The following is a 66216-nucleotide window of genomic DNA, read 5'->3' as shown; positions in this document are numbered from 1 at the left end:
AATTTATCATCTGCAATTTAAAATAAACGACTATATAAATTTATATTTATTAATAACGCCAATGATGATTATGAAGAGTATCAATTTTAATATTATATAGTAGCATGTTTATTATTATTATTTTCGAAAATATAACTATAGATAAATATTTACGTTACTTCTTTATACTATAGAATATTATGTATTTAAATCAAATGCATTTTTTACACACTGATTACACTTTTATTAATGAGACATAAGTACATAACCAAATAGGTGATGAAGGAATCAGAGATTACAACACCTTCCCCACTCATCAAATTTGAATGCATTTTATTGCTTCGTAAAATTTAAAACGAATAAATCTCATCCTTTGCATTACATATTTTATTAGATACTAATTTGTATAATATGCCTATATTATACAATAATATCTACTACATATAAACCGTATGATTACAACTTGTAATATAGCACTATGTCCACTATATGCTACCACTTCATGAAATAAATAACTTTGATATAGAAATATACAATGTCCTATTATAATTATTAATTATATACTACTAAAATGTTATTATTAAACAATAATTTAATACCTATTCCAATTGAAGTACGTATCAGTACGAGTTTTAACAATTTTTCTCGCTATAAAACAACATCCAGTATTTACATAAATGTGTATTTTTTATAAAGAACAATTATTTATTTGAATAAAATAACTTATTAATTATTATAATAATCAATAAATTCCATGACATTCATTAGTCATTAGTCATTACTTACGTGGTATATATATATTTTTTTAGTATCGATATAGCTTCATATAATTCTATATATTATATTGATATAATATCGCGATATCGAATAAAAACCAATATCGTAATTTTAAAAATAAATTTATTGTCGATTTTTTTTTTTACATTCGTAATAAAAAGTTTTTATAAATTTGTTATTTTATATTATATTACCGTATTCAATATAAAAAATACTATGTAAAATATAACTAAATATATATATAGAAATAAAATAATAAAAATGGGCAAAGTAGGTAACACTCTACTTACAGCAAGTGCCAAATATACTTCTTTATTGAGTAAGTTATCGTAAATCGTAATGTATAATATGTTAAATTTGAGTTCAATGATAAATAATTTTATACAAAAAAAAATTCTGAGAGAGAGCAGTCGATATTCTATTTTATCATACTCAACAAAGTTAAAATAATTCAAATTTTAATTTTATTCAGATAATATTAGGATATTTCAATAAATTGCATACTATTTACAGTTTCCTTGCAATAAAAAAAATAAAAATAAAATAAAATTCACGTACCTATTTAAATAGCATTGATAGATTTTAGTAAAATGTAGTCCCAATCGCTAATATTTTTGATCAGCTCTTTTAAATTATAATATGATGTTTAAAACCATCAGTGAGTATTGTGAAAAGTAAAATTATTATCGCCTGGAATTTAGACGCACTATACCATCACGATTTATCACTCAGCTATTTATATAAATATACTTAACTATAGACATATTAAATTTTAATTTAAGTTTTTTGAATGAGTTTTATTACTTAAATTAATATTTCATTAACATTTTTAGTATATTTAAAGAACGCCATGTATCCAAAAGTTAACAAGTTAAAATATAAATTTTAAAAATCATAGATTGTAGTTTTCACTCTAACGTTTATCATTACTCAGTTATTAACTGTTGATTATTAAATGTTTGATAAATTTGTTTATACTAAACAATTTCAAGTTTGATTTTTGGTAATTGAGATCTTAAACAATTAACTATTTTTATATTTTATTTTTTTTCATTTCAATTTTTATCAAATTCTAAAATGTAAAAATATATACACCTGTATATTGTGAAACTATCTATAGATATATACATAATATATACGTATTTAAATAAAGAAAAATTATTTTTAAAATATTTCCATTTTCTGACGAAGATATAGTGAAACAATTTCCCAAAATCTTTAAGATAGAATAAAATATTATTATCTTTTAGAAAAAAAAAAGTCTTGCAAAAATAATATAGAATTTAGTATTTATAGACATTTTCTTCAGCGTCATTTGTAAGATGATTTCCAGAAATAACAATGTACATTAATATTACAGCATATTTGTTAATTTTGTTGGTTCTTTCGTCTCAACGGTTTTTATTAATCATGTTATCAAAGTTAGCCGTTTGATTTGTTTAGAAAAAAATGAGAGAATAAAAAATACTTTTCTTACTAATTCGATAGAAATAAATTACCTTTAATAGTACACAAAAAACATATCATATTTATTATGTACCTAACAATAAAAAAATAAAATACCTACTCCTCCTATTAATCTACTGTATAATAGGTCCCAAGCTTACTTCAATTATTATCATTGAATAGTCACTATAATCATGGATGTGTATAATTTAAATTTAATGATAAATATTATTGTACACAAAAAACAATTCGGAGTAGAAACTATTTATTTTACTCAATTTCTAAAGAACTATTACTATTACTAATACGGTATGTTGAACTAATTTTTACAAAAATGTTATACCTATAAGAAAAATAATAAAAAATTATATCATATTGTATACATAATATATATTATTATAATTAACCTATAAGTTAATACTACTTTGTATTAAACAAGTGTACCTACCTGAGAACGATATGAATAGGATTGTGGTTATTTAAAACTACTCTAAATATTTTTTAAATGTCACAGTTTGTAAATCATAATAATATAATTGTAAGTAGGTAATGAAGTAGCGTAACTAAGAGAGATCAGAGCATACGAGCGCGCCCAAGCCCATTCGCTTCAAGGGTCTTGAAGTGATAGGATGTTTTTCTTTATAATTTATAATAAGTTATTAATAAGCTATTGATATTTTTTTAAATAAATACAACACGCAATAATATTTTTTTTTAATGTGTAAAATAATTTTAATAAGATGAATACGATCCTCCCTCCACAAACCACTCTTATAATACTCCAAATGAGGAGGACTGTTGAAAATTTTGCTCCTAGACCCAAATTTATTTTGAAGTTACACCACTGACGTAATGGAGAAAAATGTTAATTAAATTAATATGTTTTTGAATTAAAACAAAATCTTAACTAAATAAAAAATATATATACTACTACCGAATCTATCAGACTATCAAAGTTTTTATTAATAACAAAATTATAGATTAGTCAACCAATATTATCATAAATAATCTATACATTTCAAACAAATGTACTTATATTAGTTTGAAGTAAAATTTACATGATTAATATTGGTCGTTTCATTTTTGATAGACTAGAAAAATTATTTTAATAATTTAACTATAAAAACTCCTTAAAATAATTCTTGGTGTATTATACTTCGTCATATTTCTTATAGTTTAAATACTAAGTTATAATATTAACATGTGATTTTCATTCTGAAAACAATTAATAACAATAACGTAAAGTTGCATTTAGCGTATATTGTTAAATCAGAAATAAGAAAAAAATAGACCTTTAAAGAATACATATTATTGTTGTATTATTATTGACTAGGTATCAAATTTATATTTTAAAAAACGATAAAAATATTATTAGTATTTGATATACTATAATATAAGTTAGGTAGAATAAATTATTATTGTTTTTTTCAATTATTTCCTAATGCCAATGAACTTATATTTTGCAATTTTATAAAACTTTGATTTTATTCAATATTTTTTATTTTTTATTTTTTTTTTTTTTATGCACTGGAAATTCGAACTGCACACTTTGATCTTTAAGACACAATATTTTAGATACCTATGTGTTTTATAAGTATGGGTCCTTAGTCCAGTAAAATTCAATTTTTATATTTATTCGTAACAAAATTCTTACACTGAACATCCAAAAAAGTTTCAACACAATCATACAGTTTGGTTCGTTTGTGATGCTCATTATGCGCTGCCTTCAAGGTGTTTAACTTACGAGTCACGATCACGGAGTTCTTATAAAATCCAAACATTTCAAACGATGCGAATGGTCTTTTCTGTACTTATTCAGAATTTTCGCACTCAGATGCTTTTTTTTTGTTTTTTACTCTCCTCATCTTCCTTCTTAAAATTTTACTACCAGAGAACACGATCAGAGTACTCAGAGTACCGTTCGTCGTTATATATAGATTCTTCGGTGTATATAATAACAAGATAAAGAAATAAAAAGTTTTCCGACCATATTAGAATATAAAATTTTCAAAGACCCCTCCTCCTCATATAGGAAAATATCCAAAAGATCTAAGAGGCGCTCTCTCATTTGCTGAAATTATTTTATAGGTACATACTTTTTAGTATTATTTATACTTCATGTTTTTTTCATATATATATTTAAATGAAGACCAACTACAATAGGCAGCATAGCAAAGTAGTTAGAGTGAAACTGTCATAAGACTCACAGTTTGAAAACGTTCGTCCACTTTTTCTATTTGAAAAATACAAATAAATACTTCAGTTTTAATTTAAAAAAAATAAATTAATCTTTAAATTATATAAAAATGTACTATTTAGTGGAAATAGTACGTTATGATGAAATATGGCCAAAACGTACTATTTCCATTGAATTTTGACAAAACGAACTAAGTGGTGGAAATAGTACGTTTTGGCACGATCCACTTTATGAAATGACGTTTAAATTTACCAAAACTTAAATTTAAATATAAACAAAAATCATAAGTAGGTTCAGTTTTTTTTTATGTATTTTTTGAATACTTAAGGTTTTTACTATGACTTTTTGATAAGCTACTATAGAAAATCAATGTTTCTGGAAAAAGCAAAAAATGGCAATAGCACGTTTTGCATTGTCGCCCCTCAATTAGTAATCATATTAATTATTAAGTACCCAATACACATAAATATTGTATTGGTTTTTTTTATTACTCACACTCATTGCTACAGGTTCATAAAATTAAAATTAAATTCAACTCTGTTAAAATCATTAAAATAAATTTAAAAATATTAATTACTAAAAGAAAAACATACTTAGAGCTCCCTTGCGATTGGTCTTGGTCAGACCTGGTGGCTACCGCATAGATAATATATATATATTATATATATGCGTTTTACCACGGCTTTTCATCACTGTTGTTTACAACATTAGAAATGAATAGGTAGCGTAAATTGTATGGACAACTCGGTCAACTCAGCCGTGGTATAAATTTGATGACCATTGACCATAGTGCACCGTTGTAAATGCAATACAATCTCGAGTGGTTAACCGCGATAATTTTCGCGTCAACAGTTGGTTTACAGAAGAAAACGCGGTCATCGCATACCTTATTTTGCACATCCATCGTGTCTTCCGGTTCTAGAGATATGACCAGTAAGGTGTGACTTACAAAGTTTCTATAAATACCGAGAATTTCAAGCGCATCGTCGATGTGGAAATTTGCAGCCATAGAATACAATATGCATTAAAAATTCAGGACCGCAAACAATTCGTGATTCGGTTTCGAAAATCGATTTTAAACGACGATGCACCGTTGCAAAAAGCTTGTTACACATTCTTTCAATTCAGTCACAGTACCACAGTCTTCCTGTTTCGTGTCATATACATATTATTTATTTTAAATTTATATGACCACTCTTCAAACATATAGTTTGAATTTGATTTCAGAAACCAATGCACATGCAGCTCTATACTGAAATATAATCTTAAGCCATGTGTTCTCATCAAATTGTGCCACATTAAGTAGGATAAAAAAGCTAAATAATTTTAATCCAGTGATATATCCAAAGTTGGATAGGGGGTTATAATTCTCATCCACAAATTTTTTTTTGAAATTAAAAAATGTTAGATGAATATTTTTTATATTATTACCATTGATTATAGAAAAGTCTATTCTATAACTAAAGTTATTACTTATTACCTCCAAACTGTATTCCTACACTTTTTTATTAAAAGTAATGAATTAATTTAAAACAAGTACCTATTTCGTTTCATGAACAATTTTTTAATCCCCCCTTCTTCGAAAAAAACTGAATACGCTTAAGATAACTGTTTTACTCATTAGTCATTAAGTACTTACTCCAAATAAAATTGTAATAAAATTACTCTACGTTTCAATACCTAATAAAAAGTAACTAGGTTACTTTGACGTTAGGTATAAACAAACAACATTAAACGGGTAGGTAGTAGGTACATAATTTTATATCTTATTAATAATTTAACAACCAAAATAAGAATAAATAGAATAATATTTATATAAATGTAACTTAGACAAGATTATAAACAAAAATATGTCTAAAAAAAAATTAAATCAAGTACACTGTAAGTAAATAATATACTATTAAAATTTAAAATAATATATACCCATTAGCCATTATAGATACCTATTATTTTATAGTACTTATACTCGTATATACATTATACTTAGGTACAATTATTCTTCGGTTTAATTAAAAATTCATTCCATTAGTACCCAATAGTCAACAATGGTATAACTATAATACGAATTCGGCTTTAAAGTTGAGAACAATTGATAAAACTTAACTGTTAACAACCTATAATATATACCTATATATACGTATAAAATATAAAATATGTAACATTAAAATAAATGGAAATGAAACTGTTAATGACTAATTTTTGAAAGGTAGAATACTTCTTAAATAATTTTACATCAAGACCTCAAAATTTTGATTGTGTCACTGTAAAAGTATTAATAGAATATAAATTTAATTAGGTACATATCAATTAATGTTGTTAATAAAATTATGTTGTCTTCCCATTATGGGTAGAAACCGAATAAATATAAACAGCATTAAAAGTTCGATCATCATTCATCCGTAGGTAGACCATAACTACTACATAAAATTAAATTAATCAGTTACGATTTTACATTCAATAATTACGTGGATCGTGCTTTTAATTTAAGTTTTAAATATTCAATAGTAGGTACATTAATGATCAATAGTATAGATAAATAATGACTATTGGGAGTATAATAAATTATTAAAGAGTAAACAAACTTTTAATTCAATTATATAGTTACTATAAATGTAAAATAAGTATTTACAAACCTATTAATTATTTTATTACAATTTTAGAAACATATTTTTATTTTATTTATTTAAAAAAAAATTAAAAAAAATGAGTAATTGGGTACTGCTCTGCTGTACATTAGGTGCCGTGTGGATCACTATTATATATTATAGGAGTGTTAAATTTGAATCCAATGATAGTTATCATTGTATACGAAAAACGATTCTGAACGAAGATGATTTGTCAGCTTAGGATATAATTTCCAGTGGTTAGTGAAAAAGGTTTTGCAATGGTATGAAACTACAAAAAAAGTTTTAAAAACCTTATTAAGAAATTCTATATAAATACTTATAAAAATTTTGTTTTTTAGTTTTTGACAAAAAGTAGTTATAAGTAATGAACACTTTTATTCATTTAAAACTGTCTATACCGACAACTATTTTGACAATTAACAGTATTAATCAGCCATATACAGTAAAGTTTCATTAAGTAACTATATAATGCGTTTAATAAATTATTTATACGATTTTAAATTTGACGGTTGAAATGTCTTGAAAATACTTAAATACGACTGTTTGATACAATATTCTTAGGTACGTGTACGTATGTATTAACATTAAACAACAAAACTATGCTTGTTCAATACAAATTTAATGCTCAATTATACTCAATACCTATTGTCATTATCGTGTAATCATGACTACGTATAAATGCCGAGTATATAGTAGCTGATATAATACATAACATGTCAACACATTATATTATTATATACCACCTAAATATTATTGTCTGTATTTAATATATACATATAGCACTACAATAGAAGTATATTATTGATAATATACTACTATAATTAGTGCCTAGGTACGTTCTACGTCATTATATTATATTATTACAGTAAATTGATTGATTGGGTCAAACAGACGCAGTCGCCCAGATAACTACCAAATGGTGAGAGACTGGCGTATAGAAATAGCTGATATGATTAAACAGTCGTATTGATTAATAAGTTAATATTCTACGAGCTTAATACTCACCGAGCAAATAGGCAACATTATGTGGATTTAACTGATCAGCAGTTTGCATAGGTACCTACCTACCTAATCTTATTTATTAAATAAATTATTACACTATTATTAATGATTAGGTAATTTAATTGTTTTATTATACCTACAGCGCGATTCCTTTAACAGAAAACACTCATTATGTCTCGAAAATTATTAACCTTTTTTTTTTTGTCCTTAAAACAGAAGAACATTTGAGTATTACATAGGTGACTAATTTTGATTATTTAACTAGGTAGGTATAACCATGTAATGCGCAATACACAATATAATTTTATAACAACAAAATAAATAATATGTTTTCATTTCTTAGCACTTACATTATAATAATATATTATGCAAAATAGTAAATATAACGTCTTAAATATAAACGACAAGATGAAAAATGATTGTCTAAACGTGTTGAACTGCTGACGAATGTTCACACTTGTAGAATAAATGAAAACACATGGTTTGTCATCCATATATGTGTACCTACTATAATATATAACATAATGTATAGTATGAGGTTGACAACAAAAAAAAAGATTTACCCTCAGGCCTCAGTGCTATAACTTACAAGAATAATATAATAGAACAATAATTAATGTTTATTATAAGCAACTAAAACACATTAACAAAACTTTATTATCTGCATAGTCGCGGGACTGTTAATAATCTCATCCCATGTAGATTTATACATAAACACGTCATCATACAAAATAATAAAAACAATTGAATACAATTGAAAATGAATAATTTTTACACTTGGATACCTATTTAACATTTTTTTTTCATATACGAGTATTTATATCATCAATTATTATAGTATTAAATATATACCTATTTTCAATTTCTTACATCTATAGCTTCTATTAGTTCTTAGTGTACCTATAATTATTAGTAATCATTGATTACATAAATCTAAATGCGACTTGTTATAATATTATTACAATAATTTAATGAATTTGTACTATAAGTAAGTCATATAAAATGGTTCACCTAACACAAAACCACAGTTCTATTTACAATGATTTACTCATTATTGTAGTTGGCTGTAGTCGTTAAGCTGGGAAGCGGCAGGAATCATATTGTATCCCATCAATGAGTTCAGACGATAATGGCAGCGCCATCTACTGTACTGTTTTCAACTTTTCAACAAGTGCGAGAAAAACTAAAGAACCTTCCATGACGATATTTTGTCATATCAGTGATATCCACTAATAAAGGTATATAAATATATAATTAAGGTTTATCTTAATTCGTGGTTGTAATATTATAACTTAACTTATAATAGTTACAAGACAAGTATGATTTTTGTTTATTTAATTATTTCAATGAGTTTTCCGACTCTACATTCCGAGCCAAGCCAAATAATACCATTATAGCATGAAGTTTCAATTTTTCTTTTGAATACCAACCACTAGAATAGAGTGAGAAGGTTAAACCGAAATAGGTAACATATTAACTTTTCTAAAAATATTGTGCAGATACAAACATTTTAAATTGTTTACTGATAATTATAACATAGTATATACTATATTATATTATTTTATTATAGATAAATATTATATACATTTAATTAAATAAACTACCATTTTCAAACTCTTTTTATAATAATCACGAAACGATCAATATATAATTTAAAAAATGTTGGTCTAAGTAAATTTAGCTACTTAACAGAATACCTACATACGTATTTTCTAAATCTTATTACAAATGGTACAAAAACAAAATACTCTTTTTTATCTGTTATAAAATATACTCTATGGTAAAAATGTTTGAAAATTTAATAAAATTCATCATACATATTTGATTAAGAAATTTAAAAATATTGAAAACACATAATATTTATGTGCACTTTTTTATATAAGCTTTAAATGTCAAATTTCATTAACCTTAAGTTTAAACTATTTATTTTAAATTTGAATTATTGCGTTTTTGTTCTATGACATTATCTGAGTTTATCTTCCATGAAATAATTTCCAAGTGCAAAGAAAACAATAACAAAGTAATGCCTAAAACTACAACATAAATCACAAATCACAATCACTATGTTGATCGCTGATGTGCAGCTGACTGCACGGCCACGGCGGAGAATAGAATAGAATAATTATAGTAACTATTTTACTTCAATAATTTATACGTGTACAAAGTGCGCGTTCAGAGAAAGAACGAACGATAAAAATAATAACAATTCACTCAGAGACCTCGACGACACGGCTTGGGAGACGCGAACTGCGAAGAGTCATTGGTCAATTTTGGTCAGTAGTCAGTACTCAGTTGTGGTCTTGTGGGGTTGACGTGCGTACATTCGGTACTCTAGTACTCTACTGTCGTCACTCGTCTATTCGCGTAATCAAATCGTGACGGACAATATTAATAATATTAACCGTTTCCACATCGTACTTAAAAAAATATATGTATAACTAATACAGAACAAATAACTCGATCGCTGTCATAATATGATTAACCGCAGTGACATTGTCCGCGGCATTTTTCATCACCGTTATTCTACGTTTCACGGCTAGATTTTAAGTCACTTCATACAGATACATTAAAATTCGCGTTTGCACTCGAAACGAGAGTAGTGATGCACTAACTGATGACACTTGATCAAACGACTCTTTTTTGGACTTCAGACGCATAACGTCGTCAAGTGAGTGATTTGTGTTCGTTCAAGGTTCTCTTGTCGTCCCTGTTCCTTAAACCATTCTGTTCATTAAAATGTTGGTGCGCGTTATTAACATGTTTCCCGAGTTTATTAAACCAAACTTAATTGGCACAATAATGTAAATACATTAATCAAATATGATTACTAATGATACCCAGTTAACATTTACCAATGGCTATTGTTGATTTCTACAATAGCCATTAAAAACGTTTGGAAAAATTTTTCTAATTTTACTTTGTTTAAAATGTTTTTTATTTGTGATTTTGAATACTGCCAAATGGTATTAATTTAATTATTGTTTTTTCTTTATTTTTAAGCAAGAAGATCAAAGATCAAAAGATGGATCCAATGACAATAGTAACGCAATATAATTTATTGCAAAATGGTCCCCCAGAAGAATCAAAACTTGCTACTTATATGGTATGTATATACACATTTTATTTTATTATCATTAGTTTTTGAGTCATTACCTTTATATTATTTTAGTTACTTTTATTTTGGGGCAAACAAATTTGACCTCAATAACCTAAGGTCACGGGGAAAGCATCAGTTGATCAATAATAATATTGTTGAATGAGAAAGTATTCAAAATCCAAATAATTTTTTTATTATTTAACAAAAATTTATTTTCAAAGTAATTATTAATTTTTAAAATTTATTTTACTCCATAAATTAATAACAAACATACCTATACTATTTTATTTATTAATCTTGTGTAACTTTTGTAATGAATTATTAAATATTTTGGCATCTATTGTAAATATTTTTTTATAGTGTGAATGATTAAGTACCAACTACCAATAATATCATAAACATTTAGTATAACATGAAATATTATATTAATATATCATAATGAATAAACAATCTGTACAATGTACATATTATATAATTTTAATTTTGAAATACATTTTTATACATTATTGTAATAAGTAATTATTTTTTTTTATAGAAACGTCAAAATAATGCTTCACCTCAATCATCACTGTACACAACGTTATCAAAAAATTATTCTAATTTAGATATAAACCAGTCACCTCTATCAATGAAAAAAGTAAATAAATAATACTATTTAAATAGTATATCATTATTTTATATATCATTATCATCATTATTTTATACCAAATGTATTTCTTATAGTAAATTAATTACCTTGTTTATACCTTAGAGATAATAGTATTGGAGCCAGTCAATTTTAAATTAAGTAACATAGTAGACATACAGAATTTTTTGTAGAAAAATAAAATCTAACTTGTAACGATTATCTCAGAACAGTAAAAGCTATCTCCATGTGGAATAATCAGATTTTGATTGATTTTTTTGAATGAAAAACATAAGACATTTTCAGGATACATTGAAGACTGAATTTCTTAATTAAGTTTAAATAATATCAGAAAAATGCATTTCAAAGTACTTAAAAAATGTATGAAATTGATTACAGTTTCTGAAAATAAAGTTTTTAAGATCAATGTTTAAGACTTATATTAAGTTTTTATCTTTCAAATGAAATAAAAATTATCAAAATCTGACTTTTTCATTAGGTGTAAGTTTTCCTATTAAAAACTCAATGGCTCCTTCACTCTTAATGTGCATTTACCTAATTGGAGAAATGGGCAATTTAAGAAATAGCATAATTTAAAAACATTTTAATACATATTAAAAATTTAATATAATTAATTTGTACTCTGGGATTAAGAAATGCATATAAATAAATCAATGTACATTAATATTTTTGTTGAGTATTTTATTCTTAAATTCTATAATCTACTATCTATCATATAACTTAAATATATTTATTATTATTATTATTTTGGTCATGCATTCTATATTAATTCTTTATCATGAAATAAAAAACATAACATACTTAATTCTTATATAAACCAACAGAAAATTCTAGTGTTTTGAGTTTTTTTCGCTTTAATAAGAATAGTAATTGTTAGTTGGTATATGATTAAGTAATTATTATATGATATATATATATTATACAAGAAGAATTTTGGTCAATGATTCAACTGCTCTTCACAGTAGATTAATCACATCACTACTATTATTTACTTTAAAATACACTTACATTTAATTAGATGTTATCATAAGTAACCTTTCTAAGCACAATGTTAATTTTTATTTTAGACACTTAGTATAATAAAAAATTTTTTGCAATTATTATGCACATGTTGTGATAGGCAGTTGATAATTTTCAGGCAACTATACCAACTGTTGATTTCGTACCTAGAAATCTAGTTAGTTCGTTAAATAATCCTGATGGTTCCTCAATTTACACTAAAGACAAATCTCAGCCTATACAAGCATATCAGGTAGATAGTTTGACTTTAATATTATCTGTAATAATTTTTAAATATCTTAAAAAAATAAATTAACTATCCTTATTATTTGGTGTCTAATAGAAAAATGTCAATGGCACAACATATTTCTATCCTCCAGACACAAATGGTACTAATCAACCAAATGGTAACATTTTTGATGATCCATCCGGATATTTACCAATGCCATCTGTTGAATCACCAACATCTTCACTATATGCCCAAGATGATTTAAGAAGAGATTTGTTACATAGAAATGCTTTGTCAATGGCCTCACCAGACTCAGACCGATGGCCAGGTATGTAACATCCTTAATAAAATAAAAATAAATGATTTTTCCTATGCATTTTTAATTGTTTATTAATATTTTAATTCTAGATTTACCAGAAAATATTGAAGACTATCATGATGTTTATCCATTAGACATATATGGACACTCATCTAAAATATTGTCTTATAGTACATCTACTTATCGAGCAACTAATTCAAAGACTGGAGAAAAGTGTTGTTTAAAACGAATTCATGGTAATAATTTAATTAACTATATTTGATTAGTTATAACTATTATTATTTATTTATTATATGTACTGCCATTGTAAGTAAAAACCACATAAGTCACAGTAGAACAATTTTTAGAAAACCGTATTTTTGTATTTTGAATTTTCTTAATATCACAACACTTTGTACTTTAACATAGTCGTAAAATTATTTAAATACAATATATGTTTTCCGGTATACTTTTACCAGACAAATACAATGAAACAAAAATAAATATGATTAAATGAATTTTCAATAAGATATTTTACTTTTCACAATGCACCTAACCTAAGTATTGGTAAAAACGATTGATACTTTTGTTCCTAAGCAAAAATACAGTAATTAATTATTTCTTAATTGTACTAATAATTAAAAATTATTTATACATTTTAATTATTTTATTAAACTTATTGGTACATAATTATTTTTAAAGAATTCCCAAAACAAAACTGTTAGGTATTTGCAAGTCAAATGCTGTGGATTATAATTTATACTATGTACTAAAGTAAAATGCCATATCTTCAACAATATTTACGGCTTTAATGCTTAGTATAGTATATTTGCGGCATTATTACCTAGTACCCATGAATTTTTCTACAATTTATGGTGTTTTTAGTTATTTGATTATTGTACTTTTACAACTATTTTTATTAGTTTTACTGATATACTTTTAGAGTATTATTTCAGACTTATGGTATATTCATCTACACAAACTGAATTTTACAATTATTTATTTGTTATTACCTCATTTTTATTTTTTTTTGGACTTATGGCGTTATTGTTAAACACGGGAGTATATGTATATTAGTGTATATATATATATTTATTATTTTACAACTATAAATATTAAAAGTTTGAACAATCATTTTTTTATTTACATGTATATTTCAATCTTATTGTCACAATTTTTAAGTTTATTTTCATTTTTGATGTTATAGGTTTTCGACTAACAATTACAAAATATGCTCCATTAATTGAAGCTTGGAAAAAAATCAATCATGCAAATATTGTTCAGTTAAAGGATGTATTTATAACAAAAGCTTTTAATGATAGCTGTGAGTGTTTTTTATTCTAAATGTGCAAATGTTATTATTATTTAAAATTAATTATTGTTTATTATTTTAGCTTTAATGTTTGTTTTTAACTATCATCCGGATTCTGAATCTTTACAAACGCGACATTTCAATTCTAATGAAACCCTGAATGGTTATAATGATCCATTTAGTTCTGATCCAAATGCACCACGACCTTACAGCCACACTAAAAATGCAATTTTACGACATCAACATAGGTAAATTATTATTCAATAATCCTATATTAAATTGAACTTTTAGCTTTTTGTCATTGTTTATTTGTAAGCCTAGATTATTTTTATTTTTTTTTTTTTTTTAATTTACCAAAGTAGATTTTTAAGTACTTCAATTTTACTATTAAGTATTATTTTTATCAAATAAGCTGTTGTGCCTTTATTCCTGTAAATTGTTAAGTAAATTATTAGTAATTAGTTCAGAATTTTGAATAATTAATTCATTAGTTTTTCAAGTTTGTAGACTAAGTATCAGGAAATATTGTGGTCTTATACTTTTAAATTCCAAATATTAGAATTTGAATAAATTAATTATTAAAGGAAAAATGGGGTAAGCATGCATTTTGAATTACTTTTTGTTATAATATATTATAATATGGTCTGTATCTTTTTAAAATTTAAATATAATTTCACTATTTTTAATGTATTTACTATTTTATTTTTATATTTTTAACTTATTATTATATTTTCTAATCATAATTTTTATTAATTTATTATAATTAGTTAAATATATTCTCATACAAATATTTAAATTCTTGCCTTTAATAAGGTAAAATTGGACTATATAACTATTTATAGTTAAATAATTGTCATTATTAGCAATGATTGATAAATATTGTTTTAGTAATGGGTTATTATCTGAAAATACATTATGGAATTACGCAATTCAACTTAGTGGTGCACTCCGAGCAATACATGGATCTGGATTGGCATTACGAGGCCTTGGTCTAAATAGAGTTTTAGTGACGGGTCATGTAAATACAAGAGCAAGACTACGGATCAACTGTGTAGCTATAACTGATATTTTATTAAACGATATGGCCAGTTCAAATATGATTGGTCATTTTCAAGTGAGTAAAGATTTAGTTTATTTAAATAATGAATATTTCAAAATATGAGTTTAAATTTGTAGCAAGAAGATTTAACAGACTTTGGTAAGCTTTTACTAGCACTGGCTTGTCGATCTCTGATAGCTGTTCATCAAGATAATCTTGCTACTTCTATTGATTTAATGGCGCGTTCATACAGTAGTGATATTCGTAATTTGATAAGGTTTGTTTAATGAATCTGACTAAAAATAATAAAAACACAATTTCACATAACTTTTAAAATTATTTTTCAGGTATTTACTGAGTAGTCAAAGACGGCACATTACAGAATTAATGCCAATGATAGGAGCCAGGTTTTACACACAATTGGATGCTGCACAAAATCACTCGGACAATTTGGAAAATGAACTATCTAAAGAAATGGAAAATGGCCGTTTATTTCGAATGCTCGTGAAACTTGGATCAATCAATGAACGACCTGAGTATTATATTTATTAATAATGTTGTATTTATTAATTATATTTATGTCTTTAAAAAATTTATTATTTTTAGATTTAATTTAGACCCTGCATGGTCAGAAACTGGTGACCGGTATATGTTAAAATTATTTAGGGACTATCTATTTCATCAAGTTACTGAAGAAGGGCGTCCTTGGCTAGACATGTCACATATAGTTCATACTTTAAATAAACTTGATTCTGGATCTTCAGATAATGTAAATTAATAATTATTAATAATATCATTTATTTTATTTTTTTTGCTTATTTCAAAATTGTTATTATTTCTTCCAGATTTGTTTGTATTCACGTGATGAAAAGACCATATTAGTGGTTAGCTATCAAGAATTGAAACAATGTTTAGAACAGTCATTTTGTGAAATCGCATCAGTGGCTGCATCTGATGATCATATTAAGGCTGAATAATCTTCTTAAATGTCCTAAAGTGGGACTTCCGAATAATTAGCAATAAGTCCAAGTACTTAATTTATAATAAGTTAAATTTATTGCATGATGGATTAATTAACTTGGTCGAATGCGCTTAAAAGCGCTAATTTTTACAATTTTATTTTCTTTTCTTCTAATTTTATTTTAAATTATATATTATTTTTTTTACCAAATTTCATTCCTAATTCAACATTCCAATCATAATTGTTGCAAAAATTAACTTAACTTGAGTCAGTTTTTCAATTTGCTTCCATTTGGCTGTGTATTTACAAAGAATATATATATATTTTAAACATAGAGCAATAATAAAACATTATATCATAGCTAGCTTAAAGTTGATTTTAGTAAACTTTTGGTCTCTCAATTGTTATATTTTTTGTTACATTTAATATTGTGTTAGGAATGAACAAGATGATAAATATTTAATGAGACTTAAGTTGTCTTTCAATATGTGCTCCAACTTATTTTGTTACCTAAAATTGATAAACATTAGTATCAATTAATCTATACATTAACATTTTTATACCCTTTATCCTATGTTCAGTCATTATAGCATTGCTCCATGATTTAAGTAAAATACTATTTGTTTAATGGTGTGCATAGTATATATTATGTTATATGTATGGATTATTTTTACTTTTAAAGCTAATGATATACATATTTTTCCTTATTAATGACCTATTTGTTTACCAAAAATTAATTTGTGATCAATGATTACCAAAAACTAAAAACAAAAGCTTATTGTTAATTTTAACAAAAATATATTTTGATACATATTGAAAGGTGACTAAATTTATGGTAATATTTCTTTGTATTATTGAGAATTGTGAGAATTTACATGGCAGCTATATTAAGTTAAAAATATATCGCACAAAAGCTATTGAAGCAATGGTGATGTCTATCATTTGTTATAATTAAGATATATTTTTTTTTATAAATTGTTTGATTGTGATAGGTTTGAGAATATAATGTCCAAAATAATAGTTTTTAAGATTTTGTCATATAATATTATTAAGAAGAGTTAAATAAAAGATAAATTATTTTAACTGATTATTAATTATTTAATATTTTTTCTACTTAACCTATATAATCAATTTAATTGTTATTTTATCGACATGTATGTAGTGTTCTTGTTTATTTTTGTATTGTAAAAAGAATCTGTAGGCAGGTATGCAAATATTGAAATGTTACTAAATAGAGTAACATATTATTGACAAACTCAGACAAATGGTATTATCAAAAATTATTTTCAAACGAGGAAATCGTCTCACCTATAAATTTAATACCATTTTTTTACCGTTGATCTTATAATACACAATATAAATATATATTGCAAAACAAATGGTATATTATAGAGTATAGACTCATTAAACTGTAGACCACTGAAAATTAGTGACAGGTAATGTTTAGTCCGCGTCTCCGCGACGTAGACCAAATGGCAAATGCACTATACAACGTATAAAGTGGTTGCGATTGTAAGTGCAACTGTTGCGTAGAGCCGTAGCCCGTCGACCTATACGTCCTATACAACTATTTACCAATAAGTCTGTGGTATAGACAATTGGTATGATGGTGTTTAGTGTTTACTAATATATCAGTATACCACGGTGGCACGGTCTTGGAAGATATTTTCAACAATAATATTTATCAACTATCATATTGTTTGGGAACCCCGCTAAGAAATAGGAAATAACGTAATATTAATAATTATCTATATCTATTATTTCCTAGTCGTTTGACCTTTGATCATAAGTCATAACCTAACATTCAAAACCTTCCCCGAGTCCCTCGTTATTTCTTATTTTCTTATTTTTACTTTCAACGGTTTCGAGTGTTTCGACTACTTTGTAGTGTGTGTGTTAAATTTAGCGTTAAGCGTTGTTAATTAAATAACATACTAACTAGTACCTATACTGTTCAGTATATTAACAATATTTGACCGTGCGAATTACGAGTGTAATAGTTTAAACGTTATTCAGTCAGCAGTTTTTTTTTTTGCCTCAAACGCCAAAATCCTAATATTGCTATAGTGTAACAGTGAAAACTGAAAAGGTTACCCGCTAAAGGAGTATTAAGTACCAAAGTGTTTTTACGACAGCTTATTTATTCTTTTGATCGACTTGAAAATAAACACAAAAGCGACCTTCGTATTATCTCGACAACGGAAACAATATTGAAATAAAAAATGAGGTGTTTAACGTATTTTGTGGCTTGTATTGTTTTTGGAATAGCAATATATAATGTTTTTGAATGTATATCTTCAGTATTTAACGCGATAGGTGATGAAATTTCGAAAGTATCTAACACCGTGAACACTGAGATCATCGACTCAATGGGTAATGACATTTTGACAATGCATAAAACTGTAAACACGGGGATCGACGCGATGGGCAATGCATTTTCAAAAGTGCATAATACCGTAAACACAGGGATCGACGCTATGGGTAATGAAATTTCGAAACTACCAAAATTCTTATCCGACGCAAGTTGTAGCGATTACGTTACCGATAATGTTATTAATCTACTCATCCAATGCAACCCACACGCGTTTATTACCGACACGCTTGACACCGAAGATGTAATGATTATGGCCGCGTGTAAATCTATTGAAATGGTATCTTACACGTTACCATTGGTCGCCGATCTCGCGACATCGCCCTTACAGGTCATATGCTCTGTATGGATCGAAGATCGTTTAGATTTATACTCGCATTTAAAAGGTATCGACGTGCATGCAGGACCTTTGGGGACCATTTTAATAAACAACGATGAATTGTTTTACAATTTATCGAAACTTAACGATCAACATTGTAACAACGATTGCGACTTGGACGATTACGAATTTATCAAACTGGACGAACGAGACGAAGTTTCTGCAGACACCACATGGTCGCCCGACAACGATAGATTTAAACGAGGCGTTTTAGGTAAAGCGCTATCGATACCGACCAAGATTATTATGAAAAAATTTGCCGTTAAAATGTTACGTAAATTTTTGATGAAAAATGGGATACCTTCGACGTTGGCGTTTCGAGGTCCACGCGGTTTGGCCAGTGTTAAAATGACGGCAAGAATCTCAAATATGATTTATAATCTTATAGAAAAGAAACGCCTCGATAAAAATGAGGATGTATACGATATATTTGTACTAACTAAAACTGTTCCAACAACTTTCACTGAAAAATATTACGCTAACGTTAGTCAGCCAATTCATTTTGGGAGAGCAGCCGCCAAAAACTTTCAACGTGAACTCGCGAATAAAAATCGATATTATTACAAAAGTGCAAAAATTCATTCAACAACATAATAATTGATGAATTCAGGAGTAAGGTGGATACGTTTAATAAAGTGTACATGAAGATGAGTGATGTCTACGTGTAGTATTGTTGTAGCTTATAATATTCTATTATTCTATTATTTTTAAATAAGTACTTAATACTTCATTATTTTATTTTGTTATATTATATAGAAGTATTTTATGATTAAAATGTTAAATATTAAATAATCACTATTAACTTATAAACCATATTGTATCTATACTAGTAACTAGCAATAAGACATTCATTTGTACAATTTTTTTCAAATAATCCTTAATAAAACTATTTTATAATCCAATCCAAATTTCAAAGTATTAATATTAGATAATAATAAGAACTCCCTTCAATTTTGAACACGATAATCATGATATATTTTTAAAAAATAATAAAACGTTAATAATAAGTTTTATAATATAGTTTAAAGACGATTTTGGTAACCGTATCCAAAAATGATCTCGGATACTTTAGGTCAGCAGCTACTAACCCCTTTTTTAAAACGATTGCCCATAAATTGGATTAGATATTATTCAATATCCTTTCCTTCCAAGAACTATAGAATTTTTCAACAATTATCTAGAATTTTAAGTATTTTTTTTGTATTTGTAGGTTTTCAGACATTAAATTATTTAAATTTAATACTAAAAAAATTACTTAAAATTGCATGACAATTCATAGAAATATAAAATTCTAGGATGACTGTTGAAAAATTCAATAGTTTTAATCAAAACTTTACCGCGTTATCATTTAGTCAATTTTGGTTTTAGAACTATGATAAAAAGGATTAAATTAGCTCAAAAAAAAAAATCTATCCGAATTTGGTATTCAAAACACCTGTTACCATTAAAAAATTGCAAGTTATATTGCGTATGCGCACACAGAAAGATCTAAAAATGTAAAAATCATCAAAAAATATGTATTTAGGCATTCACTGTCGTCTGTCTCCTCCCGAAAACCACATATCAATCCGATGTCACTTGGACAGAATATTTTAGTGTTACCTTTATTAAGAAATCACATTTGTAAATTATTACAGTGGTGTCACTAGTAGCAGATGAAGTAATAAAAACTATGTGGCATCGAGTGCGGACAAAATCGAAGAAGGTACCTAACCTAACATACGAATTGCACACATAAGTAGGTATATCAAATTAATTACGGAAAAATTAGGACCAATTAAAAAAAAAATGAGATGATAATAATAATAATTATGATTGCGGACGTTGGGTAATTATTGATATCAACGATTATTGGACTGATTATTGATTAATACCTAGAGCACGGATTTCTATGCAATTGCATGTGTCCTACTTCCTTTTTCACATTTTTGGATTTTTGTCAGTAATTTTTACGAATCATAGTAACTTGACAGACGAAATTTTTTTTTCCATATTTAATGCTTATTGCATATTTTTGCATATTTTTACAAAATTTGAAATTTATTGCATATTAAACCGAAATAAAAAAAAAAAAAAAATTATAATAATATTTTATCAAGTAGAAATATTAGAAATAATTTAGTTTCAACTAAATTCATTTAAGCAAATTTGTTTTATATTGTAGATATCAAGAATTCGTTGCATTATAATCAACCTATAACTGAGTTTGCTTATGCTATTATTGTGATGGAAATACTGAAATAAGTCAAATAGATGTACCATGTGGACTGATTACTATAGTATTAAGTCAATTAAAAATGTGTGACATTATCTACACGAGTAATTATAAATATACAATTATTCTACGACCTGAGTCCTGAGAGCGGCGAAGACAACAAAGTTTTAATTGTTCGGGCTTGCATTTCTATGCATTGCGTGCTTGTAAACTATAATAAAATAAACGTCTACACCTATAAACATTTATTTTTAAGTCTAAAAAGTACATTTAAACTTCAAAAGAATAGAAAAACAAACTTGAGTAAACATCGATTCTTTTCCGTGACTGAAACATCTAACTGTGGCAATGACATTGCTAGGATTTTTCTTCGGGGAAGGCAGGGAGGCTATCAATTTTTTCACGGCGGTGGTTTACCTAGGTTTTTCTATAAGTGTAGTAGGTATACAGATTCCGAAGTATTATTAAATATTAATATATAATAAGTAAAAAAGTTATGACAATTTAAAATCAGTAAAATATAATTTAAGACTTATATAGCAGTTTTCATAGACCATTAATAAAATAATTTTTCAATTTTCTTAAAATTTTAGGAAGGGCTGTATCCCCCTCAGCTTCTCCTATGGCAACGCCACTGAACTATGGCCTATGGAGACTGTAGAGCACAGACGTGCAGAACACCACCAAATGAACAACTTTCCTTGTCCGTCTTTATAATGCTTCTAACTGGAAAATAGAAGTAATGAAATATTTTATAAATAATTTAGATGGATGAAATATAGGTATATGTGAATTAATTACTATTTACTTGGTACTGTTCCGTTTTTCGTAGTTTTTCCCTTGGCGTTAAATAACTATTGAGAAAATCGAAAAATGACCTCTCTAATGAGTCTAAAGTACCAGCTCAAGATCATTACCTTTCAGAAAAGATGCTACACTTGATACTTTTGAGCAAGTTTAGGAGGAGAAAGTGTTTACAGAAAAAAAAAAGAAATAGGTAAACATCATTGTAAAACCAATACATTCCTCGCTTCATTTAGAATCTAAAAGATGACAGAAATACTGAATAATAATTATATTGTCATATTGAAATATTAATTTAATATTTTGCCATAATATCTCTAAGGTATTCTTGTCGTATGCGGTCTACCGCACACTTGTCATTTACCACACATGTTTCTATAAGTCATATTATGCGGTCTACCACACACTTTTGGTCTACTAATGACCATTATTTTCAACGATTCGAAGGCAATGACCATTAAGCTTTATCTTAAGAGGCCGTCACAGTAAGAACAAATTGACCGTAGAACATGATTTTGTAATTCCAATAGTACTCAGGCCTAGTTGGTCGTAGAAACATTATTTTTGTACCAAGTTAAACGTGAGAAGTTGTGTAAAACTTAACCTGTGATTTCTATCAATAATAAAATACTTACTATAATAAAACTTGGGTCCTACCATAGTAATTTTCTATTTTTAAAATCACTATTGTATTTCTATAGAACGGATTTCTAGCTTTAATTTATTATAAATCATAAATCAAGAGTACCTATATATTATAGACAAGTTGAAACTCCTACGTTATTCGAATCCTTGTGTGTAATTTGCCATTTGCGGTAACTTATTAAAAAAAAAAAAGACTAGATTTTGTACTTTAAAAAGACATGTATTTATTTTCATGCACCGAACATAATATTATATAGGTATTAACGTTAATATAATATATGCATTATATTATATATATATAGTGCCGTATTATCACTTATCAGTTATCACTATTATCTTTTATCAATCGTCTTCGTATTCGTTAATGTACGTATAAACAAAAAACAAATCGTGGTCGTTACTCGTTACTCAATCTTAGTCGTTACTCGTTACTCTATATACATCAACTGTTAAGTTTTGTGGTGCATAAGAATATATAAATTAGTTATAATGGAAGAAGATACAAAAAAAATTTCTTTTTCATTTAAGCAAATATCTAAGCCCAAGGTAATTCCTGTACTTCCAAAACCAGAGAAAGAAGTTGAGTTAATTGACTGCGTTGAAGAGAAATCAATCAAAATTGCTGGATTAGTGGAAAAAGTTGAACAGGAATTAGTCGTACCTATGCCAAAGTCAACTAAACAGCGACTACTAACCAAGGATGTGAAAATCTCAATACCAAGCCAATCGCAAGAGAACGGAGCGACAACTCTGGAAGAAATGGCAGTACAGGCAATATTAAAGGGCTGTAAAAAACGAGAAGACGGCGAAGAAGATGACGAAGAAGAAGATACAAAAATAGTTGAAGTACCATTAATTCAAGATCATCAAGAAGGGATGGAGATGTCTACAGCTGAAGATTATGAAAGAATACCTATTGATAAATTTGGATTGGCTATGCTTCGAGGTATGGGTTGGAAACCTACCGAAGGTGTTGGTAAAAATTCTAAAATAATTTCTGCTAGCCTGCCAGAGATTAGATCCAAAGGGATGGGTTTAGGCGCTGATAAATTAATTAAATCTGTACGAAAAACCCAAGATTCCGAAGAGGAACTAAAACTCAAAAAAGGATCTTATGTACAATTTAAAGTTGGAAAACTTAATGGTCTATATGGAGAAGTCTGTGGTTTTGATGAATTGTCTTCAAGAGTAATCGTGAAAGTTTCTCGCACTGGGGATTTAGAAAATGTAAGTGAAAATTTATTTCAATTAGTTACCAAAAGTGAGTATGAAAAAAATTGTAATGTGATTAATATAAAACAATATAAAGAATATCATGATGATATAACTAAAACAAGTGACCATGGAAACCAAACCTATCATCGTGAAAAAATAATTAAAGAAAATATTTACAGTGATCATCGATCTAGACACCATAAAACGAAAAAAAGCAAACACTCCAAATCACCCCATAGAAAACATAAATCTAATCACAGCAAATATAAAAAATACAAACACAAAAGGTCTTCATCTTAATATACATTTAGAATTATAGATAAATTTTTAATGTTGTTTTATTTTTTTGTAATATCATTTTAGGGATATTTTTTTACAGTTTTTTAGTTCAGGCAAATAACAGACTGTATGGCTGTTAATTTGCTGCCATAAATATTCATTAATTATCATGACAATATTATTGTTTATAAATTATAAGTATTTAAAAAAGTGAGTGTTAAGACAACAACTAATTGTAATTAAATTATGTTAAATGTAAAATTTTGATGTCTGTCACAAATTAAAATATTTCACTACTGATCCATTATTTAATTCTTTACTATTTATTTTAACATATTGTAAGACTAAAACATGTCAATTGTGGAGAACCCACTACCCTTATAAAGTACTAATTATGTTTACGATCAAAGGTATATTAGGTATTACCTTATCTTTGTAAAATTGTATTTAATACCTAAGAAATTTTGAGAAAAATTGTATTTTATATATTATGATCTTAATCATTTAAAATAATAACTGATCTGGATGTGTATCTTGACTAGAATATTTACTACAAATTACATGTATATAATATATTTTAGAATTCATAAATATTAGGAAATAGCTGAACAAATAATATTGAAATACAAAAACTTTCATATGCTAGTACTCATTAAAACGTTCAAGTTCAATTATTGCAAATATATTTAAGTTAAAAACTCAAAATAACTATAATGTTTGGCTCCTTTAATATATTATGTTAAAATATTGTCCACATTTTTGAAGTATAAAAATATTATTATAAATATTTTATATTAAAGTGGATATCATAATAAATAATAATGTTTATTACCTGCTTAGTTCACATAGGTAACAATTTTGTGGTGTTGTCAACACGTTAATATGTTTTTTTGTAAACAGTTATAACTTGTAATAAAGTTAGGTACACAGTTTGGTAAAATAAAATCAATAAGTACATTTTTCTTCATCAAATATGGTAGTTTGATAATAGTAATAATTAAAACAAAAAGAAATTATGTATGCATTATATTGTGGTCAAACCAATATAATATATTATTTATAATCGTCATCGACTTAATGTTATACTCCAGGACAGTAAGTAAAAGAACTGTGTTGTGCATTGTGATCATCATATATTATAATTTGATATTATTTAACCAGCCAATGAGTAACAGTCTATTTTTTATTTTGAGACCTTTGTAAAACATATGGATGGACATAGGTGAATTAAGACGGTCAAAGTTTGTACAGAGCCATGTTAAGATTTAATTGATTAACCAAAATTAACACGTAAAAGAAATTTTCTTATTTATTTGTATTACCATTGACAATGCTTATAATTTACAACACAATATAATGATAACTAATAATTTTATCTACTACAATATTTTCTAATAGATCGAAAAAAAAATAATAATAATAATAAATAAATAATTTTCAGTTAACTAAACAAACTGGATTACGTAAAATCCTCTGTACAATAATAATTGTTTTAAGTACACCAAATACACATTAATACTCACCAAAACTATTATCTAATAAATTACTTAGAAGCCATTAGGTAAAAACAATTTTCTGTCAATACTGTTGTTTGCAATAATATGTTAGTTGAATAACAAAAAATAATCAAGTCTAACCCATAGAGTATAATGTACATAATATATACATTATAATAAAATTTTGGTTATGGTTTAGAGAAAACAAATATGTCAAAGCTAACAAAATTATTTATTTTCATTATAATTCTTATTATTTAACCTGTCAAATCATTATGAGATTATAACTAATATTTACAAATATGATAAATTAGGCAGACCAATTATGTCCTTTGTCATGATAGTAATAAATCAATAATAATCAATGAATTGAATAAAAAAATTTGATTATAAAAAAAAAAACATCGTGAAAATGTAAAAAAATAATAATACATAAACTATGTAGTATAGTCAGTTGTATAATATTAATTATTTTTGAATAATTATTACATAAACTTATGTCTATACATAGAACAATAAGCGAGGGTTTGGAGAAATTATGAATGATAAAGTAAATAATACATTTTTACTTCACGTGATGTTATATTACTTTAACACTAGATAAAAACCCGTTAAATAAAGAACTCACAATTATAGAAAAAATTATACTGATTACTACGAAATGAATAAAAAATGAATAATAATGTTATCATGAACACTATTTTTTTTTTTTTTGTTAATTAATATTTAAATAATAATAATAATAATTAATGAATTAAAAAGTTTTAATTAATGACTAAAAGGAATTGATCAGTCAAATTGATGTAAAAGACCAATTTAAAAACTAATTTAGAATCAGACTTGTTAAGGAGGAACGTAGGGTGGGGGTTTGCGATATGATGGAGTTGATGATGGTTTTGATCTATGATTAGAGCCAACATTTGAGAAAGGAGGTGGCGGAGGCTGATATGGTGAATCTTCAGTATCGGCAAGTAAAGCTGTGGTGGCCATTGGTGGTGATCTTTGATATTCAGGTGGTGGTAAAGGTGGCTTTTCTTCTCTCATAATTATTGGTGTTTTATTTGTAGGCTCAAGTCTTTCATCCAACTCATCCTATTGTATCAAAAAAAAAAAAAGATTAAATATCATAATGTTAATCGTTTAACTATTATATTTTTATCATTTAATCACTAAAAATAAAAATGTGTATTATCTAAAAATAAATTTAATAAAAAGCATATTAATTATGTAATTTATCTAAACAGGCTCAAATTAATACTAGAAACTATTTCAAGGTGCACAATATTAGAACAATATTAAAACAAGGACGCTAGCCTTAGCCTAGTCATATCAAAAAATTATTCAAGATACTAAATTTATCAACAGAAATGCAATAATACAAAAATATAAATTATTCTGAGTCAAATTAAGATTGAAATTGAGCTATTATATACAAATAGCATAGGGTGACTGAACTTCTATTTGGTTTCACATAATGTAAATAATGGTGTTTTTAAGAAAAATAATATTACATATTTGTTTAAAGTTAATCACTCATTGTTTTACATAGCATAATGCAAGATAATTATGAAGATAATTCTTACTTGGAATATAACTGGAATACCACGACTTCGGAAACTTTGTCTTTCATCATCACCAATTCTTAACTTTGATGATGGCCTTCGTCGATACAATAAACAAGCCAGTAATCCGGCAAATAGCATCATAGCTAAAATTATGATTGCTGGAATAATAAATGTTGAAAAATACTGGTCTGATGTGTCAAATAAAAGCAAAATATTGTCATCGCGAGGTGTAACATTGTTGGGAGTTTTTGGTGGTCGAACTTCAGTTAATCCACCTTCACACATACCAGAAGGTATAACATGTGCTCCAACTACACTAAATGATGGTTTCATATATTTTGTTACATTTTCAGATAACTTTTCATCTTCATTTAATAAGATCTAAATATGAAAATAAATTAAATTATATTCACACTATAATTATATTATATATTTATTATAGACACACAATAATTTTTAGTTATGTTAAAAACAAAATTTGTCACTAAAAATTAAAGGTCTACAGGATTTTTTCCTTACTTAAGTATAGCACAAATAACTTACTTTTCGCAGTTGTAAAACTTTTTCTTCATCACACCGATTATTTTCTAATGTTTTATTGTACCATGTCACCATTGTCATACCATTTACAGAGCTAATTCCAAGAATAACAATGTTAGCTGTATCTTTATCTCTAAAAAGATTAGCTATACGTTCAACAAATAATTTTTTTAGTTTCGCAGAATTATTGAATTCTTTGAACTCTGGAGTTTTGAATATCATATCAAATTCAGCTGATGGCAAAGGCTTAGTAGTATTGGGTATAGATACAACTAAACTATCATGATTTGATCTACCTTCTCTATCAGTACAAATCTAAACCACAAAACAAATATTTTAATCTTAATATAATTTCTCAAAAAGGTACAAAATTCTACTATTTAGGTTTGGTTAGGTTGGTACAATTGGTCTTAAAACTAAAAGTTAAATTAAACTTACAAGTTGATATTCAGAAAGGCTTTTGTCACCCCATAATGGAATTCCATAAAATTCTTGGTTTTTAGTGTCAAATTGTAACCAATTATTTTCTGGAACTTGTGTGCGATCAATAGTCATTAATGATAATTTCAATCTCCGTGAAGTACCATCTTCGGGATCATAAAATGTATCCTACAAATAAAAATTAAGTTGTTTTATAAATAATATATATTAAATTTAAAGTAATATAAGCATAATGTATGCATGCAAATACTGTTAATACATATAAATACAATTAATAAATTATTTACTTCAGGTACGACATAAGATAATAATTGTCCATAAGTGGCATTAATGAGATCAACTGGATTGCGTAACACAGGTTGATAGTTTTGACTTGAAATAAATGATGTTGAAGCACAATTACCTAATCCTTGCCAACTAACATCTTCCAAAACAACTGAAGAACCAAATTGTTTTCCAGATTTCATTTTATTACCCTTTTCTGGTTTTAAAATCTATAATAAATTAGTTAATAATTTTAACATAAATAATTGAAAAATAATTAATTAATTATAACAAACATACTCCTAAAATTTGAATTATTTGTTCATTGGGACAGACTTCACGTGGCAATGTATCATTGGTCCAGGTAAACTGAATGCTATGTTTTTCTTTATAGGCAGCTAAAATAGAGATTCGTGGCCAGTCTAAGACTGTGATGTCCTTAACATCAGTTGAGTAAATTGTACTGATTTTGTCAATGATATCTAAGCTCCAGTTAACTGGATGAGTCCATACTAATGAGTCTTGTTTTAAACGCATTTGAAGAGTTAACTGATGATTAATGGCGCGTAAGTGAGGTAGCTGTTGGACAACCAGTTCTAATGTATTGTTAACGGTCAGATTCCCAGAATCTTTTGCTTCAATTATTACTTCCCATTTTGATACATGATCTTCCAACGGTCTAATAAGGATAATATTAAATAATTAATATATACAAATATAAAACAATAACACAATATTATCAAATATTTTTTTAGCAACATACAAAGCAAGTAAAGTTTGTTTTTCAGCATCAAACTCAACCCATGACAATAGTGTTGGATCTGTGTTTAATAGTGCCAACTTTAAGTGTTTTGCATCTCCATCTTCAGCATCATAGAATATATTGTTGGGAATTGGATACCTGTCATCATAATTAACATTTAAAATATATAATAATATATTTTATTATTTTATAAAAACATCTTACTTAAATGGTTTTCCAGCTGTAATAGCAAGTTTGGGTAACTTATGTTTAATTATTGGTGGTGTATTAGGATTTTCCCCATTTGTAGAAGTAGAAGTAGTAGTAGTACTAACAGGATTCTCATTATTCTCATTAGCTAAATCCTTTATTTTGTCTATCACTAAATTAGGAGTTTCGGTAGATATGCTTTCATCTGGTATGATTGTTGTATCATACGAATCACCCATACCCACAGATTCCTACAATCAAAATTAATTTTAAAGATTGATTGAAAATAATTTATTAAGGTCCTTACACACTACAGCGGTGATGTTAAAATGTAACTGAAGGTAATTTACTACTATGGTAAAAAAAAAAAAAAAATTATCACCACCACTGTAGTGTATGCAAACTTTTAAACATTGAATATGTCACATACTGATAATTGTTCAGTAGTAGGAGTGGCAGATTTTGACTCGTAGAATGAAGGCGTTGGCTGAATTACAAAAGAATCAATAGCTCCACTTAAATCAAGAGTTGAAGATAATTTCATATTCTACAATTGTACATAAATTTTTTTTATACATCAATCCAATATAAAACATGTATATAATAATTAATTACTTGAACAGGTGTAGAGTTAATAATGCCTTTTGGAATGTTCAATACAGATTCATCTCTACGGTGATGTCTATGATAATGGTCGGTATCATATTGATGATTTAAATAAGATGGAGATGGTTCAATAATAAGCTGTCTAGTATCAGGAATAATTTCTTCTTCTTCATCATCATCATCATTGTAAGATTGAGTATTAATATATTTGGTATCATCATAGTCATCTAATTTGACACTTCCTGAAATTGTGTCTTGTTTGGTGCCTGTCACCTAAACAATTACAATCAAATAAAATCTCAATACCATTCAAATATTTATAGATAAATTACTTGACGTCGGCCTCGTAAAGGATTCAATGAATTTACTAATCTCCAACTGGTAACTGGTAACTGCAATACCTCAGACAATGTTCCATCAACAGTATTACTCTGCATTTGACGTACATGATCAATATGTTCTGGCAAAATATCACCTCCACAGCCAACCTAAAAATCATTGGTATTATTATTAGCATTTAGTTAATTATATTGTTATAGTACAACATAAAATTGTATAACATAAATTCTTACCTCCCAAAGGACAAAAGATGTATCATTGAATTGATGTTTTTTATGAGACTGGCGTTCAGATACTAAATAGTCAATTAACCAAGAAGATACACTTTCTTGAGGCACTAATAACACAGCATCCTAAAACAATAGTATTAGTAACAATTAAATATTAGGACAAAATTATTCTTACTTGAGGAAGACTTAAAAATCCTGCCAAATTTTTCAGTGCGATAAGTCTTTGTAAAGGTTGTATGCTCTTAAAATTCATACCAATCACAAGGCATAGCAAAATAGAATCTTCAGAATTTTTACATCGTTTCTATAAAATGTTTAAGTGTTATTTAATATATTTATTACTCATGGTAAAATGTACAAGATCATACTAACATTATTTCGAACATTTTTCCATTTTAGGGGCGCAATTCTAATAGAAGCTACATCAGAAACTATTCGACGACTTTTATCTCCTGCTCTTACCAACAAATGATCACGAACATCTTCAGGTCCAGGTATTCCTTCAAGCTCACCCTTACCTTGAACTAACCAACTTGGAAGACCACCACCATCTTGACCCAAAAACTAAGTAACAATAAAATATTAAGCTTATATTTTTAATATGATATTAATTATTCATATATTATAAATAATTGATTTTGATATAAAATAAAAAGAAGAAAAATTATTTTAAATACGGTAGTTCTATTACTCTCAATAATAGATATCGAACATAACTAGAATAACAAATACTATAATATTATTTATTACAATTTGGTTGATTAAAATACGATAAATACATGAGATGAATTCTGATGAAACAAGTTTCAATGTTTAAAATTCTATAAAATACATTCAAAAATGTTGTATTGAAATTAATTTGGTATAGATGTCATAAAATAAATCATCTCATTAATAAAGAATTTAATTTAAAATGTGTTCTTGTATACAATCATAAAATTAAATTTATTATATTAAACATGATTGATGAAACATAATTATAAATAATAATACGTTGTAAACTATAATTCAAGAATTATTTATTGATATGTTATCAACATTAAACAAATATTACTTTTTTAAGTCTGTAAACTAATGCTATTTATAACATTATAAAATCCTAAAAACAAAAATGATAATCTAGATTCAATAATTCGTAATCACAGGAAGAAAAAAAAAACAATATTGTACCAAGAATGTGAAATATTTTACTGTTTTTTATACAAGATTAAGGCAACCAAGTATAATACATATAAGTACTAATAAAACAGATTAAACAGTAGGTACAAAGAATTTATCTTGGTTAATAATTTATCTAGGTATTTGTTAATCGAATAATTTCTTTGGGTATTAATAATTGATTACTTAAAAATGACAATTTTTATTTGGACAAATTAAAATCTATTGCATATGAATAGGACTCGGAAGTTGATGACCTTAAAAGCAATAAAAAATGACCTAAAAAAAATATGCAAATATGACATAAAAATGGCAAAAACGTCCTTAAAAAATGACCTTTAAAATTATAAATATTAGTTTTAAATTAATAAAAATACATTTTTTTAAATATTTTACTCTATTTTACTATAAAATTGTATATAAATTTATCAAAGTTTCGAATTACTCAAAATATGACATAAAAATGACAAAAATGTACTTGAAATAGGGAAATAAAAAAATTAAGAATATTTGTTAGTGGTAATTTTTAAATTTTAAGTTATCGGCATAATGGTTGACAAAAAACAATGAGAAGTGAATTAGTGTGAAATTAGTAAAAATGACTAAAAATATGGGAAAATTACCTAAAGATGTCAAAGAATGCAAAATAAAAATTAGTTATTCAGATTCGCATGCTAATGAAACAGATTTATGACCAGGAAAGCAACATCTAAAAAGTTGGTTCCAAAAAAAAATGCAAAATGCATCAAGTTCCGAGCCCTACATATGGCTGTATTTTAATAAAAAGTTGTTATATTGAAAAAAGATTAAAAACTGCTATAATTTAAGATAATATTTTACTTTGTAAATAAATTCATATTATAATAATCAAATAATAGTAGTAATTAATTAAATACAGTATGATAAATTGGTTTATCCGTTGTACAGGGCAGTGTTTCTCAATCTTTAAGTTATGGCAACACACTATTAAAATAATTCATACTTTGTGATACACAATAAAACAATAAAAATAATGGGTAATACTAAATTTTAATTGGTAATATTAAATACGTCTATAACAGATAACTTATTTTTAATCATCACAGAAATTATATCAGATACTTATTGGTTTTTGTAAATTGTGTCAAAAATGTTTGAATATTTAGTATACTATAATAATTTGATATACTTTGTGACACATTTGGAATTATTTGGAGAAACATTGGTTAAGAAACACTTTTTTATGGTGATTCTTAGAATATTTATTAATATTATTTTAATATATGGCAAACGATGATGAGTAGTTTATTATTTGCTCATATTAAGAGTTGACAACACATATCTGTTCTGAACAATACTAAACAGTAGTAATATATATATATATATCATAATTTATGTCATGAAGAATTGAGTTTAGGCATCCCAACAAGTTTTATCTTAACTAGGTAGTATTTAAGTATAATACATTTTAATAGTAATAAAAAGTCGATACACAAAAATAATTAGGGACGAATAAATACAAAATTATATTATATTTGGGAGGTTTGGGGACATGCTATTATAGACACATTGTTCAAGTTAAATCAATATAATATTTTATAGCCAAGTAAAACAGACTTACGTCGATGGGACCGGTGTTGTCGACCACTGAATCATGAGGTATTTTGAAGTAGAACAACTTGCCGACAGTGGCCACTGGTTCAGGGATGCTCCACCATTTGTGTTTGACGTCGCCGGACTTGTGTGCGGACGCCAGACACAAAAGAAACGCAACGGCTGCGAGACCCTTCATTTGGACACTATAGAGACAAACACAAAGCGTCGGTCACACGAGTGAACGTGAAAAACATGGTAAGGCTAGAAAAATGCAACGGGTCGGCCAGTTGTGTGCGTGGGCAGTCGATAACAGGCGCGACAGATGGTCCGACGGGGCACCGGGTAGGGGGGGACGTGAAAAAACTCGCCGCACACCCACACACGGGGGCGCAAACAACTGGCCGACATGGTACCCCCTCGGCTAGATTCAGGGCGTCCGGCCGACCGGTCGGTGGTTAGCCGGACGTCCGGTATCCGGAAACGGGCGAAAAGACGCCGTCCCGTCGTTACTTACTGTCTGGGTGCGATGTTATTTGAACGCGAAACGGTGTGCTGCTGCTAAATTACTATAATGATATGCACGTCCAGTAGGGCTAATGCGTGGCGGCTGACGTCAGACACGGGTGATCTTTTCGTGGCGGTCACGACGCCAATAACATAATAACGACAACGATGAAAATAATATTACGACGACGATGACGGAAAATAATTATTAAACTTGTACGTGCGACGTGTGTGCGGTCACTGCAGCGAAGTACCAAGTACCAACACGGTTACGATTTACGGCTTTATGTGTAGGCGGCAGTGAGCTCGGCGGAGCTTGTGTGGGAAGACGGATGAACATTCGAGAGGGGAAGATTCAAACACTGATATTACCATAATATTGTATCATCTCCAAAGTCTCAGATGATGATAATATTAATATTACCACCTCCATGACAACAATATTTTCCAATGATCGTCACAGCGTAAAAAATATGTCGTTCCCGTTTGATAGTTATCGAATACCTCCGATATGGCCGAGGTGCGCTCCTAGATCGCGTGCAGCGTACCAAAAACCGTAATAAAACGTTTGGTCTCCGTCACTGATTATTATCCTAATTCCACACTAATATACGTGGCTGGAAACGAAGTAATACATGTCTATAGAAAATTTAGCTTTTGTCCGTTGTTCTACTTCCCATACTTTCAACTATGATTACATTTAATTTGTTTAATTTGTTCTATTTCACTAAAGTATTATACAATATATCACTATAAATGTCTAACACTATAATACTATATAAAAAACTTTTACCTTATTAACTATACCTATAGCCATCGCTAATAATACATTAAAATAATTAATAGGTAGTAGCTTCCCTATAGCACTGTTAAAATACAAATAATTGTGAATTCCTGATAATAGTTATTTGTCTGAAAATTACAATTTACATTGAATCTTAAGAATGTTTTTTGCTTAAATGTAATATATAAAGAATGGATGTTACATTTGTAACATTCGTTCTACTTTCAAATAAAAATTCTAATCTAAGAATTTTGGAGAAAATGTTTGCAATCTTTTCAATATGATTCCAATTATGTTAGAGTTACTCATTTGTAGAACTAGGTACTTGTTTAAGTGATAATCCAAAACGCAACACATAGGAGCATATATGTGAAATTTCGAGTCCAAAAACTTACTCCTTCAACGAGAATTGTACTTAATGTGATTTTTTCAAAAAAACGGTATTTCGTATTTTTGGACATCAAATTTGGTTATATTCCATATTATTATTGTTTTATACGACACTGCGACGTTTTTATAATGCATATTGTGCGTTTGTGAAATGATTGAATGAATTTCACACTGTGAAAAATACGAAAAACTAGTATTTTTTAGGAAAAACTGACAACAAGTGGCCGTGGACAGTATAAGAAAAAAAAATTTGATATTTTTTACGTTTTTATGCATTTAATTTAATAAGGCAACATAATAGATCATAGATGTGAAATTTCGAATCCAAAAACTTACTCCTTCAACGAGAATTGTACTTAATGTGATTTTTTCAAAAAAAAGGTATTTCGTATTTTTGGACTTCAACTTCGGTGAAATTCCATTTTATTATAGTCTTATACGACATTGCAACGTTTTTATAGTATGTATTGTCCATTTGTGAAATGATTGAATGAATTTCACACTGTGAAAAATACGAAAAACTAGTATTTTTTAGAAAAAACTGACAACAAGTTGCCGTGGACAGTATGAGAAAAAAAAATTTGATATTTTTTACGTTTTTATGCATTTAATTTAATAAGGCAACATAATAGATCATAGATGTGAAATTTCGAGTCCAAAAACTTACTCCTTCAACGAGAATTGTACTTAATGTGATTTTTTCAAAAAAACGGTATTTCGTATTTTTGGTCATCAAATTCGGTGAAATTCCATTTTATTATAGTCTTATACGACACTGCAACGTTTTTATAATGCGTATTGTGCGTTTGTGAAATGGTTGAATGGATTTCACACTGTAAAAAAAGCAGAACTAGTATTTTTTAGAAAAAACTAACAACAAGTGGCCGTGGACAGTATTAGAAAAAAAAATTTGATATTTTTTACGTTTTTATGCATTTAATTTAATAAGGCAACATAATAGATCATAGATGTGAAATTTCGAGTCCAAAAACTTACTCCTTCAACGAGAATTGTACTTAATGTGATTTTTTCAAAAAAACGGTATTTCGTATTTTTGGACATCAAATTCGGTGAAATTCCATTTTATTATAGTCTTATACGACACTGCGACGTTTTTATAATGCGTATTGTGCGTTTGTGAAATGATTGAATGAATTTCACACTGTGAAAAATAAGAAAAACTAGTATTTTTTAGAAAAAACTGACAACAAGTGGCCGTGGACAGTATAAGAAAAAAAAATTTGATATTTTTTACGTTTTTATGCATTTAATTTAATAAGGCAACATAATAGATCATAGATGTGAAATTTCGAGTCCAAAAACTTACTCCTTCAACGAGAATTGTACTTAATGTGATTTTTTCAAAAAAACAGTATTTCGTATTTTTGTACATCAAATTCGGTGAAATTCCATTTTATTATAGTCTTATACGACACTGCAACGTTTTTATAATGCGTATTGTGCGTTTGTGAAATGATTGAATGGATTTCACACTGTAAAAAAAGAAGAACTAGTATTTTTTAGAAAAAACTGACAACAAGTGGCCGTGGACAGTATAAGAAAAAAAAAATTTGATATTTTTTACGTTTTTATGCATTTAATTTAATAAGGCAACATAATAGATCATAGATGTGAATTTCGAGTCCAAAAACTTACTCCTTCAACGAGAATTGTACTTAATGTGATTTTTTCAAAAGAACGGTATTTCGTATTTTTGGACATCAAATTCGGTATATTCCATATTATTATTTTTTTTATACGACACTGCGACGTTTTTATAATGCGTATTGTGCGTTTGTGAAATGATTGAATGAATTTCACACTGTGAAAATAAGAAAAACTAGTATTTTTTAGAAAAAACTGACAACAAGTGGCCGTGGACAGTATAAGAAAAAAAAATTTGATATTTTTTTACGTTTTTATGCATTTAATTTAATAAGGCAACATAATAGATCATAGATGTGAAATTTCGAGTCCAAAAAACTTACTCCTTCAACGAGAATTGTACTTAATGTGATTTTTTCAAAAAAACAGTATTTCGTATTTTTGTACATCAAATTCGGTGAAATTCCATTTTATTATAGTCTTATACGACACTGCAACGTTTTTATAATGCGTATTGTGCGTTTGTGAAATGATTGAATGGATTTCACACTGTAAAAAAAGAAGAACTAGTATTTTTTAGAAAAAACTGACAACAAGTGGCCGTGGACAGTATAAGAAAAAAAAAATTTGATATTTTTTACGTTTTTATGCATTTAATTTAATAAGGCAACATAATAGATCATAGATGTGAAATTTCGAGTCCAAAAACTTACTCCTTCAACGAGAATTGTACTTAATGTGATTTTTTCAAAAGAACGGTATTTCGTATTTTTGGACATCAAATTCAGGTATATTCCATATTATTATTGTTTTATACGACACTGCGACGTTTTTATAATGCGTATTGTGCGTTTGTGAAATGATTGAATGAATTTCACACTGTGAAAAATAAGAAAAACTAGTATTTTTTAGAAAAAACTGACAACAAGTGGCCGTGGACAGTATAAGAAAAAAAAATTTGATATTTTTTACGTTTTTATGCATTTAATTTAATAAGGCAACATAATAGATCATAGATGTGAAATTTCGAGTCCAAAAACTTACTCCTTCAACGAGAATTGTACTTAATGTGATTTTTTCAAAAAAACAGTATTTCGTATTTTTGTACATCAAATTCGGTGAAATTCCATTTTATTATAGTCTTATACGACACTGCAACGTTTTTATAATGCGTATTGTGCGTTTGTGAAATGATTGAATGAATTTCACACTGTGAAAAATACGAAAAACTAGTATTTTTTAGAAAAAGCTGACAACAAGTGACCGTGGACAGTATAAGAAAAAAAATTTGATATTTTTTACGTTTTTATGCATTTAATTTAATAAGGCAACATAATAGATCATAGATGTGAAATTTCGAGTCCAAAAACTTACTAATTCAACGAGAATTGTACTCAATGAGATTTTTTCAAAAAACCGGTATTTCGTATTTTTGGACATCAAATTCGGTTATATTCCATATTATTATTGTTTTATACGACACTGCGACGTTTTTATAATGCGTATTGTGCGTTTGTGAAATGGTTGAATGGATTTCACACTGTAAAAAAAGCAGAACTAGTATTTTTAGAAAAAACTAACACAAGTGGCCGTGGACAGTATTAGAAAAAAAAATTTGAGATTTTTTTACATTTTTTGTTATTTTATTTATGCATGCATTAATTTAATAAGGCAACATAATAGATCATAGATGTGAAATTTCGAGTCCAAAAACTTACTAATTCAACGAGAATTGTACTTAATGTGATTTTTTCAAAAGAACGGTATTTCGTATTTTTGGACATCAAATTCATATATTCCATATTATTATTGTTTATACGACACTGCGACGTTTTTATAATGCGTATTGTGCGTTTGTGAAATGATTGAATGGATTTCACACTGTGAAAAAAAGAAAAACTAGTATTTTTTAGGAAAAACTGACAACAAGTGGCCGTGGACAGTATAAGAAAAAAAAATTTGATATTTTTTACGTTTTTATGCATTTAATTTAATACGGCAACATATTAGATCATAGATGTGAAATTTCGAGTCCAAAAACTTACTCCTTCAACGAGAATTGTACTAAATGTGATTTTTTCAAAAAAACGGTATTTCGTATTTTTGGACATCAAATTCGGTTATATTCCATATTATTATTGTTTTATACGACACTGCGACGTTTTTATAATGCGTATTGTGCGTTTGTGAAATGATTGAATGAATTTCACACTGTGAAAAATACGAAAAACTAGTATTTTTTAGAAAAAACTGACAACAAGTGGCCGTGGACAGTATAAGAAAAAAAAATTTGATATTTTTTACGTTTTTATGCATTTAATTTAATAAGGCAACATAATAGATCATAGATGTGAAATTTCGAGTCCAAAAACTTACTCCTTCAACGAGAATTGTACTTAATGTGATTTTTTCAAAAAAACAGTATTTCGTATTTTTGTACATCAAATTCGGTGAAATTCCATTTTATTATAGTCTTATACGACACTGCAACGTTTTTATAATGCGTATTGTGCGTTTGTGAAATGATTGAATGAATTTCACACTGTGAAAAATACGAAAAACTAGTATTTTTTAGAAAAAGCTGACAACAAGTGACCGTGGACAGTATAAGAAAAAAAAATTTGATATTTTTTACGTTTTTATGCATTTAATTTAATAAGGCAACATAATAGATCATAGATGTGAAATTTCGAGTCCAAAAACTTACTAATTCAACGAGAATTGTACTTAATGTGATTTTTTCAAAAGAACGGTATTTCGTATTTTTGGACATCAAATTCGGTTATATTCCATTTTATTATAGTCTTATACGACACTGCAACGTTTTTATAATGCGTATTGTGCGTGCGTTTGTGAAATGATTGAATGAATTTCACACTGTGAAAAATACGAAAAACTAGTATTTTTTAGAAAAAACTGACAACAAGTGGCCGTGGACGGTATAAGAAAAAAAAATTGATATTTTTTACGTTTTTATGCATTTAATTTAATAAGGCAACGTATAAGATCATAGTTGTGAAATTTCGAGTCCAAAAACTTACTCCTTCAACGAGAATTGTACTTAAAGTGATTTTTTCAAAAAAACGGTATTTTTCTTTTTTGGACATCAAATTCGGTGAAATTCCATTTGATTATAGTCTTATACGACACTGCAATTTTATAATGCGTATTGTGCGTTTGTGAAATGATTGAATGAATTTCACACTGTGAAAAATACGAAAAACTAGTATTTTTTAGAAAAAGCTGACAACAAGTGGCCGTGGACTGTATAAGAAAAAAAATTTGATATTTTTTACGTTTTTATGCATTTAATTTAATAAGGCAACGTATTAGATCATGATGTGAAATTTCGAGTCCAAAACTTACTCCTTCAACGAGAAATGTACTTAATGTGATTTTTTCAAAAAAACGCTATTTCGTATTTTTGTACATCAAATTCGGTGAAATTCCATTTGATTATAGTCTTATACGACACTGCAATTTTTTTATAATGCGTATTGTGCGTTTGTGAAATGATTGAATGAATTTCACACTGTGAAAAATACGAAAAACTAGTATTTTTTAGAAAAAACTGACAACAAGTGGCCGTGGACGGTATAAGAAAAAAAAATTTGATATTTTTTACGTTTTTATGCATTTAATTTAATAAGGCAACGTATTAGATCATAGTTGTGAAATTTCGAGTCCAAAAACTTACTTCCTCAACGAGAATTGTACTTAAAGTGATTTTTTCAAAAAAACGCTATTTCGTATTTTTGGACATCAAATTCATTTCTATTCCATATTATTATTGTTTTATACGACACTGTGTCGTTTTTATAGTATGTATTGTGCATTTGTGAAATGATTGAATGAATTTCACACTGTGAAAAATAAGAAAAACTAGTATTTTTTAGGAAAAACTGACAACAAGTGGCCGTGGACAGTATAAGAAAAAAAAATTTGATATTTTTTACGTTTTTATGCATTTAATTTAATAAGGCAACGTATTAGATCATAGATGTGAAATTTCGAATCCAATAACTTACTCCTTCAACGAGAATTGTACTTAATGTGATTTTTTCAAAAAAACGGTATTTCTTATTTTTGGACATCAAATTCGGTGAAATTCCATTTGATTATAGTCTTATAACACTGCAACGTTTTTATAATGCGTATTGTGCGTTTGTGAAATGATTGAATGAATTTCACACTGTGAAAAATAAGAAAAACTAGTATTTTTTAGGAAAAACTGACAACAAGTGGCCGTGGACAGTATAAGAAAAAAAAATTTGATATTTTTTACGTTTTTATGCATTTAATTTAATAAGGCAACATAATAGATCATAGATGTGAAATTTCGAGTCCAAAAACTTACTCCTTCAACGAGAATTGTACTTAATGTGATTTTTTCCAAAAAACGGTATTTCGTATTTTTGGTCATCAAATTCGGTGAAATTCCATTTTATTATAGTCTTATACGACACTGCGACGTTTTTATAATGCGTATTGTGCGTTTGTGAAATGATTGAATGAATTTCACACTGTGAAAAATACGAAAAACTAGTATTTTTTAGAAAAAGCTGACAACAAGTGACCGTGGACAGTATAAGAAAAAAAATTTGATATTTTTTACGTTTTTATGCATTTAATTTAATAAGGCAACATAATAGATCATAGATGTGAAATTTCGAGTCCAAAAACTTACTCCTTCAACGAGAATTGTACTTAATGTGATTTTTTCAAAAGAACGGTATTTCGTATTTTTGGACATCAAATTCAGGTATATTCCATATTATTATTGTTTTATACGACACTGCGACGTTTTTATAATGCGTATTGTGCGTTTGTGAAATGATTGAATGGATTTCACACTGTGAAAAAAAGAAAAACTAGTATTTTTAGGAAAAAACTGACAACAAGTGGCCGTGGACAGTATAAGAAAAAAAAATTTGATATTTTTTACGTTTTTATGCATTTAATTTAATACGGCAACATATTAGATCATAGATGTGAAATTTCGAGTCCAAAAACTTACTCCTTCAACGAGAATTGTACTAAATGTGATTTTTTCAAAAAACGGTATTTCGTATTTTTGGACATCAAATTCGGTTATATTCCATTTATTATTGTTTTATACGACACTGCGACGTTTTTTATAATGCGTTGTGCGTTTGTGAAATGATTGAATGAATTTCACACTGTGAAAAATAAGAAAAACTAGTATTTTTTAGAAAAAACTGACAACAAGTGGCCGTGGACAGTATAAGAAAAAAAAATTTGATATTTTTTACGTTTTTATGCATTTAATTAATAAGGCAACATAATAGATCATAGATGTGAAATTTCGAGTCCAAAAACTTACTCCTTCAACGAGAATTGTACTTAATGTGATTTTTTCAAAAAAACAGCTATTTCGTATTTTTGTACATCAAATTCGGTGAAATTCCATTTTATTATAGTCTTATACGACACTGCAACGTTTTTATAATGCGTATTGTGCGTTTGTGAAATGATTGAATGAATTTCACACTGTGAAAAATACGAAAAACTAGTATTTTTTAGAAAAAGCTGACAACAAGTGCCGTGGACAGTATAAGAAAAAAAAATTTGATATTTTTACGTTTTTATGCATTTAATTTAATAAGGCAAATAATAGATCATAGATGTGAAATTTCGAGTCCAAAAACTTACTAATTCAACGAGAATTGTACTTAATGTGATTTTTTCAAAAAAAAGAACGGTTTCGTATTTTTGGACATCAAATTCATTTCTATTCCATATTATTATTGTTTTATACGACACTGTGTCGTTTTATAGTATGTATTGTGCATTTGTGAAATGATTGAATGAATTTCTCACTGTGAAAAATAAGAAAAACTAGTATTTTTTAGGAAAAACTGACAACAAGTGGCCGTGGACAGTATAAGAAAAAAAAATTTGATATTTTTTACGTTTTTATGCATTTAATTTAATAAGGCAACGTATTAGATCATAGATGTGAAATTTCGAGTCCAAAAACTTACTCCTTCAACGAGAAATGTACTTAATGTGATTTTTTCAAAAAAACGGTATTTCTTATTTTTGGACATCAAATTCGGTGAAATTCCATTTGATTATAGTCTTATACGACACTGCAACGTTTTTATAATGCGTATTGTGCGTTTGTGAAATGATTGAATGAATTTCACACTGTGAAAAATAAGAAAAACTAGTATTTTTTAGGAAAAACTGACAACAAGTGGCCGTGGACAGTATAAGAAAAAAAAATTTGATATTTTTTACGTTTTTATGCATTTAATTTAATAAGGCAACATAATAGATCATAGATGTGAAATTTCGAGTCCAAAAACTTACTCCTTCAACGAGAATTGTACTTAATGTGATTTTTTCCAAAAAACGGTATTTCGTATTTTTGGTCATCAAATTCGGTGAAATTCCATTTTATTATAGTCTTATACGACACTGCGACGTTTTTATAATGCGTATTGTGCGTTTGTGAAATGATTGAATGAATTTCACACTGTGAAAAATACGAAAAACTAGTATTTTTTAGAAAAAGCTGACAACAAGTGACCGTGGACAGTATAAGAAAAAAAAATTTGATATTTTTTACGTTTTTATGCATTTAATTTAATAAGGCAACATAATAGATCATAGATGTGAAATTTCGAGTCCAAAAACTTACTAATTCAACGAGAATTGTACTTAATGTGATTTTTTCAAAAGAACGGTATTTCGTATTTTTGGACATCAAATTCAGGTATATTCCATATTATTATTGTTTTATACGACACTGCGACGTTTTTATAATGCGTATTGTGCGTTTGTGAAATGATTGAATGGATTTCACACTGTGAAAAAAAGAAAAACTAGTATTTTTTAGGAAAAACTGACAACAAGTGGCCGTGGACAGTATAAGAAAAAAAAATTTGATATTTTTTACGTTTTTATGCATTTAATTTAATAAGGCAACATATTAGATCATAGATGTGAAATTTCGAGTCCAAAAACTTACTCCTTCAACGAGAATTGTACTTAATGTGATTTTTTCAAAAAAACGGTATTTCGTATTTTTGGACATCAAATTTGGTTATATTCCATATTATTATTGTTTTATACGACACTGCGACGTTTTTATAATGCGTATTGTGCGTTTGTGAAATGATTGAATGAATTTCACACTGTGAAAAATAAGAAAAACTAGTATTTTTTAGGAAAAACTGACAACAAGTGGCCGTGGACAGTATAAGAAAAAAAAATTTGATATTTTTTACGTTTTTATGCATTTAATTTAATAAGGCAACATAATAGATCATAGATGTGAAATTTCGAGTCCAAAAACTTACTCCTTCAACGAGAATTGTACTTAATGTGATTTTTTCAAAAAACAGTATTTCGTATTTTTGTACATCAAATTCTGAAGTGAAATTCCATTTATTATAGTCTTATACGACACTGCAACGTTTTTATAATGCGTATGTGTGCGTTTGTGAAATGATTGAATGAATTTCACACTGTGAAAAATACGAAAAACTAGTATTTTTTAGAAAAAGCTGACAACAAGTGACCGTGGACAGTATAAGAAAAAAAAATTTGATATTTTTTACGTTTTTATGCATTTAATTTAATAAGGCAACATAATAGATCATAGATGTGAAATTTCGAGTCCAAAAACTTACTAATTCAACGAGAATTGTACTTAATGTGATTTTTTCAAAAGAACGGTATTTCGTATTTTTGGACATCAAATTCGGTTATATTCCATTTTATTATAGTCTTATACGACACTGCAACGTTTTTATAATGCGTATTGTGCGTTTGTGAAATGATTGAATGAATTTCACACTGTGAAAAATACGAAAAACTAGTATTTTTTAGAAAAAAACTGACAACAAGTGGCCGTGGACGGTAGTATAAGAAAAAAAATTTGATATTTTTTACGTTTTTATGCATTTAATTTAATAAGGCAACGTATAAGATCATAGTTGTGAAATTTCGAGTCCAAAAACTTACTCCTTCAACGAGAATTGTACTTAAAGTGATTTTTTCAAAAAAACGGTATTTCTTATTTTTGGACATCAAATTCGGTGAAATTCCATTTGATTATAGTCTTATACGACACTGCAATTTTTTTATAATGCGTATTGTGCGTTTGTGAAATGATTGAATGAATTTCACACTGTGAAAAATACGAAAAACTAGTATTTTTTAGAAAAAGCTGACAACAAGTGGCCGTGGACTGTATAAGAAAAAAAAATTTGATATTTTTTACGTTTTTATGCATTTAATTTAATAAGGCAACGTATTAGATCATTGATGTGAAATTTCGAGTCCAAAAACTTACTCCTTCAACGAGAAATGTACTTAATGTGATTTTTTCAAAAAAACGCTATTTCGTATTTTTGTACATCAAATTCGGTGAAATTCCATTTGATTATAGTCTTATACGACACTGCAATTTTTTTATAATGCGTATTGTGCGTTTGTGAAATGATTGAATGAATTTCACACTGTGAAAAATACGAAAAACTAGTATTTTTTAGAAAAAACTGACAACAAGTGGCCGTGGACAGTATAAGAAAAAAAAATTTGATATTTTTTACGTTTTTATGCATTTAATTTAATAAGGCAACATAATAGATCATAGATGTGAAATTTCGAGTCCAAAAACTTACTCCTTCAACGAGAATTGTACTTAATGTGATTTTTTCAAAAAAAACAGTATTCGTATTTTTGTACATCAAATTCGGTGAAATTCCATTTTATTATAGTCTTATACGACACTGCAACGTTTTTATAATGCGTATTGTGCGTTTGTGAAATGATTGAATGAATTTCACACTGTGAAAAATACGAAAAACTAGTATTTTTAGAAAAAGCTGACAACAAGTGACCGTGGACAGTATAAGAAAAAAAATTTGATATTTTTTACGTTTTTATGCATTTAATTTAATAAGGCAACATAATAGATCATAGATGTGAAATTTCGAGTCCAAAAACTTACTAATTCAACGAGAATTGTAACTTAAGTGATTTTTTCAAAAGAACGGTATTTCGTATTTTTGGACATCAAATTCGGTTATATTCCATTTTATTATAGTCTTATACGACACTGCAACGTTTTTATAATGCGTATTGTGCGTTTGTGAAATGATTGAATGAATTCACACTGTGAAAAAAAAATACGAAAAACTAGTATTTTTAGAAAAAACTGACAACAAGTGGCCGTGGACGGTATAAGAAAAAAAAAATTTGATATTTTTACGTTTTTATGCATTTAATTATTAATAAGGCAACGTATAAGATCATAGTTGTGAAATTTCGAGTCCAAAAACTTACTCCTTCAACGAGAATTGTACTTAAAGTGATTTTTTCAAAAAAAACGGTATTTCTTATTTTGGACATCAAATTCGGTGAATTCCATTTGATTATAGTCTTATACGACACTGCAATTTTTTTATAATGCGTATTGTGCGTTTGTGAAATGATTGAATGAATTTCACACTGTGAAAAATACGAAAAACTAGTATTTTTTAGAAAAAGCTGACAACAAGTGGCCGTGGACTGTATAAGAAAAAAAAATTTGATATTTTTTACGTTTTTATGCATTTAATTTAATAAGGCAACGTATTAGATCATTGATGTGAAATTTCGAGTCCAAAAACTTACTCCTTCAACGAGAAATGTACTTAATGTGATTTTTTCAAAAAACGCTATTTCTATTTCGTATTTTTGTACATCAAATTCGGTGAAATTCCATTTGATTATAGTCTTATACGACACTGCAATTTTTTTATAATGCGTATTGTGCGTTTGTGAAATGATTGAATGAATTTCACACTGTGAAAAATACGAAAAACTAGTATTTTTTAGAAAAAACTGACAACAAGTGGCCGTGGACGGTATAAGAAAAAAAAATTTGATATTTTTTACGTTTTTATGCATTTAATTTAATAAGGCAACGTATTAGATCATAGTTGTGAAATTTCGAGTCCAAAAACTTACTTCCTCAACGAGAATTGTACTTAAAGTGATTTTTTCAAAAAAACGCTATTTCGTATTTTTGGACATCAAATTCATTTTATTTCCATATTATATGTTTTATACGACACTGTGTCGTTTTTTATAGTATGTATTGTGCATTTGTGAAATGATTGAATGAATTTCACACTGTGAAAAATAAGAAAAACTAGTATTTTTAGGAAAAAACTGACAACAAGTGGCCGTGGACAGTATAAGAAAAAAAAATTTGATATTTTTTACGTTTTTATGCATTTAATTTAATAAGGCAACGTATTAGATCATAGATGTGAAATTTCGAATCCAATAACTTACTCCTTCAACGAGAATTGTACTTAATGTGATTTTTTCAAAAAAACGGTATTTCTTATTTTTGGACATCAAATTCGGTGAAATTCCATTTGATTATAGTCTTATACGACACTGCAACGTTTTTATAATGCGTATTGTGCGTTTGTGAAATGATTGAATGAATTTCACACTGTGAAAAATAAGAAAAACTAGTATTTTTTAGGAAAAAACTGACAACAAGTGGCCGTGGACAGTATAGAGAAAAAAAAATTTGATATTTTTTACGTTTTTATGCATTTAATTTAATAAGGCAACATAATAGATCATAGATGTGAAATTTCGAGTCCAAAAACTTACTCCTTCAACGAGAATTGTACTTAATGTGATTTTTTCAAAAAAACATATTTCGTATTTTTGTACATCAAATTCGGTGTGAAATTCCATGAAATTCCATTTTATTATAGTCTTATACGACACTGCAACGTTTTATAATGCGTATTGTGCGTTTGTGAAATGATTGAATGAATTTCACACTGTGAAAAATACGAAAAACTAGTATTTTTTAGAAAAAAGCTGACAACAAGTGACCGTGGACAGTATAAGAAAAAAAAATTTGATATTTTTTACGTTTTTATGCATTTAATTTAATAAGGCAACATAATAGATCATAGATGTGAAATTTCGAGTCCAAAAACTTACTAATTCAACGAGAATTGTACTTAATGTGATTTTTTCAAAAGAACGGTATTTCGTATTTTTGGACATCAAATTCGGTTATATTCCATTTTATTATAGTCTTATACGACACTGCAACGTTTTTATAATGCGTATTGTGCGTTTGTGAAATGATTGAATGAATTTCACACTGTGAAAAATACGAAAAACTAGTATTTTTTAGAAAAAACTGACAACAAGTGGCCGTGGACGGTATAAGAAAAAAAAATTTGATATTTTTTACGTTTTTATGCATTTAATTTAATAAGGCAACGTATAAGATCATAGTTGTGAAATTTCGAGTCCAAAAACTTACTCCTTCAACGAGAATTGTACTTAAAGTGATTTTTTCAAAAAAACGGTATTTCTTATTTTTGGACATCAAATTCGGTGAAATTCCATTTGATTATAGTCTTATACGACACTGCAATTTTTTTATAATGCGTATTGTGCGTTTGTGAAATGATTGAATGAATTTCACACTGTGAAAAATACGAAAAACTAGTATTTTTAGAAAAAGCTGACAACAAGTGGCCGTGGACTGTATAAGAAAAAAAATTTGATATTTTTTACGTTTTTATGCATTTAATTTAATAAGGCAACGTATTAGATCATTGATGTGAAATTTCGAGTCCAAAAACTTACTCCTTCAACGAGAAATGTACTTAATGTGATTTTTTCAAAAAAACGCTATTTCGTATTTTTGTACATCAAATTCGGTGAAATTCCATTTGATTATAGTCTTATACGACACTGCAATTTTTTTATAATGCGTATTGTGCGTTTGTGAAATGATTGAATGAATTTCACACTGTGAAAAATACGAAAAACTAGTATTTTTTAGAAAAAACTGACAACAAGTGGCCGTGGACGGTATAAGAAAAAAAAAAATTTGATATTTTTACGTTTTTATGCATTTAATTTAATAAGGCAACGTATTAGATCATAGTTGTGAAATTTCGAGTCCAAAAACTTACTTCCTCAACGAGAATTGTACTTAAAGTGATTTTTTCAAAAAAACGCTATTTCGTATTTTTGGACATCAAATTCATTTCTATTCCATATTATTATTGTTTTATACGACACTGTGTCGTTTTTATATATGTATTGTGCATTTGTGAAATGATTGAATGAATTTCACACTGTGAAAAATAAGAAAAACTAGTATTTTTTAGAAAAAACTGACAACAAGTGGCCGTGGACAGTATAAGAAAAAAAAATTTGATATTTTTTACGTTTTTATGCATTTAATTTAATAAGGCAACGTATTAGATCATAGATGTGAAATTTCGAATCCAATAACTTACTCCTTCAACGAGAATTGTACTTAATGTGATTTTTTCAAAAAAACGGTATTTCTTATTTTTGGACATCAAATTCGGTGAAATTCCATTTGATTATAGTCTTATACGACACTGCAACGTTTTTATAATGCGTATTGTGCGTTTGTGAAATGATTGAATGAATTTCACACTGTGAATAATACGAAAAACTAGTATTTTTTAGAAAAAGCTGACAACAAGTGGCCGTGGACAGTATAAGAAAAAAAAATTTGATATTTTTTACGTTTTTATGCATTTAATTTAATAAGGCAACGTATTAGATCATTGATGTGAAATTTCGAGTCCAAAAACTTACTCCTTCAACGAGAAATGTACTTAATGTGATTTTTTCAAAAAAACGGTATTTCTTATTTTTGGACATCAAATTCGGTGAAATTCCATATTATTATTGTTTTATACGACACTGTGACGTTTTTATAGTATGTATTGTGCATTTGTGAAATGATTGAATGAATTTCACACTGTGAAAAATAAGAAAAACTAGTATTTTTTAGGAAAAACTGACAACAAGTGGCCGTGGACAGTATAAGACAAAAAAATTTGATATTTTTTACGTTTTTATGCATTTAATTTAATAAGGCAACGTATTAGATCATAGATGTGAAATTTCGAATCCAAAAACTTACTCCTTCAACGAGAATTGTACTTAATGTGATTTTTTCAAAAAAACGGTATTTCGTATTTTTGGACATCAAATTCGGTGAAATTCCATTTGATTATAGTCTTATACGACACTGCAACGTTTTTATAATGCGTATTGTGCGTTTGTGAAATGATTGAATGAATTTCACACTGTGAAAAATACGAAAAACTAGTATTTTTTAGGAAAAACTGACAACAAGTGGCCGTGGACAGTATAAGAAAAAAAAATTTGATATTTTTTACGTTTTTATGCATTTAATTTAATAAGGCAACGTATTAGATCATTGATGTGAAATTTCGAGTCCAAAAACTTACTCCTTCAACGAGAAATGTACTTAATGTGATTTTTTCAAAAAAACGGTATTTCTTATTTTTGGACATCAAATTCGGTGTGAAATTCCATATTATAGTTTTATACGACACTGTGACGTTTTTATAGTATGTATTGTGCATTGTGAAATGATTGAATGAATTTCACACTGTGAAAAATAAGAAAAACTAGTATTTTTTAGGAAAAACTGACAACAAGTGGCCGTGGACAGTATAAGAAAAAAAAATTTGATATTTTTTACGTTTTTATGCATTTAATTTAATAAGGCAACGTATTAGATCATGATGTGAAATTTCGAATCCAAAAACTTACTCCTTCAACGAGAATTGTACTTAATGTGATTTTTTCAAAAAAAAACGGTATTTCGTATTTTTGGACATCAAATTCGGTGAAATTCCATTTGATTATAGTCTTATACGACACTGCAACGTTTTTATAATGCGTATTGTGCGTTTGTGAAATGATTGAATGAATTTCACACTGTGAAAAATACGAAAAACTAGTATTTTTTAGAAAAAGCTGACAACAAGTGGCCGTGGACAGTATAAGAAAAAAAAATTTGATATTTTTTACGTTTTTATGCATTTAATTTAATAAGGCAACGTATTAGATCATAGTTGTGAAATTTCGAGTCCAAAAACTTACTCCTTCAACGAGAATTGTACTTAAAGTGATTTTTTCAAAAAAAACGCTATTTCGTATTTTTGGACATCAAATTCATTTATATTCCATATTATTATTGTTTTATACGACACTGTGACGTTTTTATAGTATGTATTGTGCATTTGTGAAATGATTGAATGAATTTCACACTGTGAAAAATAAGAAAAACTAGTATTTTTTAATAAAAACTGACAACAAGTGGCCGTGGACAGTATAAGAGAAAAAAATTTGATATTTTTTACGTTTTTATGCATGTACATCAATTATATAGTCATTAGTTATTTTTGTTTTGTTACAACGATGAGCACCATTATTATTATACCGCATATTACTATACTTTTTTCGACATATACCTAATAATATACATTTTGTGTATCGTATTTTTATAGATATCATACGTATACAAAATATTATACATTTTTCAAATAGAATTCTATTCTTAGTGCGTCTATACACCCGTGACCGCGATTTTTAAATTATATAATTACGCTCCTGTAATAGTTACAGTATTAGTATTATGTTTATAATTGCGTAGGTGATATATCTGCAGCAATACATACATACACATAGACTTTACAAAGCTTCGATACCTAGTATTATATATTATTACCATCAAAGTCACGCAAATGGATACAATTATAGAATTTCAAAAGGTCGTAGCTGCTGATTGTTCATTGCCATTAGCGGTAAGGGGGGGGGGGGGGAGTGGACAACTGCTCTTTTGATATTTTGTAAAATATTTTGTAATTTATAAGGTATATTTAGTCTCTAAGTATCTTTAAGTATACGGTATTTCGAAATAAAATAAATTTGCCCCCCCCCCCATAAAAATTGCCCAAGTTACTCCCATATAGGATTGTATGTACATCGAAATAATTAATAATAATTGTATAATAATATGGGAAATACTGCAATTATATTACGTACGACACTGGCGACTGCGTTTAAGTGTTACAGTTCCGATTCGCTCGCGAACCACTACAGCACGTCGTCGTATACCGCGACGAGAATTTTCCGTTTTCCGGTAATAATATTCGGTAGCGATGTCGACGTCTTCAGCGGCCGCTGGGACTCCGCCTCGCGCCTCTTGCTGCTGCTGGTGGTGGCCGGCCCGTTGACGACGCCTCCGCCGGCCGACGGCATGAGAGTGTTGGCCGTGGAAACGATCGCGGGCAAGAGTCACTGGAACTTCATGCGGGCCGTGCTCCGGTCGCTGACGGACGCCGGGCACGCGGTGACCGTGTTCACGCCGTTCCCGGACGGCGATCGGGATAATTACACGGAGGTGGACACGTCCGCGGCGTTCCGCATGAAGCTAGACGTGGACCTGGCCGAGGTGCTGGAAAAATTCGCCAAACCGTCGTCTATACTGCCGCTGATCGTCACCATCAGCCGGTCGCTGTGCGACGCCATATTCCGAGACGACCGGATGGTGGCCGCGATGCGACCGAGCAGCGACGGCGGCAGCGTTTACGACATGGTCATCGTCGAACCAGTGGGCTCGGAGTGCGTATCGCACGCCGCCACCGCGATGGGGCTGCCGCTGGTGTTCGTCGTCCCGTCGCCGATGATCAGCCACTTCGAAGGCCCGTTCCTGGGACACGTCCCGAACCCGGCCGCCGTGTCACACTTGATGGCCGGCCACGCGGTGCCCCGATCGTTCGTTCAGCGGTTCGGCAACTCCGTCCTGTTGGCGTACAGTGTGTTCTTGGTTCGGTACGCGGAGTGGTCGTTAAAGCGCCAAGACGCCGCCGCGCCGAAACCGTTTGACGTCCTGGAGCCCGTCCGCCCGTCCGCGGTGTTCGTCAACAGCCATTTCGCCACCGAAGCCTCCAGGCCCCTGCCGCCGAACGTCGTGCATGTCGGTGGACTGCATTTAGAACAACCCAAGAGCTTGCCTCCCGTACGTGATCCTGCACATAATATACTATACATATACATTATACGGGAGTGCTTTAACAATATTATACTCAGTCTTTCTTTTTGAATAAAAATCTCTTTCTGCAATCCGAATTCACTAAAAACAAGCATTTCGCGTTACGTTTAAAAGGAAACATAGGTACCTATTAAATATATAATATCTTTAACTATATTAATATTAGAACGTAGGTATTATTCTTAATTTTTATATTATTTCTTCTTCAAAATGCCAAATGTAACAATATGTGCTCGGCGCTTTTTATTTTTTACATTGCGGGCATGCCATTTTGCGGGTTTTCGCATCATACAGCCAATCAGTTCGATACTGAATTACTATACTACTTTTCTATTGGTTATTATTATTACTGGATTCTTTTTAACATATCTCAACTACTCGAGTCTCAAGATAAAATAAGTCAGTCGATGTTAGAACGCAGTGATCTATACTTCAAACCCCTTAGTACCGTTCAAAGCACTGAGTCGTTGTCACATCTCAATATCCTATACGTCGACTGTCGATGGTCGACAATAATAATTGATTCATCGTCGATTCTATATACACATTCTGAGGTGGTTGTGGGCGATTGCTTAATTATACGTTTTAAACAATTATTTTAATATATAATACATGTACGGCAAAATTCAAATTTTACGAGAGAGAAAAAAAACTTATTTTGTGTAACTATTATTATGTTCTCTTTTTGAAATAAATGAAATGAATATGTACTATCTGTTACTACATAGGAATACGTAAATATGTTTCGTAGTGTTTCGTTTTCACTTCAAATAGTGTGTTTTTTAACATATTTCAGTAAAAATCTGAAAATGTTAAAATATTGGACATGTTCTTTAACGAAAATGGTACTAAAACTTTCAGCAAGCTGACAGGTTAACAGTAATTTCTCTGAAGCTATTATGAATCATATTAGGTATAGTATATTTTTAAAAAAAATAAAATTAAAAAGTATGTTAATTATTTGTAAGTATCATAACATGAAAGTATGATTATTGATAACTATTATAAATTCTTCTATAGTTCTATGTATTAATTGCATTATGGTTTTATTCCTCCGTTTAAAAGGTTTTTTATAATTACATAAGTAATATAGTAATATCATTATATTATTCTTACTCTGCATATTTTTTAGGATATTTTAGAATTCATCAATGAGTCATCTCATGGAGTAATTTACTTTACTTTTGGTTCGGTTGTGAAAATGTCGACAATGCCGAATTATATTCAAAAATCATTTAAAGAAGCATTAGCTCAAGTACCTCAAAGAGTTTTGTGGAAATATGAAGGTGAAATGGAGGATGTACCACCAAACGTGATGATTAAAAAATGGTTTCCTCAACGTGACATACTTTGTAAGATTTTTTGATCAACAATTATATTATGATATTGATTTTAGTTTTAACAAAATATCATTTAATTTTTTCTTAGTGCACCCTAATGTAAAATTGTTTATCAGTCATGGAGGTATATCTGGAGTTTATGAAACTGTGGACGCCGGCGTTCCAGTTCTCGGATTTCCGTTATTTTATGATCAACATAGAAATATTGCTAATTTAGTTGATGCTGGAATGGCGATTTCTATGGAACTATTATCTGTGTCTACAGATATAATTTTAAATTCTATTTTGGAACTTATTAACAATGAAAAGTAAATACTAAAATATACATACATAGAGTAAATATTATAGTCAGTAATTGTCGTATCTGATTTACATGAATATAGTATAATATTATATAATAATAAATAACAATATATGCAATAGTATATTTAACGGATACTTACATATAATTTTATAGATACTCGATAAATGCTAAGATCACGTCTGCACGATTTAAGGACCGGCCGATGTCACCAGAAAAATTGATTGTTTATTGGACAGAGTATATACATCGTCACAAAGGAGCACCACACTTGAAATCACATGCACTTAATCTAACGTGGTACCAGTACTTTCTCTTGGATGTGATTGCTACAGTATTAATTTTAAGTTTGATAATATTATTTATGTGCTATACCATTATTAAAATTATTTATAAGAACAGTCTGAAGTATTTATACGATTTTAAACCTAAATCCGAGTAATAATGTGTTGGCATTTTAATTTCGCGTATAGTTTTACCTACATAAAAAATTAATTTTACAACACAGTGTTAACAATATTCGATATGGATATATATATTTAAATAATCATTTATTACAATTCATAAGTAAACATCTTACAATTTCTATAGCTTATTCAATTAAACTTAAAACAAATAATATTTAAAATTTAAAAAAATAGATAGAAAGTAGATACTATTTTATATAATATGTATACAATTACGTCTTTATATTGTACTATTTATTTAACAATAAGCATTTTATTTAAAAAAAAATGGTGTTATATTTATTATAATGTTTATTTCATTGTATTTCATGTTTGTTTTATGGCTTTTAATAACTATTTTTGCTTACATTTCCACCATCGAATTCTGTTAACAACTCAACAAACTTTTTACTTCAATTATCGACTTTTATTGAATAAAAATTGTCTAATACGGATAAACCTTCATAATTTATCACGTTTACATAGCATGTCGACAACAACGATGACATCCACTTTAGAAACTTCTTCTCATCGCAACTGAAAAATCTCTAAAATGCATTAACATTATTATATGTTTAGTTACACAATTATTCTTATTTTTTCTATTTTAAATATTTTTTGTACTTAGTATTAAAAAATATACCTATGCTTTATTTTCTACAAAATATTACTCGGTAAGTAGGCATAATAACTTTGATATAATAATCATGTTGTTTGGTTTATAGATGTTTTGGCTGTTATATGATACAATAATACTCTTTTTAAAGAGTGATAAAGTTAAAAGTGCTTCAAAAAATAATTATCAATCTGAAAAATATATTACTTACCAAGAAAAATATAGGCAATAAGCATAAAAATACAGTGAACTATAATTAAAATCTAAAATAGCAAAGTCTTTGATTAATTATAATATTGTTATCAACTCTAATATTATAATAAAACATTTCTCAGCTAGGCATCGATTTTTAAATTATCTAGATACTTATAACTAGACGCTAAAAGTCTAAAACTTTTTAAATTTAAATTCACCTTGATCGTTTTCAAAGTATCAGACATGATAATATTTATATTACTACCTTCGTGACAATAATATTTTGTAATGAACGTCACAATGTATTAACTATAAATCAAAGTGAATTTATAAATCTACCTTGGTACAAATGTTTTTCCCGTACGATAGCCTTCGAATACCTACCGATGATACAACCAATGAGTCAACTAACGCTACTAGATCGCGCGTGACGTACCTACCACAAATCGTAATAAAATATTAATAAATTGGTCCTCATATTGGAAACCCTTGTGGCTTGTTGGTTTTTCACTGCACTTTTCGTAACTGCACACTTAAAAAAAAAAATTTGTTTACATCCTCATACATTACAATATTTATTTATTTTATTGGATTTCACATAAAAATAATGAGTCTAAAAGACTCGCGTTATTAAAATTGAATAAAAAGTAAACCATAAAATACATAGAAATATGTATAGTAAAAAACGCAAACATAATTTATAACAAAGTATATAAAAAGAAATTAACAGATACCTAATTAAGTATACAATTTAATATTTATAATTAACAACCTCTAGAAATTATTAGAAATAATAAAAATACAATATATCATTGAATCCTTAACCGACAAACCTTTTAAAAAACATATGAAATACATGACCGAATCGTTCATTTTTTCAAGGTTATTTTGTCGTTTAACCGACACTTTATAATGAAATCATTATTATAATAATATACCTAACAAATTTTAACTTGCTAAAAACTAAAATAAAAATATTGTAAAAAACACAGATTACATTCTTATCTTTAAGTTCAATAATAGGTCAATTCACTCTATTGTTTATTAAAGGTTACCTACTGCAAAAAATTAATTTACTCTAATATTATTAATATTAAAGCTAACAACAGTAACACCACAAAATCGGTTCAAATAAATATCAATTTAATGTCGTGTATATATAATGCATATTTTGTTAGACGGAGCAGGTGTGCCATCCTCTTAAAAATGAGTATATTTTTAAAATACATTACCTATTTATAAATATTTAAATAAAAAAATATAGGTAACAGAAATTACTGCCAGCTTATCACAATATATTTTTTTTAAAGTTTCAATGACAATATTATTCCATCTTCATTGTAAATATACATAAAACATAAGTCATTTTTCCGTTTTGGCTGGTAATAATATTATTATTTAAGTTTATTACTTCTAACAAAATTGTTGGTAAACCTGTTCACAGTGTTTGATGTAATAATATAACTTTATAATATATTTGATATTTGTAGTAACTAGTAAGTCGATTAAAAATAGTGTACAGTTTTTGTTTAAAGGCCTATTTGAAACCGTAATTACGAGTGTACGATTTTTTGATGGACAAACAGTTTAAGTGCAATCAATCAATACCAATAAACCATAGGTACAGTAGTCTTAAAATCAAACCGTTTAGTATTTATTGCACACAGTGATTTATCTTATCAATAATATTAATTTATCTAATCACAATATCGTTTAAATTTGTAGTTCAGTTAACTCATCGAACATAATAAAAAAATATGGTGACTTGATGATCAACACAAACACAAAGTAATTTTATAGCTGGAAAATTGATGAATAATTAACTTCATGAACTAAAAATAGGTAACTATAGCAAAATATATTTGTGAATATTTTAGATTGAGTACTATTCTAAAAATAATATTAGATCCTAGATGACTATATCTAGATATATAGAAAAAAAATGAATAATAAAATAATAATTCTGCAGTAGTTATACTAATGTAGCCAAAGTAGGTATCTATAAGGTATCTATATATTTACACTATACACTTATAATAATATAGTCGTATTAAATAATTATTACTATTACTATTTATAATACAAACAATGGAATATGGTACATGGAATATAATTAATTTCCACGCCAACAAAAGTATTACACAACTTGTAGTCTGCAAAAAGTAGTATAATATAATATACACTTGGCCATTCTTAATTAAAATGTTTATTTTATGTTATTGTGTCTTACCTAACCTAACCTTATCGATAGGTTAAAAGGCATAAGTGTCAATTTTTCTCTTTTTGTATACGTAATAAAATTAAGGTTTGGATTTATTTCTGTTCTAGACGCTGATATACTATAGAAATGTAAAAATTAAGTTTAAAACACATTTACTCGTATGTTATGTTATAAATTTGTTATATAAAAAAAAATTAAAATATGTATTTATGAAACATATTATATACAGGCCACAGACATATAAATTCAACAGCGATAATCAATAGGTAGATAATAACATTGATGACCAGTAAAAATTGAAATGAAATTTAAAATTTTCCTTGACAAAAATAAAACTTAGAATGAATATCAGAAAAAATAATATGAAATACATTTAAGTATTAGGTAATTTTACAATTTAATTCAATACTATGACCTAAACAATTTCGAAATAATAAAATATTCACATTCTCCAAAATTTGTAAAAAAATTTTATTATTTTATTAACGAGATTTTAACAATATATTATGGTATCTCATCAACAATTATGAACCTGTAAGTTTACATATAATAGAGGTTGGTAAAGCTCACACTCTTAAATTTGGAGGCCTGATTGTAGTATCAAATTGATCGTTTGAATAATTAAATTGAAATTGTCGTTTGATAACGCGTCAGTGAGGGAAAAGTTAATACCAGAGGTGGGAAAAAAGAGTTTTAAACTGAGTTCTTTGGATAGAGAAAATATTAAAAATAATAATAGTATATTTTTAATCTCCAATAAACGAAACGAGTTTCTGTCTCAATTATCTGTACTTGGATTTGTCAAATACATGCAAAATTGTACAACATTCTAACCCTATAAATTATAATAATAATATAGTTTTGTATTAATATCAAAATGTCATCTGACTTTTTAATAAAAATAAAATAATTGTATTTATAAAATATGACAAATAGTAATATTTACACAAAATCAGATATAATTGATTTCGTTTTTTTGTTGTATAATTCAAAAATGATAATTACTTAGAGGTTTGTTATTTTTAATAACTGTTAAAATATGCATTTTTAAAACATGATAAAATCTTTGAAAATTTTAAAATTATTTTTATACCCATTTTAAATCATAACTATTTAATTTTTATTAGAGTTCTTTATGATACGATTTTAGTTAGTCAGTAATAAATAAGCGCTTGAATTTCAAATTTTATGAAATTCATCGTAGCCAAGAAAATTTAAGTTGACTAATAGTATTTTGTACTAAAAACATATGATATCATCAATTTTTATATAGTCTAAGCTTAAAATTGTATAAAATATTTTTCATGAGTAGTTCATACAAAAAATAAAAAATCTTAAAAATTTAAAGTTTAAAGTTAAAATTTGAATGAAATTATATGTATAAACGATGATTGCATTTAAATTATAATAATTAAATATCAATAATATAATAAATGTAGTTTTTAGGAAAAAATAATCAACCTACCGTAATACCAATAGTTTAAATAAATTATTTTAACAGTGATGTAATCATGTAAATAAGCATTTCATAAAATATGCTTATAAAGTGTTATAATTTATAATAGGGCTGTCAGAAGGTCTCCATCAATTTTTTTTACGTATACAATAATTGAGTTCAAACTGTTTACATATCCATTACAATAACCCACTCAAGATGAGCGGCTTTCATTTGGGTGAAATACTAAAATACACTACCCTCTAATATGTCTAATACCTATAGATCGTTTGGGCTAGGTCAGTTAGGTTTTGGGAAATCTTGTGTATACATATATATATTATCATTTAGGTGAAATTTATATGGATTAATTTTCGTTTTCCTTTACATTTTTAGGACTTTCAGTCAATTTTAACTAGTAGGTATAGTTAAAAATATGTAGTGAGTATTATAAAAATTGTTGTATAGATATAGATATAGATATAGATATATATTACTTCTTTCACAACGTATACTTCTGTTACATATAGTATTATTTATAGTTATATATTCACAAATTCACGACTTACACCTTTATAATAGTACATGCATTTTTTTTTACTAACTATATTATTTATTAATTTATAAATTCGTCCAAACAATTACTTTCTTTCCCGGTTAAATAGTTATGTTCTACTCAGGTAAATTTTGGATCATTCACTTAAATGACGACCCTTGACACCTGCTATACAGCAGAGCAGTACCAATTTTTTCACCCTTTTTTACGGCTATATGATAAAAGCGCCAAAGGCATAAATTGGTTGATTTTTTAATCCTAATTTTTTCACATATTCTAAACGATTTATTTCACCATCCTGGTATTTCTTCCATTGTACAATTATTTCTTCGTGAGATACCCTTAATTTATTGTTAAGAGGAGAATTCATAAATAAATAAATTGCTTTGTAATTTTAATAATACATCAATTACTATATGGACGGAACAATGAGCCAAATAAAATTGATTTTTTAAACGTCGGTGATATGATTCAGCTGCATTTGTAGTTTATATAACCTCATTATCCGAAATTTTAGACAGAAATATACTTGAATCTCAATATATGTTTCTAAAACTAAATTTTAAAATTTTTTGATCTTCGGGTGCGATGGACATTAAATCTGCAAAAGTATCAGATACTTCGGTGCACGGAAAAAAAGCCAAACCAAAAAAAGATTTCAGAATTCTTCATGTATTCATTTCGAAGACCCAAGTTTTGAATTTTCCGAAATAACGATTGTCCTAAATGAAATTTACAACATTTTATTTTTGAATTTGGAAAACCTACTAAAAATCCATCATGTGCTGCTTTTTCAAAATCAATTAGGAGTGTTTTTGGAGAAAATACTAAATTATATTTTTCACACAATTTTTGTATGTATCTCCACATTGATTCATAGCAATTTGAAGTTTTATTTGGTAGTAGACAGTAAATTAAATGTAAATATTTTCCACAGCTATAAACATGTATCGTATATAATTGGTAAAAGAATTTCGGACAAACGTTAAATGTACCATCGGCGTAAGTAAAAATGAACTATTGTGGCACATGTATTGGAGATTAGATTTAATGGTCAGAAAAATGATTTTGTTTTCTGTATCTACGTGACAAAACGTTTCGTTCCTACGTCGTTGTCTGTACATTGAAACTCGAATATTTCCAATATCATCTGAAACCATTGCAGTATTTTCAGCAGCACACAACTCTTGACGCATAATTTTCGATGATCGGTCGGTTATATTTTCGGTTGCTTTTTTTTTTTATAATTATTGCGCAAAATATGACACTGGGCATCATGATCCTTCACTATTTCGTGTAAATGTTCACCATTAGTACTAACAATTTCTGTTATAGGTTTATCCATCTGTATTCTAGCAGAACACTTTTTTTTGTACACCTCAATGACACATTATCACAGGCCAGTTCTCGTAAAAATCTATATTTTTGATCTTTATATAAAATACACACAACACCTTTATTCGTAATAGTTTTTGTAAAATCAATTTTAACGAATGATGCTTACACGAATGCTTATGAAGTACTTACTAACAATATGTTATAAACCTGCTCTTACACTGTCTATGTGACAATCTATTGTAACCAGATATATAATCTAATTGTCGACATTTGTCGATTAAGATTAAGCGTTTGGAGTTTTTGAACGATATAGTTCTAAATTGACTAAATTTAATATCTGTTATTTACCATCTATTAACCTTGGCACACAAGTACCTAGGATTTTGGCGTTTTTGTACGATACGGCTTTATTTTTTCTTATCTAATTTTGGCACTTATGTCTTCCACCGCTTTTTTACAAATGTTAATCCGATGTCGTATAAACATATATAATGTATAACTTTAGGACAAACCAAACTATCTATATATTATAATTATTATATAATATTTATTTCATAAAAAAAAAACATAATCCTAACATTATTGTTTTATTTTTTTTACAAAATATATAGTTACAAACTCTTTGCACTATTGTTTTTCGTTTATTAATGATTGACGCTATAATATTATGCTGCAGGGTCTGCTTATCCATGTATGTATATATTATATACTACTCTACTTCCACACAGCGGAAGTATCACGTGAATTATTTACAGGGTAATTTACAAAGTAGAGTTACCTCAATATTTTTTTTCCATTTAAGAATAAATTTATTCAAATTTCAGTATTTGGAATTTTTAAACAAACTTAAGCCTAATATTTTCAGACAGCTTAAATTTTTACACCATTTAAGTTTTTTAGTTCTGTAGTAGTATCATTTATTTTTCAAATAAGAACCGATTTTTTTTTTTTACTTTTCTTTAAATTAAGAGATGTTTTTATTATATTATAAAAAAGGTTGGTTATCATTTGAAAAAAATAAATTTATAGGTTTAGTCACAGGAATACAAAAATACAAAAATACAGAATAGGTACTCTTTATATGGTGTGAAAAAAAAAGATAAAGTATTTTAAAGTATGATTGTTTTTAATTTACAAGTATATTTAAAAAATTCCAAAAATTATGATTTGGTTAAAATAATTATCAAAGGAAAAATTAGGGTGATCATACTTTCTGAATCACCTTATATATATTAAAAAATAAATATGTGTATTTATTTTATACATATGTCCTTATATAACACCAGTAAATGAGCGATTTGATTTGGATATGCCAAATCTATATACCTACCTATTATAACTAACATATATATAATACGATATTATCATAGAACATTATTAATAAATATATTATATATATGTATATACTATAGTATAGCAAAATATCATTAATAATAATTCATATGATCTTGACACGCGGTAGCGTGTCAAGCCAAGTTCTAGCTACAGAACTAGCGAGCAGCACCGTGTGTAATATTACACGAACCATTTGGAGCCACTTTTGACCCCCTCATAACTCAAGAACTATTCCACATAAACATGTCAAATTTGGCTCATATATTGAGACTTACGAGATACATATGTTTTCCAAATTTCATAAACATACCTCAAACCGTTATTTAGATATTAACGTCCCAAAATCGTTATTTTTATGACTGACTGACTTACCTATAGATCAAAATTCTAACCCAGTTCCAGATGACCTAGAAAGTTCAAATTTGGCATAAAGATAGGTAGTTAGGTTAATACAAAGGAAAAAATCAGAAACTTGAAGATTTTTAATTTAAAATTTTTTAATTTTTTAATTTTTAATTTTTTATCAATTGATTTTATTATAATTTTGCAATTAATTACCTATCTATTATGTTTTATTTTTCAATTAATTAATTAATTGCCTCTAATTTAATGTAGTGTTGACTTAAATTGTTCCGCTAACCTTACGTACAGCCGAATATGTGTCGATATTGTCGACCCGAGCGCAGCAACATGTAGAGTACAACCGCCTGCGCACGCTATACCACCCCGACTTGGCCAAATTAAGTATAAGTAAAAAACGCATAAAAAAAATTCCAGATACTGAAATGGGCAATTTACCCAAACATTTTAAAAGTTCAGGAAAATATAAATAATGACACACAAAAAAAAAACCCCCGTAAACGTAGGAAAATATAAATAAAAACACACAAACAAAAAATTATAACCCGTAAACGTAGGAAAATACAATAGTTTATTAAAAACCATTTGGAAATTATTTTAATATGATTTAATAGCTATTAATAATTTACTTACAAAAAAGTAATGATATCCCAACAAAACATATATGTAAAATGATAGCCAAGTTCAATTAAATAATATGCTTTGGATGTTGACTTCAACGACAAAAGAAGTGAGATCTAAATGGATGCCAAGTTCAATGGTCAGTCCTGAAATTTATTTATAACAACATAAAATATAATTTCTTCTTATCACTTAGGATAATGTTTTGAAGCCTAAGGTCTGACTTGGCTAGTTTCCATATACGAATTATGTTATAGCCTTCGCAAGTTCTAAAGTTGTAAGTTCTTTTTTATCCTTCTAAAAATTTGGCTTGCTGGTAGAAACTAGCTATCGAATACAGTGCTCTTCCATGACTGTTTTGGTTGGTACTTAATAATAATTCCTATATGACAACTAGCCAAGTCAGACCTTAGGCTTCAAAACATTATCCTAAGTGATAAGAAGAAATTATATTTTATGTTGTTATAAATAAATTTCAGGACTGACCATTGAACTTGGCATCCATTTAGATCTCACTTCTTTTGTCGTTGAAGTCAACATCCAAAGCATATTATTTAATTGAACTTGGCTATCATTTTACATATATGTTTTGTTGGGATATATTAAACAGTGTCTCTTTACTGATTAACCAGCGCAGATACACACAATACACACAATAGCTACCTATGTAATAATTATATATTATAATATTATGTGAGCGTGCTTACAAATATTGTAATATATATATTATACAGAGTGATTTACCGAAAACAATTCTCAAGCACCTCAATTCTCAATATTATAATGCACTAAATCGAATTCTGGCTTTTAAAATTTTTAGGTTCACTCAAAAATGAGAATTTTGAAAAACTTGAATGTTTTTTATACCATTCAAGGAGTATCATGTAGTGGTATATAAATACTTTTATTTTCAAATGCAAAAAACAACTGTTAGGTTAAGAGACTTTATTTTAATTTTAAACTGTTGAATGCCACATTGTTTAAATCTACAGTTGTACTGATACAACCTAAATAAAATTTCGAATGAATATAATGTCTGAATTTTATATTTAAAGCTCTTAATAATGATTTCATATAAAATATAAAATAGATCAATATGTAAATTTATAGTCTAATATTAATTACTATATCCAAGACAATTATTACAAAATATACGCAGTATGCACTTAAAATAACCATATTGCTTTAATTTCCAAATTATTAAGCTTTCAAGCCTTCTTTATAATTAAACCTATTGTATGGTGGACTATAATATTATATCTTTAGATATTTTACAATACAAAAAAGTTTAATTATTCAGAAATTTAATTTTGTTTAAATTTAAATTTATAAATATAAGTAGGTGGTATCTATATCATTATTATGAATTGAAAATTCAACTATCCATTTAACAATTTATAGTGAAAAATGCGTGGTTTTCGACTGAAAAAAGATTATTATATCTGTAGTTTTAAATTTAATATATCTATAGTTAATAGGTACTTATTGAATAGATGTTGGTATAGATGTATTTCAAAATTCAGAATTTAAAGGGACAGAAAAACGGGGGTGAGCATACGTCGATGAATCATCCTGTATAATATATACGTACGGTAGACAAACAGTTTTCCACCTCTCCGTCCCTCCTTCACCAAAGCTCAGCTTTTGTCAGCAACTTGGACGCCCCCTCTCTTGCTGTCTATCGTCGACGTCGTTGTCGTCGTCGTCATCGTCGACTCGTCTCCGCGCGTTCCCGTGCAGAGTGGATTTCCAATCCCATAGCGATTATCGTACAACGCGCACGTCGGGCCGTGTATATATAGGCGTGCGCGTCGCCAAAACTGCCAATTAAAGTCTGGAAGCGAAGCGAGCCGTGTGTTATCGACACCGGAGCAGCGCAACGCGCAACGCCCCCAGGGGGATCCGGTGCGCCATATCGGACGTTCACGCGCCCTCTCCTCCACCGCCGACGCATCACCCGCGTCCTGCAGGACTTCTCGCCACCCGAACGGTTCGAGCCATCCGTCTACCCATCCACCCACCATAATTCTATTCCGGTATATCGCATGCACGATATAGCATAAACGTCATATATATATATTTAATCAACAGACGGGCGAGTGGTCGGCGTGCGTATTATATACATATATATAAGTGGGGCGGGTGTGGGTGTCGTAGACCTTCCCTCGTCTCACCGAAGGTTAAGCCTTTATATTATATATATTATCCTCCTGAACCTTTTGTCAGTACTTACGTGCGTTAAATCCAAAATCGAGCGCCCTGCTGCACTCTCCACGCGCGGTGCGTTTATGGCGCGAATATATATGCGTTATCTGCAACACCTTTTTTGACGCAATCGGGCCGACCAACTAAATACTTTTACCACTCTCCGCTGCCCCGAGTTTCTAGTTAAGCTCTACCCGAGTTTGGCACAATATATTATATAGTATATACTATATATAGATACAAAATAAAACGTTTATTGCGATGCACTGTAAAAGAAAGCTCACACTGCTAAATTACCAAATGAAGGACCGAATAAATAAAGAAATAATAAAGAGTAGTACTGTGGAGCGTAGACGATG

The 66216-nt window shown here is 28.0% G+C and overlaps 5 protein-coding genes and 1 long non-coding RNA gene across 9 annotated transcripts; 4 read left to right on the top strand and 2 right to left on the bottom strand.

The window, feature by feature from the left end:
- The first annotated feature begins 10068 nt into the window (after nucleotides 1-10068).
- LOC114122384 (PAN2-PAN3 deadenylation complex subunit PAN3) lies at nucleotides 10069-17699 on the top strand. Of its 4 annotated transcripts, none has more exons than XM_027985032.2 (13): nucleotides 10069-10155; nucleotides 11029-11131; nucleotides 11661-11762; nucleotides 12910-13023; nucleotides 13114-13327; nucleotides 13408-13554; nucleotides 14505-14621; nucleotides 14692-14857; nucleotides 15498-15723; nucleotides 15786-15925; nucleotides 15996-16184; nucleotides 16255-16417; nucleotides 16494-17699. In XM_027985032.2, the coding sequence occupies exons 2-13, from the start codon at nucleotides 11051-11053 to the stop codon at nucleotides 16623-16625; spliced, it is 1791 nt and encodes a 596-aa protein (XP_027840833.1). In that variant the 5' UTR covers nucleotides 10069-10155; nucleotides 11029-11050; the 3' UTR covers nucleotides 16626-17699. The 4 variants fall into 4 exon arrangements, with proteins under 4 accessions (XP_027840833.1, XP_027840831.1, XP_027840832.1 ...); XM_027985030.2 differs by having other exon boundaries at nucleotides 10069-10301; XM_027985031.2 differs by having other exon boundaries at nucleotides 10069-10696; nucleotides 11033-11131.
- A 684-nt stretch (nucleotides 17700-18383) lies between these two features.
- Nucleotides 18384-20267, top strand: LOC114122401 (uncharacterized). The gene is made up of 2 exons (XM_027985053.2): nucleotides 18384-18729; nucleotides 18926-20267. The coding sequence occupies exon 2, from the start codon at nucleotides 18979-18981 to the stop codon at nucleotides 19951-19953; it is 975 nt and encodes a 324-aa protein (XP_027840854.2). The 5' UTR covers nucleotides 18384-18729; nucleotides 18926-18978; the 3' UTR covers nucleotides 19954-20267.
- A 1262-nt stretch (nucleotides 20268-21529) lies between these two features.
- LOC126550870 (uncharacterized) lies at nucleotides 21530-23252 on the bottom strand. The gene is made up of 3 exons (XR_007604922.1): nucleotides 22383-23252; nucleotides 21874-22300; nucleotides 21530-21809 (listed from the first exon to the last, which is right to left on the bottom strand). It is a non-coding gene; the product is annotated as an uncharacterized LOC126550870 (long non-coding RNA).
- Nucleotides 23253-23388: 136 nt separating this feature from the next.
- Nucleotides 23389-25003, top strand: LOC114122400 (G-patch domain and KOW motifs-containing protein). Its single transcript, XM_027985052.2, has one exon. It carries the CDS (start codon nucleotides 23513-23515, stop codon nucleotides 24536-24538), a length of 1026 nt encoding a protein of 341 aa, XP_027840853.2. The 5' UTR covers nucleotides 23389-23512; the 3' UTR covers nucleotides 24539-25003.
- Nucleotides 25004-25800: 797 nt separating this feature from the next.
- LOC114122383 (dystroglycan 1) lies at nucleotides 25801-34633 on the bottom strand. The gene is made up of 16 exons (XM_027985027.2): nucleotides 34198-34633; nucleotides 33709-33886; nucleotides 31323-31514; nucleotides 31126-31254; nucleotides 30954-31073; nucleotides 30714-30869; nucleotides 30391-30654; nucleotides 30206-30322; nucleotides 29791-30026; nucleotides 29587-29724; nucleotides 29124-29502; nucleotides 28847-29053; nucleotides 28557-28727; nucleotides 28122-28433; nucleotides 27597-27959; nucleotides 25801-27105 (listed from the first exon to the last, which is right to left on the bottom strand). The coding sequence occupies exons 2-16, from the start codon at nucleotides 33877-33879 to the stop codon at nucleotides 26857-26859; spliced, it is 3204 nt and encodes a 1067-aa protein (XP_027840828.1). The 5' UTR covers nucleotides 33880-33886; nucleotides 34198-34633; the 3' UTR covers nucleotides 25801-26856.
- Nucleotides 34634-51972: 17339 nt separating this feature from the next.
- LOC114122387 (UDP-glucosyltransferase 2-like) lies at nucleotides 51973-54540 on the top strand. The gene is made up of 3 exons (XM_027985034.2): nucleotides 51973-52855; nucleotides 54021-54240; nucleotides 54317-54540. The coding sequence occupies exons 1-3, from the start codon at nucleotides 52094-52096 to the stop codon at nucleotides 54538-54540; spliced, it is 1206 nt and encodes a 401-aa protein (XP_027840835.2). The 5' UTR covers nucleotides 51973-52093.
- Nucleotides 54541-66216: the final 11676 nt, after the last annotated feature.

Source organism: Aphis gossypii, chromosome 1, assembly GCF_020184175.1.
Source record: "Aphis gossypii isolate Hap1 chromosome 1, ASM2018417v2, whole genome shotgun sequence".
Lineage (NCBI taxonomy): Eukaryota > Metazoa > Arthropoda > Insecta > Hemiptera > Aphididae > Aphis > Aphis gossypii.
The sequence above is the reverse complement of the archived record's forward strand: the minus strand, read 5'-3'. Positions and strand labels throughout refer to the sequence as shown.

Excerpts from the sequence above, each read along its gene's own strand:
- LOC114122387 (XM_027985034.2), top strand. The coding sequence starts at position 52,094 with ATGAGAGTGTTGGCCGTGGAAACGATCGCGGGCAAGAGTCACTGGAAC. Across the intron at positions 52,856-54,020 it reads AACCCAAGAGCTTGCCTCCC|GATATTTTAGAATTCATCAA; the intron begins GTACGTGATCCT and ends CATATTTTTTAG. Across the intron at positions 54,241-54,316 it reads TCCTCAACGTGACATACTTT|TGCACCCTAATGTAAAATTG; the intron begins GTAAGATTTTTT and ends ATTTTTTCTTAG.
- LOC114122401 (XM_027985053.2), top strand. The coding sequence starts at position 18,979 with ATGGGTAATGACATTTTGACAATGCATAAAACTGTAAACACGGGGATC.
- LOC114122384 (XM_027985032.2), top strand. The coding sequence starts at position 11,051 with ATGGATCCAATGACAATAGTAACGCAATATAATTTATTGCAAAATGGT. Across the intron at positions 13,024-13,113 it reads AGCCTATACAAGCATATCAG|AAAAATGTCAATGGCACAAC; the intron begins GTAGATAGTTTG and ends GGTGTCTAATAG. Across the intron at positions 14,858-15,497 it reads ATTTTACGACATCAACATAG|TAATGGGTTATTATCTGAAA; the intron begins GTAAATTATTAT and ends ATATTGTTTTAG.
- LOC114122383 (XM_027985027.2), bottom strand. The coding sequence starts at position 33,879 with ATGAAGGGTCTCGCAGCCGTTGCGTTTCTTTTGTGTCTGGCGTCCGCA. Across the intron at positions 29,725-29,790 it reads ACAGCTGGAAAACCATTTAA|GTATCCAATTCCCAACAATA; the intron begins GTAAGATGTTTT and ends TTATGATGACAG. Across the intron at positions 27,960-28,121 it reads AAGTTTTACAACTGCGAAAA|ATCTTATTAAATGAAGATGA; the intron begins GTAAGTTATTTG and ends TTTCATATTTAG.
- LOC114122400 (XM_027985052.2), top strand. The coding sequence starts at position 23,513 with ATGGAAGAAGATACAAAAAAAATTTCTTTTTCATTTAAGCAAATATCT.